The 60,948-nt window shown below is 47.6% G+C and overlaps 1 protein-coding gene across 1 annotated transcript; it reads right to left on the reverse strand.

Annotated features, from left to right (window-relative positions):
• Positions 1-2,746: 2,746 nt before the first annotated feature.
• Positions 2,747-60,586, reverse strand: MMP28 (matrix metallopeptidase 28). Its single transcript, XM_029612762.1, has 8 exons — positions 60,270-60,586; positions 36,805-36,884; positions 34,420-34,613; positions 14,760-14,981; positions 11,722-11,964; positions 9,987-10,133; positions 6,524-6,691; positions 2,747-5,145 (listed from the first exon to the last, which is right to left on the reverse strand). The coding sequence occupies exons 1-8, from the start codon at positions 60,411-60,413 to the stop codon at positions 4,751-4,753; spliced, it is 1,593 nt and encodes a 530-aa protein (XP_029468622.1). The 5' UTR covers positions 60,414-60,586; the 3' UTR covers positions 2,747-4,750.
• Between the last annotated feature and the right edge of the window lie 362 nt (positions 60,587-60,948).

Genomic DNA, 60,948 nt, shown 5'->3' on the forward strand with positions numbered 1-60,948 from the left:
AGCCCTGCTAAAACAAAGGAGATTTAGCATGGCCACCCCCCCTCCCTGGCCTGCGCACCACCAAAGGGCGGCCCATCCTGGGAGGGGGAGGGAGTGCTTTTGCACGTGCTCCAAGGTGGCTGCAGATTGCCCGTCGCAGGTTTAAAACCGCGAGGCGACATCTCCAGAGAGAAAGAACGCATGGCAGCTTTGCAACTGCAGAGCAAAAGCACTGCTCAGCGACGAGAGGAGGATATCGCTCCGGGGGGTTAGGACTCTGCTATTTCTTATTTCTACGGTGCGACCAGAAAGGCACAGCGCTGTACATACACACACAAGAGACGGCTCTCTCTCTGGAGAGCTTACAATGCAGTCAAGGCAGAGGGAAAAGAGATTTCTGTGATATTCGTTTATTAAGAAAACGGTCAAAACCAAAACGGCTGTGACCAGGAGAAGCAGGGGTCAAGACGTAAAAGCAGGCCGCAGAAAGGTGGGTTTTAGATTGGATTTGAATGCGGCTGGACAGGAAGCGTGACCCGGCGCCTCAGGAAGACTATTCCAGATGTCCAGTACAGCAAGGCGGAACGCGCAGCATCTGGAGGAGCCACTAGAGAAGGCATAGAGAGGAGCGGTAAGAGAGGAGCAGTAATGTCAGGAGAAGCTTGAACTCTATGAGGAAGCAGACAGGGAGCCCATGAGAAGAGGGGGTTACAGGGGGGTCTAGCGACAGTGGCAAAAAGATAAGTCGTGCAGGGAACACTCAATGCTTTTACCATTATTAACTTAAATTAATGACCTGCAGGCCGTCACCGCAGAGGCTCCCAGGTCATTATATGTTGGTCAATGCCACTTGTTCACACCCATGGGAGATGATTTTACTCCCTTACTTTAATGTATCAAATCTTTTTTTTTTTTAAATTTACAGTCCTATAAGACTCACAAATCATCAAAGCAAAAGTATTCAGTTGAGCGTCAATTCAGTACTAAAAATCTTTTGTACACAACACTAATAATTACATTGGAAGCAGATTTGGTTTCCAACTTTGAATGATTTTATCAATTTCCATCTTTAATCTGTTAGTTACAAGTTCAATATCTTCACAATCCATTTTACAGGTTTAGTTCTTTGCAATGAATGTGTGACTTTACGCTTCCAATTAATTTCTGATATTAAGGAAGTCACTTAATTTCATCCCATTCGATTCCAATCCATGGGCTACTTTTCAAGCTTCCTCCCAGTAGCTGGAGGATAAGATGATGACCCAGTTTAGATGCATTATTTTACATACCTTTCGTCCAGTTCTCTTCTGCATTACTCCTTAATCTCTTTACTTCCTCAGCTGATACCTGGATGCTCTCTCATCACTCCTTTCTTCAACATCTCTGGTGATGCCTGTGGGGGTTACACCGGGCAGGGGCCTCTGATCTTCTTCACCCTCTCCTCTCTTCCCAGGAATGAACTCTCATCCATTCCCCCACCAGCACTTACAATAGTCCACCCATGCCCTCTGGCTGAGACACAGCGCTCCTCTGAGCTGGGCCCTGGGGTGCTTGGACAAGGAGTAAAACTAAACCTTGAAAAAAAAGAAACTAAAAGCAGAGCGAGGAAGAGTGGAACAACTTCCTTCTCCTAAACCAGAAGGGCTCCCCAAGGCATCTTATGGATAGGTAAACGCACCCTTTCTACTTTTCCATACGCAGGGCTCCAACCTGGAGGCACAAGGAAACAAAGCAGGAGTACCGCACGCATAAGGAAATTCTGCCCCTACCAGGGAAAGTAGAGAGTCCACACCCTAAAATGGTGGTGTGGGTTTATATACTCTGGGGACTTTACCATGCAGTCTCCCACAATACTGCTTCTATCTCCTAGGAGAATGGGACATTCCTCTCAGGAGCTCTCTCTATACACACACACACACACACACACACATCACAACACAAACACAAACACACACACATACTATAGGCAAAAGAAGAGAGAATAAGTGCATCTATTAAGTAACACATGTATATAACAAGAAAAGAACTGCAGAGCAATTTGTATGAGGTCTTTTAAAAAATATATTATTTTTCACACTTCTGGCCTAGATCCATAAGTTTCATATGAAAACAAGATTCTGGTTTCTATCTTTTGTGCAAAAAAGCTTATCCTGAAAATTTTGTTGCAGTAGGTTAAATATTTCAGAAAAATAAGTGCATATAAACAGAAAAAACAAATTCATAAGCTGTGGGGTTTTTTTTTTGTTTTGTTTTGATTTGAAGGTGTCTTAAAATAGTGGCTGTGATTTCTAATGTCACTCACTGGGTAGGGTTTTGCTTCGCTGACTATTTCCGCAGGCTAAAGAATCCCAGACACCCCAGCTTCAGAGCTGAAATACTGAAATAAGAAAGCAATTCCTTTCTCAAAGGAAGAGAACCATTGAGCAGACTCAGCCAGCAAGAGGGTGGCCTCGACCGAACCGCGCACAGTGCACACACAGAACCAGCTCACAGCAGCGCACAGGCGCGCGCACCTCCAAAAGCGTCAGCACACACGCAGGTCCATACACTGCATCTTTCCCCCTAACCAGGTCACGACCTGCTTCTTCCCATCACTGACCCTTGCTGAGACTTTGGGGGATGTCACTTTGAGGGCAACCTTCAAAACCCATTTAGCCAGGTAAATGGCTGTTTACGCCAGTAAGGGGGCTTTTAAAAAATTAGTTTGCTTCCGTGTGCCAGAACGCATGTAACTGTTACCCGCACTGAGCAGAGTCGCTCCTGGGGATGGGGAATATCACAATGCGCAGAGTTATGATTTAAAAAAATAAGTGCTTTTTTTTTTTTTTTTTTTTAGAGTGAGGGGGAGGAGGAGTATCAGTAGAAAAAACAGGTGCAGATCGGCAAAGTACATTCAACCTTGTACCTCTAATTTCATTAAGCACTAGCCCGCTTACCCTATTGTATTATATTACTAGTTTTCTGCCATCCTAGGCCTCTCTTTCCAGCTGATTAAGCCTCCAAGTTCACCCTCCTTGTTGAAAATGTTCAAAGGGAAAGGAATTTGTATATGTTCCCTGTGAGAATTGGTGCTAAGTCCACAGGAAAAAAAAAGCAGCTACAGACTTTGCCCCTGCCTGCACAGTTTTGAAAATTGCCCCATTTATCTCCCATGACCTCAGATACCTACTTAGGCTGTAAGCCCTTCGGGGCAAGGAATCACTGTGCCCCCTAAGTAATTTGGTCGCCGCTGGTCCAGCTCAGGGCAGAACACTGGTGAGGGGAGGCCCTTTTACAAGATCATAACACCTCCTCATCAGCAGAAACCAAAATTAAAAGGAATATTCTGCCGGTACAGGAGTGCACGTGTGCCCCGTCGCTTGCACAAGCCAACATGGCATCAGCACCTCCTGGGCGTCCAACAGCAGCCCTCGGGGCACCATGGGGACCCTTCGTCTTAGTTGTTCTGGTTCACAACTGGAAATGGAGAAAACAGCCAGCAGGCCCTCCCATTCCCCTTTGTATTGTCCCAAAAGGGAGGGAGCAGCCTGGAGGAACGGGTCCGCACTCCCTCCTCTGCTTTCCCTCTCTGTAAAATAATTAGTTCCTTCAGTTCACCTCTCTGGGGCTTCGTGAGAAGCCCCAAAGGGCCCAGTGAAGTCGCCTGAGAAAGCTGCAGAGGTGTAGAGGAAAAGGGGGGCATTTTCTGGCAGGTAATATCCTCATGGGCCCAGTGCAAGGTTGAGACTCCTAAATCTACTGAGGCAAAAAGAAGTGCTTGACCCCAGAGTTTATAAATGCCCGGCAGATGTATTATTTCAAATTAAAAACTTAGGAATCTATGCTGGTCTCCCTCTAAAAGGCCTAAACTGAGAGAAGGCATCTGCTATGAACACCGGGAGGGGAGCTTTAACGACAGCTGTGACTGCTCTCTGAGAATTGATCCACGGTTGCTAAGGATGCCGCCAGAGCTGCCCGGTGACCTGGCCTAGGCCAGGCCTCACTTTCTAGCATCTCCCCCTGCTAACGTATTTTTGTGCAGAAGCAGGGACTATGAATCCCCACAGTGCTCTGGAGCATCAGATCCAAAACCAAGAATGACCAAACGGCTTTCTCCAGGTCACTTGGCAGCTCTGGGAAACTTCCATTCATTCACTCAGCATCCCTAATGCAAGGAAGTTAGGATCCAGTCTCTGCAACAGTCCTCTGCGGGAATCTTCATCTTCCAGCACTAGGCTAATCTCTGGAGCAGAGAAAAACCCCACAGGCCGAGTTCGTTAAAAGTGCATTAGACTCAGCTAGCGCCGTGACTCCTGCACATTACAATAGAGCAATATTGCCCCCCTGTGGACAAACTTTAAATTACAAATGTTTGTACCTCCTGTCACCCATACTCAGAGAAGAGTCAACCCCATCCGAAAAGAGGCAAGAATCAATCCAGCGGCGACAGGCAGGTCTGCAGTGCAATGCAACAGGAAGTCAGTTGGGCAGAGTAGACGGCCTTACAGTCCTCAGCTGCCATCATGTTTCTGCATCTCATGCTCCATAGATGAATGATCAGAGATGTTTGCAGTATCCTTGGGTGACTGCAATATAAAGGCAAGAAGTATTGAAGCGGGCAAGAGTTAAAGCAACAAGAGTTGAAGAAACCAGCTCAGCAAAAAACGTCCACACGAGGATGGGCAGTCTGCTTTCCCTAATGGTATTAAGGTATTTTCTCCTGGCAGCCTTTTCCGGGAGCCGACCTCACTTTTTTTCCCTCCGGCTTCAATCCATGCGTTTCGGGTGCGCATCAGCGGACCACGTCCCCGGGTTCCGCGTTCCGGCATCCGATCCAGCCTAACTCCGTCGCCCACTTCCCGGTGGCCACCACCTTCAGCCTGTCCTGGTCGAACCTCCAGTAGCGGTCGTGCCGGAAGAAGTAGGTGAAGCCGTCATGGCGGGCGAGGGCTCCGTTCACCGCGGCAGGGACCCCTTTCCAGTCCTGCAGGCTGCGGGGATAGTAGGGCTGCACCTTCAGCGGCTCCTCGCCCACCACATAGTATTTGCGCCCCTTGAAGACCACCAGGCGGGCCAGGGGTGGGAAGTAGAGGGCGGCGTCGGGGTGGCGCGGGAGGCCGCCCTCTCGGCACTTCTGGGGAAATCCCACCTCCAGCGCGGTGTCCCTGTAGCGCCAGCATCGCCCCCCTGGGGAGGAGAAGAAGCATTACACAGGGTCAAGGCTGTTTTTCCCTTTCTGTCAGAAGCAGAAAATTAAAGCCCTGGGGACTGTCGGCGGATGAGCACCGGCGGTTACAGCCTGGGGAAGCAGCGAGGCCATGCACCTCGGGGTCCTGGTCCTGCAGCAGCGAGAGAGGCACACACGGCTCCCCTAAAGCTGTGATCTGTCATCTGTCCCAGCAGAGAACTTCACACAGGCCAGCCCCCCCCCCCCCCCCCCCCCCCACCTCATCCCGCTGGCAGGAGGACAGCAGCAGCGTTTTGGTTTGGGTTTTTTTTTTAACCTTAATCTGCGGGCTGCCGCCCGAAGCACGCGGGGCACCGCATTCTCATGCGAGAAGTGCTGCCCTCCCTCCTCCTGCTGGAAGGAGGACGGCACCTGAGAGAATGGGGGGAGGGGGGGAGAGGATAATATGGGGCGAAAGGAGAAAAATGCAGGTGTACCACAGAAAATGAAAGGCAGGAAAAAAAAAAAAAAAAAAAGACACAAATAGCCCATTCAGAGTGCTCAGCAAGGTTTTGTTTTTGGGGGTTTTTTTTTAGTTGTACCTGCTGCTCTGTGCAGTTTGTGTCACTGCTTTACCATCCTAGTGGGTCCTGTGTGTTTATCCCATGTTTCTTTTTCCACCACGCCACTGGGAGGGCCATTCCTGGTATCTCCCACCTATCCATGAAAAGATATTTTCTGACAAAGACCTGGAAGTCTACCCCCATGTGGGGATAAGGGGCCCCCCTACAGGCTGATTTCCTTAGGGCTCCTAACCCCCCCGGTTAGGGTCAGCACCTTTGCCATTCCTGACCTGCAGCTCTCCCCCCTCCCCCCCTGGTACGCTGAGTGCTAGCCCGTTTATCCAATTATATTCAGGAAATAACGCTATTACCTTTTATTTGTTACCCTTCTTATGGTTCTAGAAGCTGTGGCAGTGCTGAACCCTGCTAGCAAACCCCATGCCCCACACCGGCTGCAGGTGATGCCTCCGAGGAGTCACGGCTGCATAGGTTTGTGCTGGAAGTCTGGCCCAGCGAGGCTGGAGACCCCCCACCCCCACCCCTTGCCGAGCACCTGTCAAGCAAGTCACTTCAGCTGCTTTGCTCTGACTCTTCAGGAAAGGGACCTTGTAACCATGTGAATCATCTTGTACAGCCGTGTACACCGCAGGCGGAGCAGTCAAGGGATGATGGGTACGGGCAACAGACGTGTGAAGCGTTATAAACACGATTAGGGCGAATCCCTGGGTAATTTGTAGATGAGCCCTTGCTAGTTCTGTGCTGGGTGGGGGGGGGGGGACACGACCTCCTGGGCTCTGCCTACTCTCTCCCCTTTGCGCCTTCCTCCCATCTCTACCTTTAAAGAAATAGAATCTGCCATCTTCCTGGGACACGGCAGCGGCCTCGATGGTAGCCGGCAGGCCCGGCCACTTCTTCCCAAGCAGCTGAGGCTGGGAGACTTCGCCCTCTCGGGACACAACCCAGACGTGATGTCCTTTGAAGACGTAGAGATCCCGATTCAAATCTGTGTGTGCGAAAGAAAAAGGAGGGACAAGATAAAAAGCACTGGAGGTCCGCATGAAGCTGGATTTTTCACCTCTCCAGAGTCGGTAAATTTCATGTTACGTGTCGGGGGGGTAAAATCCATACCATGGCGCTCCTCGGCGCTGGTCCCAGTCAGGGCTGCTGCAAGCTTTTTTGGTGCCCTGTGTGAACAATAACTGAGCTGCCCGCCTCCCCTTATTCATTCATGGCCTGTCCCAGGCCCAGCAAAACAAATCCCAGCTCCCGTCAGGGATACAAACTTTGGAAACTGATACCATCCGCCCCCCCGAGTATCAGGTGCCCTAGGCAAATCTTACCCAATGCCCACTCCACACACAGTTAAGAGTTGTGCATTTATAACATTTTACTTGAAAAATATCATATTCTGAGGTAAAAATATCCTTTACATTATATTTACAAGCACTGCTGTGATGCCAACCAGAAATCCCTGCAAAAAAGACACCTGGAGCCCATATGGTATTAGGCTTATTGTGATGTGTGTTGGGTGTGGGTTTGACCCTCCGAAAGCCCTAAAACACTAATACACTTCCTATTAGGCGAATGCCTCACCTCGGTTACACATGCAGAGAACATAAAGGGACCCTCACCAAATACAGAACCGAGAACCATAAAGTAGAAATACAAATACGCAGACAAAAACTGAACTGGAAACCACAAGAAGTCACTCTATGCAGTGCAACAATGAAAAAAACAGAACCATCACCATTCCTTAAACATCAAACAAAATTAAGAAATAAAATAAAGACATAATCATAATAGTAAAGACATTCCAAAAACAGATGGCAAACACAAGATTGGATAATTAAAAACTCACAGTTTTTTTTTAAATGCCCCAAACACCGATAAAAAACTTCAAAACAGCAGACACATTAAATAACATCCGAAAAATAAAACTAAAAAGGATTTTTAAAATTCATGCTCTCCATACCTGGGAACCTTTGATTTCCAATCACCCTGAGATTGTCGTGGATTAGCAAGAGTGGGGTGCACAAACTTTCTCCTCTCTTTCTTACACACAGGCGCTTTCCTCTCAGATAAACCCCCAGGCATCTCCAGCTCTTCTTTGGTTGGGATCTGCCAGCACCTTCTTCATTTCAGCTGCTGGCAGGTACACACACACACACACACACACACACACACACACACACACACACACACTCCTCCCCCAGGCAAGCTCTCATTCACTCCATCCAAATGCCAGGCAGGCTCCCATTCTCACACCCACTCCTCCTGCCCATCCCAGGCAGCCTCCCACTCACACACACACGCAGACCAGGCAGGCAGGGTTCACGGGTCGTTCCTCCTCCTCTGCTGCCACCAGTCTGAATCTTCTTGGTTGGGGAGAGCAGCTGTTCTGCAGCAACTCCTGCATGCTGGCCCGGCGGTAATTCGGCATCTCGAGATGAGAACACAGGAAGTGCTAGCACCGTGAGCGCTGAAATAGCACAAGGTCAGCACTTGAGGAGGAGCTGCAGGATGGGCTGGGGTCCACCCATGGTAGCATAGGCTTCTCTTTGCTCTCGATGCTGTCCCCCGGGCATGCCACCTTGTGCAACTGCACGGTTTGCACACCTGGTCGCACCAGGCCTGGTCTCCGTGGCCCCTCCACAGGTCTCATCTACCCTGGTCACCACTGAATGCAATTAACCCAATGCTGGCAAATCTGTCTTGTGCATTTTCATCCAGGAATGAATAAGCCTGAAAACCTGTCCCGCTTGTGGCCCTGGAGGAAAGAAGCTGAGAAGCAATATATAGGCAAGTCTCAGCCTCTTAACAAAACACAAAACAAAACCCGTGCCAGCTGCACATGATTCCTAGCAGGCCCCAGAGCTGCATTTAAGTTAATGGCACTACAGTACGCGTCACAGAAATAAATCATCCACCTATCTTAAAAGACCCTTAAATGCAGATTTCATTTCACTCATTTTATGAATCCATTTGTTAAAACACGTTACTCAAGTGGCACACATTTAAACATTCATAAATGCCAACTAAATCAAATGGATCAAAATAATTACATCATAAAACACACATAGGACAACTGCAAAATGCCAAACACACTCAAACCTCCTGGCATAATCAAATTACCATAATCACATGTCGAAACTTTCCGAGTGCAGCTTTTAACTCATTTTCTACTCAGTGTTGAGTTTCAGCACACACTTTTAAGCCGCACCTCATTACATGGGGCTCTCAGAGTCAGGAGAAGCTCTACCACACGAGTGCCATGGCCTGACTGGGTGAACCTGGCAAGTCATTTTCTCCCTGCGCTTCCATAGACTCGCGCTGTGCAAGTCACTTTACCCCACCCCCCACCCACCGCTGTGGCTCAGGGACCCCCTGCTGAAAACAAAGTGCCCACTTTTATCCGGCTTTCCCTACAGCAGCCCTGCGTGATTGCCACGTTTTGGATGAAGCATGTGGATTCACCCCTTCCCTCGCCCTCTCTGCTCCCGGGTGCCTGCCTTAGCCTGGCCTCGGGATACGTTCCTTTCCGTTTTTCTGTCTTGTAATTTTCTCTCCGAGTTTGTTTACCATGAGGTGTGATCCTCTTGGTTGGCCAGCAGCCAAGTGATTTCATGCAGGGCCCAGGGTTAATCGGCCAGAGTGCATCCAACTCCCGGTCCACCACAAGTGATGCTGGGGGCAAGTTGCATCAATTCCTCTTCTGCTTCCCAAACTCATCCCTCATTCACATTTCTCCCTCCCCAAGCGAAACATCGAATCCCCATTCCCTCATTCCTCATCGTCTCCTCCCCATTCCCTGGGATTTGCCAGCCTCCATCTTCCAGTGGGCGTTTCTCTTGCCTCCTCTTCTCTGGGGCTGGGAAGCGGGAGAGCAGGGGCTGGCAGGCGGGTGCTTTTAGCTACCCCTGGTTCCGCTGGCTTCTCTCCTTGCCATGCCGGTGAGATCAGCGATTTGTCAGGCACTGGAGGGAGGAGAGGGCTAGAAGCAGCAGACTCGCTCTCCTGCTGGCCAGCCAGGGACCTAATGATATCACACCAGAGCTGGGCCGGAGGCGATTCTCCCAGTTCTCCTCCCCCGAGGACGGCACTGGTCTCACGTCCCCAGTGCATAAGGAGACAAGGGGCACGAGAGACTGCCCTCAGCTCATGACTTTACATTTGATCTTATCCATAAGGAGGCAACCTAAGAACAATTCAGAAGTTTGGGTCTCCCATGTGTCATATTTCCAAACCCTCCCCAAAGGGTGAATGAACCCTTCCATGCGCCAAGATCCAGTGCAGCTCACCTTCAGCGATGGCATCAAAGAAGGACTGGCAGTAGTAAGCTCCCAGGGGTGTGGACTCTGTACCACCAGGAACGTCGGCACGCCAGTCCTGGAAAAGCGCGAGATGTTTTCCTGGAAGCTGTGTGGCCCGGCCGCCAGCGGGCTCCCCTGTAATACAGTCACAGCGACAGGTCTCAGCCACAGATTTGCTAATGAGTTAAAATGAGCAGTGCGAGTTACATGGACACAGGGTCAGAGGTCGGCGATAATCCGACTCTCATCTCTAACAGAGGTTAAACCATCTCTTTCCATCAGCTCTGCATAACAGAGCATGCAGGAAATTCATATTCCTGGATGCTCCATTATCTTTGGCTTACTTTTTTCCTGTTCATCCTCCCCTCTCTCTCGGCTACTGCTGGCCAGGGCTCTTCCAACATAGCCCCCCCCCCCCTAGAAGTGGAGGAGGGAGAGAAGGTAGGAAAGCGTGAGAGACACACAGACCACCGTCTTGAAAGAGCATGAGAGCCTCAGAGAGAGTGTGATGGAAGAACAAGAGAGCCAAGAAGAGCATTTGAGACGTAACGTGCACGAAGACAGAAACGGAGCAAGTGACCGAGAGGATTGAGGCTTGGTGAATGTCTAATTTCAAGAGGATTTCGGCAGTACCGAGCTCAAGCATGTAAAGCAGAGGTGAGGAGAGAGGAATCTAGCTGATGCCCAGTCTCCCCCCTGGATCGGTAACCGGAGACCTCCGGGCCTCAACCAGGGTCTAGGTATGACTTGATGCTTTGCAGTAGTAGTTTATTTAAAAATATTTTCTGCTTATAGCAGACCAGCTGTGCTAAGTGGATTACAAGAAAATTCATAAAACAATACACATATGCAATGAGACAAATCTACAAATAGCAGGCAATGCGTAACCAAGATTACAAGCAAGATGCAAGCAAGGGAGAATGAGCATGGAGGTCTTCGGATTATTATTTGTCAGGAGCATGTGTCTGAATAGCAAGATTTGGTATATTCAGCTTCTTATCCGACTAGATTTTAAGATGGATAACTCATTATGCAGCTAAAATCTATCCGGATTTAAAAAAAAAAAAAAAAAAAAAAAAGAGGCATTCTGGGGGCATAACTGGGAGGAGCTACTTATCTGACTAACACAACCCTGGATGCACTAAGCTGTGATGTTTTTTTGCAGGAGGGGGTCCCCACGATAGTGGGTCCCCTCTCCTGAAAAAGCATCGCCGCTGTATGGCGTGTTCTTTTCATCTCGCGGCCAAACACCACAGGTCAAAAGAACGCGGCGAGCGGCCCTTTAATGTGATGGCGAGTCCCAACCTCACGGGACTGCCATCAGCTTAAAGGACCACCGGCCCCCACCCCCAACCCCCCCTCCAGCACTCCCCCCATACCTAAAAATGGATCCCGCATCAGGGCCAGGTGCACCCTCGTACCTGGTCTAGTTGGCCCCGTGTTCCAAAATGGCACTGACCTGACCTTGCCTCAGCCATGTGACTGGGGTAAGGTCCGCGGATTGGACCTTGGGGCCTGCTATTGAGCAGGTCTAAAGTTATCCACTTATCTTATCCAACTAACTTGAAACTTATCTGGGTATATTCAGCAGCACAGCCGCACCACTGAGAATCCCGGCTAACATACTAGGCCGGCTATGTCTGAATATTGACCTCAAAGCGGTCAAATGCATGGTTTCTTTAAGGATCTGTAGGCTTTGGCTTTTGGCACGCCCCAGACTTACCATACAGGTCCTGGATGGCTATGATGTCATCAAGGCTCAGGACAAAGTCTCTTCCCAACTTCTTATAGTACGGAGACATCAGGGCATTCTTGACAGGCGAGTGCTCCAGCCCCAGGGTGTGCCCAATCTCATGCGCCATGACGATAAACAGGTTTCGACCCTTGCTGCTCAGGGACCACCGCTCATCGTTATCGAAATGAGCCTCTCCCCGGCGGGGAAGGAATGCGTGCGCCAAGGCACCTCCTGCAACAGACCCACCCAACCATTCCCAGCCCCAGTCAGTAAGAAGCATCAAATACCCCTACCTCGTGTTTAAAAAACAAATCCTGCATATCCAGCTTAACCGTTTCTTGGAGTCCTTGTGCGCTAATATTGTGTAAAGCTATTTGGAATATATAATTACCCGTTATTTACAATAACCAACCTGGGAGCAGTTTTAAATTGAGCTATGGAGTCATTGTAAATGCCATTTGTATTGCTCCTATTATTGAAAAGTGGGAGCTGTGCTTTTAGTGAAAGAACGGAGCCAGAGCTAAACTTGATTACCCAGCAGGTGTGGCTGCGAAAGCTTCGCGCATATCTAGGGATCTACCTTAGTTTTTAACGAATGCCAAAAAACGCAACGAAAAAACAGCTTCCTACAAAAATATCTGTGCGTTTCCATGGCCAGACGTCAAAATGGAGCCTGCCGCACCGGAGGAAAGCGCAGAAGTGACACTGCTTGGGCGTCGTCCTCTAGGCGGACGTGGCTATTTTTAAAGCACTGGGACCTGGGCCTCACTGCTGCCCATTTACAGCAGGATTTGAGAAGGGGCGGGGGGAGAGTGCCAGGATGGGAGCTTCCCCACCCCTGGCAGCTTTTCAGAGGGGGCGGGCCCCAGGCCTAGGAAGACTCAAGCCAGGGCTGCTGGACTGGAGGCCTGATTTCTTTTTTCTTTTCCCCTTGGTTATTGTGGGGGTTGAGGGGGGGGGGGGGTTGGTTTGGCAAATGAACCAAACCAAAATTTTAACTGAATAAAAAAGAAAAAGAAAAAAAAAAACAAAACAAAACCAAACAAACAGAAAAGTTTGGGGCTGCGCATACCTACCCTTGCCCGTTGCCCCAATCTGTAGGAATGAAAACAAAGGTCATTCTCCAGGCCTATTTGATTCTTGATTTTGTTAACATTCACAGTTACGGAGCAGGCAAAAGTCAAAACGAAAAAGGAAGCGATGCCTAAAAGGTTGAGTTCCTTGTACTTTTTTTTTTTGTTTTTAATGACATATCTGGGGGACCCTCCTAGGTCTCCACTAGATGGCGCTAGGCTGAGCCCTGGTTAGGGAGATAAGAATGGTGCCCTCCTCTCCTCTGAAGCCTGCTAGAATGATGAGCTCCTGATCGCATAAGGGGAGGTAGATGTAGAGAGCGGGGTGGCACTTTGATTTGGCTTTTGAAGCAGGAGGAGTGGTTTCTTTTACCGTCCTCTGTCTCCAGTTTTAGGCCCCACGGTTAGAGACAGACCCCCACCCTCCTGACCCCCCCCCCAAGACCTACCAAATTAATTTACTACAACCCTCTACTCTCCTGACGCCACCCAAGACCTGCCAAATTAATTTACAACCCCCTACTCTGACGCCCCCTAAGACCTGCCAAATTAATTTACTACAACCCCCTACTCTGATGCCCCCTAAGACCTGCCAAATTAATTTACTACAACCCCCTACTCTGACGCCCCCTAAGACCTGCCAAATTAATTTACTACAACCCCCTACTCTCCTGATGCCCCCTAAGACCTCCAAAATTAATTTACTACAAACCCCCCACCCTTCTGACCCCCCAAGACCTGCCAAAAGTCCCTGGTGGTCCAGCTGGGGTTCAGGAGCGGTATTTTGATTACTGGCAGCCGACGGCTCTTTGCCCTTACTATGTCACAGGGGCTACCGCCGCCATTGGTCGACCCCAGTGACATAGTGAGGGCAAAGGGCCATCGGCGCCATTTTGACTACAGGGAGCCGACAGCCCAAGTCCAGGAGATCGCTCCCGGACCGCTCCTGAACCCCAGCTGGACCACCAGGGACTTTTGGCAGGTCTTGGGGAGCGTCAGGAGGGTGGGGGGTTTTGTTAGATTTTTACTTTTTTTTTTATTAAAGATTTGTCTGTGAGCCAGATGCAGCCATCAAAAGAGCCACATCTGGCTCGCGAGCCATAGGTTCCTGACCCCTGTAGCTGGATTGTGTATTAAGATTTTACATGCAATTTTGAAAACAGAAAATAAACATTTAATCTGATTGCACAGGTAAGCTGCTATCCTTTAAGTGAGTGGTGGCCTTAAAATCTAAGGGGCGAAAGGTGTGGTCAGGAAGGAGGGGCCCTTCAAATCAATCTAAGGAGAGCAGGGTGCGGTCAGGAAGGAGGTGCCCTTCAAATCAATCTAAGGGGCGCAGGGTGCGGTCAGGAAGGAGGGGCCCTTCAAATCAATCTAAGGGGCGCAGGGTGCGGTCAGCAAGGAGGGGCCCTTCAAATCAATCTAAGGAGAGCAGGGTGCGGTCAGGAAGGAGGGGCCCTTCAAATCAATCTAAGGAGAGCAGGGTGCGGTCAGGAAGGAGGAGCCCTTCAAATCAATCTAAGGGGCGCAGGGTGCGGTCAGGAAGGAGGAGCCCTTCAAATCAATCTAAGGGGCGCAGGGTGCGGTCAGGAAGGAGGGGCCCTTCAAATCAATCTAAGGGGCGCAGGGTGCGGTCAGGAAGGAGGAGCCCTTCAAATCAAACTAAGGAGAGCAGGGTGCGGTCAGGAAGGAGGGGCCCTTCAAATCAATCTAAGGAGAGCAGGGTGCGGTCAGGAAGGAGGGGCCCTTTAAGGGGTGAAGGGTGTGAACAGGAAGGCGGTGCCTTTGATGTCGCTGGGAGGTGATTGATTTGGAAGACAAGAAGGTCCCAGGCTAGTGTTGCTCTTGTCAAAAGTGGGAGAATTGCGAGATGTGTGAAATAGCTGAAAGACAGTTTTCTTCCTAAGGATTGTGTTATAAATGAGAAGCTTACGAGGAGCAAGCGGTTAGCACCTGGCCCATCAAAGGCATTGCTGAGTCCATCGTCGTGATCCCCATGAAAGAAGGTTAAGCGGATATCTGCAGGGCCCTCCAGCACCTCCAGAAACACCAGTGACGACACGTTGCTCCAGAGCTGGAAGGCCGTCCTCACCGCCGCTCTCATCTGGTACTCGGACAGGTACCAGGGCCAGTTCACTATCCGGTATGTCAGCTGACGTTTATACCACTTCTTACCTGTAACAGGCAAAACGGTATTTCAAGCTGAAGATCTTCTCTGCACAAATACTTTTTACAATAAGCTTACTTTTTCTCCCATCACCTTACAAGAATGTATTTCTTCTTCAGTCTACAGGTGTTGGATTCCTTTTTGGGTCTCCCTGCTTTCACTTTGCCTATCCCCGCTCCTGAGCATGCCCTGCGCCCCCTTTTCCCACTGCCAGGGGACATCGTTTTCAGGACAAGGTTCAGGATCTCGAACCAAGCACACCTACTTCTCAGAAACATTAGAAAAGGGCGCCAGTTCTTCAATGATTTGTCTTTAAAGAGGCATCAAGTCCCAGGGGTTTTATCTTTGGCAGTTTTACACAGGGGCAAAGCTTTTATCCATCCGCCCCGGGGTAGTGCATCTGCCCCAGCTCTCTCCAGGAGATACACCGATCCATTAAAGCAATAAGGAAACTTTTTCTGCTTAACGTTTATCTTATTTTTTTCACTCCAACCCCCACCCAAATATCTCTGCTTTAGGCAATGGAGGGTTCCTTGGCTTCTGACATGATTTCTTCTCATCTTCCATCAGCTGTGTTAGCCTTGCCTGTCTCGCGCACTCTCTCTCTCTTTTCATGGTGTTAAGGCTTCCCCACATCAAAATCATTCCCCGGGAGAACAAGCAATAAGGCACTGCTAGAGGCGCTGCCGCCACAGGGCAGGGTTAGGAGACGGGGCTGTCCTGCCGCTGCTCACGCTCGGGCCGATACAGTACAGTGCAGTGCAGTGCTCTTGGTGGAGCGCACTGTCAGCCCGGGTTTGGACGCGCGTTTGACAAGTAAGGGGTAATAGCGCATCGAAAACGCGTGGCCAAACCCCCCCCCCCCCCCCCGAAACCAATAGCACCCTCAACATGTTGATGGCCTTAATAGTTATTCCCGCGCGATACAGAAAGTAAAATGTGCAGCCAAGCCGCACATTTTAATTTCTGCCAGCACTGGGAAAGTGCACAGAAAAGCAGTAAAAACTGCTTTTCTGTACGCCCTCCGACTTAATATCACAGCGATATTAAGTCGGAGGCCCCAAAAGTAAAAAAAAAATTAAAAATCTGCCCGCGGCCCGCGGGTCAGAAAACAGACACTCGATTTAGCCGGCGTCCGTTTTCCGAACCCGTGGCTGTCAGCGGGCTCGAGAACAGACGCCGGAAAAATTGAGCATCGGCTGTCAAACCCGCTGACAGCCGCCGCTCCTGTCCAAAAGGAGGCGCTAGGGATGCGCTAGTGTCCCTAGCGCCTCTTTTTACCACGGGCCCTCATTTGCATCTTCTTCCTCCCTGAATCGCGGGCACAGGAGAGGGGACGCTCTCCAGCGACATTTACTGAATCGGCCTGTCTGCTGGCAACAGAACTAATTGACATCTGTAGCTTTTCCTTGAGATCCTAGCAGATCAGCATGCATCCTCCTCGCTGATTTGACGGCTCTTCAGACTGTGGGTTCATAGACACTGGATGCTGCGTAAGTGACCAACCTGCTGATTGAGCTGTTTTGTGCACCAAACTGATGATTCAAAATGACAACAACCCTCAAGCAGGAGATGGAGTAATAATCCTAGGGCACTTTATCACTTTCATAACAAATAATTACCAATCACCACTTCTTGTATCTCTCCATGATTACTCGGTGTGGTAAACCAAAAACGACCCCGCCTTTAAATGAAATTAAAAATGTGTCTAAGAAGAAAAATCACTACAGACAGACAGACAGACAGGAGTTAACACGCAGCCATGAGTTACGCTAATATGGGGAAGCTGTGGTCTTCTGGCATTAGGAAGGATATAAGCTCAGGGGAAGGGGGGAGAGTGGGGGCTCAAGCACCCAGGGGTGGGGGGAAGAGAACACAATCCCCAGGACAGGTTTGGGGAACTCTGTGCTCAGGCATCGGGGGAAGGGATTCCAGGGGGAAAGAAAGGGAGTGAGCTCAAGCACCCCGAGGTGGGGTGGGGGGTGGGGAGAGAGAGAAAGCAATCACTAGGGCGGGGCTTCCCAAACCTGTCCTGGGGACCCCACAGCCAGTTGGGTTTTCAGGCTTATCCACCATGAATATGCATGAGATACATTTGCATATCAGCATATTCATGGTGGACAGCCTGAAAACCCGACTGGCTGATATGGTCCCCAGGTCAGGTTTGGGAAGCCCTGCTCTAAGGGAGGGGCTCCTGGAGGCAGGGGAGCTCAGGCAAGGGGGAGGGGAAGCGATCCCAAGGGGAAAGAGGGAGTGAGCGAGCTCAGGCACCGGGGGGGGAGGGAAGAGCACAGTCACTAGGGGAGGGGGGGGTGTCTGGCAGGAGGGCGAAAGCTCAGGCAGCACAGGGAGGAGGGGCTCCTGGGAGTAAAGGCCGCCAACTCAGCAGGCTGACGCAGTCCTGGTTGTGCCCCGGCGCCTGCATGGAGGTGCAGCTCCGATTCTCCCATATTGATTTCCCTTTAGGCAGTCCCAGAACCCCCCCCACCCCCAAATCAAAGATTTGGCTCAGGAAGACATAAGGAAAATTCCCTCTCCCTGGTTACCCTTTCCTTTTTCTATTTGTTCCCTTTACCACCTCCTCATTTGAGGGGGTGAGGTAAACGACATCAATAGACCACATCATCAACACTGAGGCTTCCAGTGTGCTAGGCAGCAGCCTCCCATGCGCACGGTTTTTGTTTGGGTTTTTTTTGTCCTTAAACAGGTCCCTTAGACAGGCACCTTGGAGATATTTAACATCTCTATCCTATCTTCCCTATCCCGCCTGTCGTGTAGGGTACACAGGTTAGATCTTTACGTCTGTCCCCATGTGCTTTAGAACAAAGACCACCCACCAGTTTAGTAGCCACTGGACCAACTCCACCCTGTTTCATTTTGGAGACTGCACTTTGAAAAGGATGTACCCGCGGTATTCCAACAGGACAATGCAACACGGGCGGGCGAAAAACAGGCGCTCATGACCGAGCGCCCGCTGTCCTAACGTGCACCCATCCTCCTCCCCCAGGCGCGCGATGCAGAGTGCCCATGAGCTGGCGCATTAAAAAGGAATCTGTGCATCCCTAATGCCTCCTCAGCATCGGGCGCCCAGGAGGAGGGGCTGTGCCCGGCTTAGGAAAGCGGACGCCTGTACATTGAGCGTCCATTTTCTGAACCCGACCACCATCAAGGCTTTTATCCCCCCCATGTTGCTGCTTTATGTGGTTCCTCTGACTTAATATTTAGACAATATTAAGTCGGAGGAACCACAGTAAAGCAGTATTTTCTGCTTTTCTGTTCAACGTTTGGGGCTCCTCAAGACTTAAACACCAGTTCTGGGGCTGGCATGAATTTTTGAAGGTTAAAATGTACGCAGCGGGCGCACGGTTATTTTTTACGCTGGCGAGTACTAACTAATAGCCTCATCAACGTGGCATCAGGGGTTCCAGCTGCGGGTGAACCTGTGCGCTAGCCTGAGCACACGGCATTGCATCGGCCTACACATGCGGCATGAGTTCAGAGCCTTATATACTAAGGCATTTTCCCCATGGGCACAAAACAGAAGAAAACCTTTATAGCACCCGACTCCTCTGCCTGGATAACCCATGGCAACATGAACAGAACAACGTCGGCGAGGGCCGACTGTGGACGTAGGAAGAGAAGCAGCACGTCAGTCCCAGGTCTATCCCTGCCATTACTTGCTGGCTACATGCTCTGGCCCTCTTTTCACATTTTCCCCAATGTAGGAAACCTTCACAAGGTTACCAGTCTAGTAGGAAAGGCTTTCCTGGCCCACGAATCTCCTCCTGCTCTTGGTTTTGAGCCCGGTTAGGATGTGCCACAGCACCACATGCCATGCTGACGACATGCTCTGGGCAGGGGTGTCTTCCCCTGTGACTGCTGAGTCTCCAAATGCCTTTCGGCTCATAACTTAGAGAAAGCAGAAGGGATCCACTGGCCTGAGGGACGTGGGCTACAGCTGCCCTCCCTAATCAATACAAATGGGATTTATTGAGGTGCAGGACGCATGGGTCTCCCTCCTTCTGGGGCTACGCTGTAACCCAAGGCAAGCAGGAAAATCCCAATTTACAGAAGGCTAGTTTAAGAGGACAGGGACTCCTGTCCCCAATAAAACTTAAATACAGTAACTGACGCTGATAACTTCTAACAGAACATTCCAAGTCAAACTGGGAAATCGCATATCTGATACTTTCCATATTGATACGGGGGTCCCTGAAGGCTCTGCACTCTCAGTAAGTCGATTGCTACCTGCTCCCACTGTGCAAATTACTGGTGGATTTAGGAATCACATTCTTCCTGTACGCGGACAACATGCAATTTTACATCCCATTCTCCAAATCATTTGAAAATACAGCATCAACACTTTTAACCTATAAGAAAGCAATACAGCAGGAACTATCACAACTTAAACTAACATTAAACTCTAAAAAGACTGAAATAATTTGGTTAAGTAGAAACTCATCGATAGCTAAACCACTGACTCTAGACCTGGGTAATTTTCAAATTAATCCCTCAAACCAAGTATGGGATTTAGGTATCCAGCTCGATGAGAACCTTACTATGAAAAAGCACATTAATTTATTAATCAACAGATCGATACTGTAACGTGCGGTTGAAGATTTCCCGTCCGTAACACGCTGAGGGCGCACAATTCGGACGCGTAAGGCGATCCTGCTATACAGTCTCCAGTTTCACGCGTCCTTAGCGCTTCTTAAAACAGACGCATAACCCTTTCCGCACCCAGCATGTATATGATGTGTAAATGAACAAATTAGCTGTTTAATGAAGGAATTAGCTATTCCCCTCCGATACTGTGACGCGCGCTCAGATTATCTCCTTAGTAACCCGCTATTTTGCCGTGGCCTTAACCTGTTAGTTTACCGCCTACCCTCTACCTGGTGTTAGTGTGGTGTTCGAACAGCTACATAGCGGAATGTACCATGGACGACCTCTATATATATATATTTGCAGCGTAAAGTGTAAAAAAACAAAAATATGTATAAATACCTGTCACTTTCCTGTCACTTTCCGAATCCCCCAGGCGTGCGGTCATCCAGGCGGCGGCGGGAGCCGGCGGGCGGGTGGGCGCGCGTTGGGTCCAGGCGGCCGGCGGGCGGGCGCCCGTTCATCCAGGCGGTGGCGGCGGCGGCGGGAGCCGGCGGGCGGGTGGGCGCACGTTGGTTTCAGGCGGGCACGACAACTGCCTCACCACGACCTCCTGCACCACTTGCCTAACATTTGCCCTGGTTTCTGAGCTCATTACATTCATTAATGATGTTGCAGTAAAGGTGAGGGTCTCTTTGATCAATGAAAAGGATGCAAGCAATATTGGGGCGTGATTTTATTTAAAATATGTATACGCTGCTCAATAACTAGAGCAGAGTGGCTTATAAAGAGTGCATTCATAAAATTAAATCAAATCAAAACAACAACAAAAAAACCCCAACATATCACAGGTCTACCAAAAAATAAAAATAAGGCACCATGATGATGCCTCTGAAAAAGCAGCTGAGCTCCAAACATTATCAAGAAAGACCCCAGCTGAAATAAAAAGGTTTTCAGCTGCCTTGTGAAAGATTTCTTAATGCTGCTGGCAGGGAGTTCCATAACTCGAGAGCAGCCACGGAGGATGGACTGCGAGTTGAGGGGACTTTCTCCATACACGTCATTTTAAAGCTTAAGGTGGACTCTCATCTCGCCTGCTAGCCAGCGAAAGTCAAATTGTTGGCAAAACATGTGCTCTCTTATTAAGTCCAGTAATTAACCAGGTGGTGGAATTTTGTAGCAGCTGGAAAGCACATAGTGCCTACGCAGGTAGACCAATATATAAAGCACTGCAATGATCTAAACTGGGGGGGGGGGGGGGGGGGATCGTGGCTCACATGACCGCATGAAAATCATATTTAGTGAAAGCTTCTTCGGAGGCCTTGAAAGACGAAGCTTATAGTAGCTGGATTTAACTGCAGCACCAACCTGCGCTGACTCAGAAAGCTCCCTGCCTGAAATAATCCCCATGAATTTGACTTGAGCAGCCACTGGAATTTTCAAAATAAAAACAAGCCAGACTATCGGAAATTGCTGAGGTCATGGTGTGTCTCCTCAGCACCATGACCTCAGTTTTTTCTACATTCGGGGATAGTCCATTACGGCCTAACCATTGTTTAATGGCAGAGAGGCAAATGGAGAGTAAGCCAGAAGGTAGAAGACCAGGAAAATGCAATAGGAATAAAAAAAACCTGAATATCACCCATGTGAATGCGATATCCCGCAGAGAGCCTGGCCAGCAGTGTGCAAAGGGGGAGACCAAATAGATATTAAAGAGCATGGTTGATAAGGTCGAGCCCTGGGAGACACCAGGTGTTACTGAGATATTAGAGCCAATGGATACTCTGGGAGCTCTATCAGAGAGAGAGAGAGAGAGAGGATGCAAACCAGCTCAAGATAGTGCCAAAGATCCCGCACTCATGTAGCCTGTACAACAGAACACAGTTGGCAGAGATGTCCAAAACAACCAAAACAAACCCCCACCCAGCATTAAAACCCCTCCTAAACATATCTCAGTGTTCAGCCCCTTCCAAAACTGAACTGAAACTGTTCCAGCATCTGATGGTCTCAAATCAAGTTGTTTCAAGATGGCTCTTTCAGTAATATTTGCAAGGAAAGAGAAAGAAGAGATTGGATGATGACTTGGGGGATCATTTATATCCATCTCAGGCTTCTTTAACAATGGGCGGACAGAAGCACGCTTTACTGATCTGGGTAGTAAACCCTCGGTTAGGGAGATGTTAAGGTAGGGGTGATAAGATCTTTTAGCCCCCTCAAAAGCGACGAATGGCAAACATCCAAAGGACAAGAGGAAGAATGCAGAGCAGTTATTACTTCAACTTGAGGGACAAGCTCAAATGTGTCCCTTCTTATCTGAACAGGTTCCAACGCACCCAAGAGCCAGCTTTTGCCATTAGAAGGTATAGTCTGGATTTTTGCAACCTTCTGTGAAAAATCACAGGAAAGGAAACTAACAATATCAGGCACAGTGGAAAAAGTCCCTCTTTACAAGATGAAAAAGATCCCTTGGTTTATTTCCTGCTTTACGCAGTTGGGCGTAATAAAAACCTCTCTTGGCTAGGGCACATTGTTTTCTAGCAGATTCTAGCTGAGACCTATAGGCCTGCAAGGCCTCAGATGCCTGGGAACGCCGACACTGTCTTTCATGCCTCCTTAGAGGCGAGGTGAATTACGTAGGCTTTCATTAAACCATTTCGCAAACTGAATGCGATGCCTCTATACATCAAGTCATGGGGTGCAACAATGTCTAAAGTGTCAGCAATAGCAGACTCCCATTTTTCCATGGCACTGTTGATATTAAAACAAGAGCCGGAGGAAGCTTTTCCCTTAGCATATCTACAAACTGAAGTTATTTCTGTTTTGTTTTTTTCCATAGTAACAATTTGATAGCTAGGCTCTGGCAAACGTTAAACGCAGGAAAAGCTGTGAAGGTAAGGAACCTGCACACTGCATCGTGTGTACTGGATCCCAGGCCTGGTTCCAGCTGAGCCGGAAGTCCAAAACTGCCAGGTCACAAAACAAACAGAAGACAACTCCACAGCCAAGTGTGGGCACCAGTGGAACATGTGGATAAGAAAACGCAAAATCTATACAGGTTCATAAAGCACATAGCTACGATGCCAGTTACCGGGCTTTCGGGATTATGATAGAGGTTTGCTGCGATCTGCAGCCAGACGTTGTCTGACCATGGTAGGAAGCCTTCCCTTTTGAAATCGGCACCTTCATGCTGAACATCCTGATCTGAAGGACAAATCAATAGGTTTAATTCACAAGACGACGTGAAAATTAAAAAAAACTGTGCTGCTATGAAACTGTAGCCTGCAATCCTAAACAAGCTCTACCAGTCTCATTTGTTATCGCGGACATGCTGGCAAAACTGAATAAATCACACACCACTGCTGGGAACCTCATCATCCCTGCTGCTATCAGAATTACTGAAATTGTGCTTGGCAAAACAGAAGTAGATAGAATTAAAATCGTCCCACAATCAAATGACAGCAGGGCAAAAGGAACTGATGACATGGTGGAAGACGTAATTAAACACATTTCAGAAAGAAGTCATCCAGAACAGCTAGCTTACTTTACAAACAGATGGTTCCATAGGCAGGGCCGGTGCAAGGGGATTTGGCGCCCTAGGCGAGCCTTCTTCCTTGCAACCCCCCCCCCCCGGTCTCGGCCCCGACTCCTACCTCATTCTCAATCACGCCCGCTGACTGGGGTTTTCTGGGTCGCGAGCAGATTGGGCACTGCTTGCGGCCGCCAAATCTCCACTCCTCTTTGCCACCACTTGCGGCCCCATATGGCTCGCACCCAGTGGCGCACCAAGGGTCTCCAGCGCCCAGGGGCCAATGCATTTGTGTGCCACAGAAAATCAGTGGCATCTCTAGACAGAAGAATTTGTTTTGGGTGGGGGGGGGAGCCAAAATGACATTTCTTCATCACACCCACCTCTATAGCATGGATCCTGCTTTAAAACTGGTTATAAAAAAAAGTGTTGTTAAAAAAAGTCCAAAGGGTCCTCTGCATTATTTTAAAAAGCTGGCCAGTTTCACACTTCTAGTAAAACTACTATAAAATTATTTGATAGCCTCATTCAACTAATTCTATATGATTATGAGAGTGAAGTCTGGAATATATAGGAAGGGACAGAATGTCAATACAAATCCTGCACCTCCAGTTCTGTAACTCTGTGCATCCACTGAAATTCCCCCAAACAATGGAGCTTGGATGTTTCCCTTACAGCTCATCATACTAAAAGATATTTTCAAATTCTGGTGTCACCTCACAGTAACAGCAGCACAAACACCTTCCACTGCCAGACACATTGTGAACTAACACAAAACCCCGCAAAAAAGACACTTAAAATCTATACTGCAATCCCATCGTAACATAACAGTAATAACACCAAGGACTCAAACAACAATAACCCTACCTGTGAATAAGCAAGGGTAAATATTACACTGGGTCCTAGAATACCAATACACCACCTACTGAGGAAACAAAACAAACCCGATTGCTATAGATCTCTATACAGACACTATATGATAGCAGAATCTCTCATCATGGTCACACACACAGAGCAGAGACAGACCCTCACCAAATACAGAATACAAAATAAAGGAGCACAAATTAGAAAAAACTGAAATGGAAACCCCAAGAAGCCAGACTGTGTATTAACAATGGAAAAACAGAACAACCATTCCTCATAAAACAAATAAAATCAAGAAACATAAAGCATCAGTTATAATAGTAAAACCATACTAATAAAAGAATATTTTAAAACTACTGATAAATAGAATTTCTATTAATTAAAATCATATCATTTTTTACAATTTCCCAAACACCAATAAAATATTTCAAAACAGTACATATATCAAATAACACACAATAATTAAAACTAATAAGGATTTTAAAAAGCCCCTGCTGTCCATACATGGGAGCTCTTGATTTCCAGTCACCCTGATATTGTCGAGGATTAGGAGGTTATCCTCTCTCTCTCACACATACTCACATGTCCATTCTCTCTCACACATACACTGTCACATACATACACATTCATGCTCTTATACCCAACCATAACCTCTCGCTCTCACAGACACTGACACACTCAGGCTCTAAGGCACTCTCTCCCCCTCCACACACACCCCCACACAAACTCTTACTCCCCTGGATTTTCTCATACACACTCATGCTCTCACTCTCACTGGCTCCCTCACATACAAACAAACACACACTCCCAGGCAAGCTCCCACTCGTTCTCACACAGACACACACACAGACACACACAGGCAAGCTCCTAGTCATTCTCACACTGAACCCCAGGCAGGCTCCCATTCATTTTCACACCACTCCCTCCCCATCCCCCAGGCATGCACACATTCATTCTCACACACACAGACCCCCAGGCAGGCACCAATTTATTCTCACACACACACATACACCACAAACAGGCAGGCACCTATTCTCACACATACAAACCCCAGGAAGACACCCATTCATTCTCATACACAGACACACCCTCAGGCAGGCACCCATGCATTCACACACATACACCCCCAGGCAGGCATCCATGCATTCACACACATACACCCCCAGGCAGACTCCCATTCATACACATGCACACACTAAAGGCAGAGACCCCCTCTCTTTCTTTTGCCAGCAACCTTCACTCCCACACACACAGTCTCTCAACTCATCTCATACACGCACACATACACACTGTACAAACCCTCAGTCTCTCTCTCACCTCTGGGCTTCCTCTTCACGGGCCACTGCAGGATGGGCTCTGCAGCGGCCCCGGTCTTCTCGAGCCGCGCTGATCCTCTTCTGCACGCGGCTGATGCTCCTCCTCCTTCCTGCCCGCGCGGCTCCGGCAACATTTTTCTTCCGGGGCCGCGCAGGCAGGAAGGAGGAGAAGCTCCTGCATTGAGTTCACCGCTCAGCCGCCATTGGGATGACGTCCACCGGCGGCCATTGGCCATCAGCGGCTCGGCGCCCCCTAATGCTCAGCGCCCTAGGCGATCGCCTAGTTCGCCTAGTGCTTCCGCCGGCCCTGTCCATAGGTAGTAGAAAGGGCTGGGCCATCAGGGTTTTGGCAGGGGTAGTAAGTTGGAAGCCCCGTGGCTCCGGCTTCATCTCTGGGCTTTGCTGGCGCAGCCACGGCAAAGAATGGAGGAGAGAGAAGCATGGAATTGGAGCTGCCTCCTCCTCCTCCCACTGCTTCCTGCCATTACCTGCAGGCCAAAATGTGGTGGCTGGTAAGGAGGAGGGAGTGCCTGGGTCTATACAGAGGCTTTTCTGTTGACTGGAAGCCAGGAGGACAGGGCAATGTGAACGCTGGCTGGGCAGGGAGATGTAGGAGAGAGAAAAAAGGCATCAGGGGGATGATTTGCAGGGAGGGGGGGAAGAAGCAGTGCGGGGACAAGAAGGGACAGGGAAGGGGGCCATAAGGGATGGTGCTTACATAAGAACATAAGAAATTGCCATGCCGGGTCAGACCAAGGGTCCATCAAGCCCAGCATCCCGTTTCCAACAGAGGCCAAAACCAGGCCACAAGAACCTGGCAAGTACCCAAACATTAAGATGATCCAATGCTACTGATGCAATTAATAGCAGTGGCTATTCCCTAAGTAAACTTGATTAACAGCCATTAATGAACTTCTCCTCCAAGAACTTATCCAAACCTTTTTTGAACCCAGCTACACTAACTGCACTAACCACATCCTCTGGCAACAAACTCCAGAGCTTTATTGTGCGTTGAGCGAAAAAGAATTTTCTCCGATTAGTCTTAAATGTGCTACTTGCTAACTTCATGGAATGCCCCCTAGTCCTTCTATTATTCGAAAGTGTAAATAACCGAGTCACATCTACTCGTTCAAGACCTCTCATGATCTTAAAGCCCTCTATCATATCCCCCCTCAGCCGTCTCTTCTCCAAGCTGAACAGCCCTAACCTCTTCAGCCTTTCCTCATAGGGAAGCTGTTCCATCCCCTTTATCATTTTGGTTGCCCTTCTCTGTACCTTCTCCATCTCAACTATATCTTTTTTGAGATGCGGCGACCAGAATTGTACACAGTATTCAAGGTGCGGTCTCACCATGGAGCGATATAGAGGCATTATGACATTTTCTGTTTTATTCACCATTCCCTTCCTAATAATTCCTAACATTCTATTTGCTTTTTTGACTGCTGCAGCACACTGAGCCGACAATTTTAAAGTATTATCCATTATGATGCCTAGATCTTTTTCCTGGGCGGTAGCTCCTAATATGGAACCTAACACCGTGTAACTACAGCAAGGGTTATTTTTCCCTATATGCAACACCTTGCATCAACTTGCCCAAACTTCCAGTCTTGCAAGGTCCTCCTGTAATGTATCATCTGCAAATTTGATAACCTCACTCATCAAATTCCTTTCCAGATCATTTATAAATATATTGAAAAGCACCGGTCCAAGTACAGATCCCTGAGGCACTCCACCGAATGTTTACCCTTTTCCACTGAGAAAATTGACCATTTAATCCTACTCTCTGTTTCCTGTCTTTTAACCAGTTTGTAATCCACGAAAGGACATCGCCTCCTATCCCATGACTTTTTAGTTTTCGTAGAAGCCTCTGAAGAAGGACTTTGGTAGGTTTTTAATGGGGGTGGACGGGACGACAAAGATATTCTGTTGCCCTTGGATGAATCTATGGATGTTTCCAACTGTGCACTACTGTCCGTCGGATACATCGATGATGAAGGCAAGCAAAGAATGCGGGAATTAACACATGACTTCCAAACAAAACAAGAGGAGTTTAGGGAACAGATGGTATAGCAGCAGTAATAGTTAAAGAAGGGGATCTTGTCACTTGCTCAAAGGCTATAAATCTTTCAGAGAGGCACTGACTGTAAAGTGAATGATTGAAGATTTAAACTGTATGCTAGGAAAACAGTCAACCTCAAAAATGGAAACATTAAATTCACATCTTCTCCGGTCGTCGTGTCGTGATAAGGGATCCGAACATAACACCTCGCTACTTCACACTGAAGTTCAGTGGCTGTCGAATCGCCTGTTGAGTTGCGACATTCTCTCTCTCGGATATGAAATCTGAAGTCATACAGCATTTTAATGATGATGCATGAATTTGCAGATTAGCCTCTCTTTGTGACATTTTGTATAAAACCAATGACTTGAACCCTCAGATTCAGGGATACAACACATTTACCTTGCATAACAAAATAGCAGCATTTAGAAAAAACGTTGTGGAAAACTCTAGCTTGGTGTGAAAATTTTGTTTCATTTCCACAGCTCAGAGTTCGGTGAAGAAAATTAAAGCTCTGGATAAAGGAGAAAAAGAAAATATTAAAAATATTAAAGAATATTGGTAAGTTTGGAGTCCAACTTGCAACATTTTCCCCTAAATCTTAAAAAGTAAAGATCCACAGAAACAGTGATTTTTTAATCCATGTAATAGGGATGTGCATGGCCAAAATTTGTTTGTTAGTTTATTTTATTTTTGGCCTAAATTTTGTTTCAGAGGTTTTGTTTTTTCATTTAATTTTGCTTTGAAATTTTTTGACAAATAGCACACAAAATTTTCCATAATGATTAAAAGTTAAATTTTTTTTTGGGGGGGGGGGGGGGGGGGTGAGTGGTGGTTGGGGTCATTTTGATTAGTTTTGGATTTAACGAAATGGAGCAAAAATGCTCATTTTTGGTTTGGATTGCCATTTATTTTTAAACAAATGAACATCCCTACCATTTATTGACAGCATCACTGAAAAATCTGGAATTCTAGAAAACATGAATGAGAATCTTCTTGAGCTGTCTACAAACAGTTCGCTGCACAGGTTAGGACTGGGAGACACAAGCACAATTACAAGAGATTTTCGGGAACAAGCTTCTAAATTCAGGGACAATCCCTAAAAGTCAGGGATGTCTTACAACCTGCAACCTGGCTCCTTTCTTCTTCAGCAAAGCCAATGAGTCTGCAGAAACAGACATTTCAGGTAGAGATAAGAGTTTCCTTCAGCGCCTGGGCGTGATGGAGTCGGACTTAAAACCTGTAGACTTATAAGGGGCTTAATTCCTCCACTCAAGCCAGTTAAGACCCTTTTTAAAACAAACTGGGCTATGACTATATAAGGGCTTCCTGTCTTAAACCAACTGGACTATGTCCATATGTGGTCCTTCCTGCCTTAATTCAATTTGGCCGCTTCTCCCCCAAGGGGGCTCACATAGCCCTAAACCCTTTCCAAACTCTTGTGCCTAAGCTGGCTCCATCCCCGCATGCAGGAACTCCTGCTTTGAATCCTGGGCCTGGCTGAAGACTTCTAGAGCTGTACCTTTTGCCACAAAAACATGACGACGAAGTGATTTAGAGCACTGATGGTTCTTTGAGCTGGCGCAGTGCAATGGCTGCTGCTGTTCTTTGCTATTTCCCTCTTCCCAGACCCTGCCACTCTGTGCAAATGCACGTTGCACCCCCAATTGCACTGGCCTTGGTTACACTGCCAGAATCAGACAGCAGAAGGCTGAGCAGCACTCACTGTACCATTTACAAACATACAGGCCAATTATAGTAAACTGCGCGGGAGAGCCAGCGCCCGCTCTCCCAACGCCCGCCCAAGCCCCTCTCCTGGGCGCGCGATTTTGTATTCAAAATGGGGCCCGCGCTAATAAGGAGGTGCTAGGGTCCCTCGCGCCTCCTTAGTGGCAGAAGCGGCGGTTGTCAGTGGGGTTTGACAGCGGACGCTTAATTATACCGGCGTCGGTTGTCGAACCCGCTGACAGCCACAGGTTCAGAAAACGGACGCCGGCAAAACTGAGCGTCCGTCTTCCAACCCGCGGGCCACAGGCAGATTTTTGTTTTTTCCCCCCAGAAGATTTTTTATTTTTGGGGCCTCCGACTTTTTTCTGCTTTTCTGTACACTTGCCCGGTGCCGTCTGAAATTAACTCCTGCCTCCTGCGCGATGATGTATATCCAGAGCGCCCGCATGGAGGGGGCTGCCGGCGTTTCCATCGGAGTGAGAGCCGAGTCTTCAGAGGTGTTGGAGGACACTCATGAAGGGGCCGGTGGAGGGCAATTGGCTGCTGTCCTTAATCCACACCCGGTTTTCTCTTATGGGTAGAGTCGATGTTGCTTCCCCATACTTCTTCATTCACTGAGCCAGCGGTGGTAACTCTTGAAGCTCTATGGGACCTATCTCCTTGAATATTCAGGCCGTTCCTCAGAGGGTGGATCTTTTGGCTTCAGATCAACAACGTACCTCCCAGGAATACTTACAGAAAATCCAAGTTGGGGAAGGAGATATTCGAGATTTAAAGGACATAAATGCTGCTGTAATTCGGGAACTGGCCTTCCTCACCAGGAGAGTTGAGGATATGGAAAATCAGCTTCACCATTTATATTTGAGATTAACTAACTTTCCTAGAGTGATGGGGGAGCTCCCTGGGTTCACACTACGTATATATTTGACGGAGACCTTACAGATTCCCACTGAGCAAATTCCCTCTTTCAAAACTTTCCTTTAAAATCCAGGGTTGCTGAAGTGGAGGACATTTCAGCCTCCTTGGACCCTGGGAATCTCACAGCTTTTCTGGAGTCCTCACCTTGTCAGACTATCACAAGATCTACATTGTTAGTTTCCTTTATATGCGATAAAGATTTCAGTTTTATCATGAGAACATATTTCTGCCACATGAATGACAATTTCCTGGGGTGGGGGGGGGGGTGGGGAAACAGTACGAATCTATCCAGATTTAACGCAGGAAAGAAGGAAGGGATTTCTAGGCACGCGCCAAGAAGTTTCAGCCCGGCAGGTGCATTGTGAAGTTAAATGCAGATTCTTAGGTGTTTTTTTCCTGTCTAAGCAGCTTACACTGTTTATTGATGGAAGAAAGAGAAGTGAGCCATAATATCTTTAGAGCTCTGAGTTTGATACGTCTGTTAGAATTTAACTTTAGACTGCTAATGCCTTTTCCTTTATTGTTCTTTTCTCCTCTTATTTTCCTCTCTTCCCACACATTTTTCTTGAATGAGTGGCAGATGGAAAATATAAACAATGTTTTCCTTTTCTTTTTTCATTTCCATCATTATCACTCATAATGTTTCTTGTGCAACGATTGTTCTTTGTGATAATGATGGAAATTTGATAAATAAAAAAATTGGGGGAAAAAAAAATCCATTCCCATTCCGATGCCCTTGATAATTGTGCACGTCGTGTTCTCTCTGAGCTGTTCTTTTGTACGTTGTTTTAGAATCCGTCAGGTTTTGAAAGCCTTTACAATTCCATGTAAAATTCAGTAAAAACCGCAGTAAGAAAGTGAAAAAGCCCAGGAATATGCTGATTTAAAAAAAAAAAAAAAAGGAGAAATAAAGTCTAAAAACCAAGAATCTGACTACTCTCTCCATAATTTTTTCCATGATGTAGATGCAGCTGTACACAGCTGTATTCCCTCGGGGGGAGAATTATTACAGATGTGCGAGCACGGATGGTTGTGACCTGGGGGCTCTGTTCCATCAGAGGAGAAGCCAATGAAATTGACAGCCAGCTTGAAGCAATCATCAACAGCAGCAAAGAAGTGTCAAGACCTCTAATAGTATTCCAGGGCTGGAAGGAGGAATTTAAGGACCCACCTATTGAAACCGAATCAGGGACCCATCCCAGCCACCATATTCGCCACTGTGTATAATCTCCCACGTGTCAGCCGTATCGCAATGCCTGTGCATGGCTGCACTGTTGCAGGGGAACCCTGTAATCATGGGCTCTGTCTGAATCCAGCCACTAGGTGTCACCCTTGAGCAATGACCGCAACTCACTCTGTGAATGCTGCCTCCACAGCATTCTCAGCCCCAGCGGACTCAGGGAGTGAACCAGGGACCTTTTGCATGGTAGTGCACAGAATCTATACAAGACGCTTATGTTAACTATAATTGACCTTCATAATAAGCATCACTGTATAGTGGTCTGACCTTATTACTCTGCCTTTCATTTAATCATTGGTCAATGATGACTATAGTCTCACTTGTTCTTATTTTTTCAAAATTTGCTCTTTTTTTTTTCTCAAAATGCTCTAACAAAATCCCAACATGATTAAAAGTTCCAACTTAGCTTAGACGTTTGACGCAGTTAGTTTTTCTGGCATCGTAAATATTTATGGAAAACTAACGGCGTCAAACTTCTAAGCTAAGTTGGAACTTTTAATCACGTTGGGATTTTGTTAGAGCATTTTGAGAAAAAAAAAGAGCAAATTTGAAAAGATAAGAACAAGTGAGACTATGGTCATCATTGACCAATGATTAAATGAAAGGCAGAGTAATAAAGTCAGAGCACTATACGATGATGCCTATTATGAAGATCAATTATAGTTAACAAGCGTCTTTGTATAAATCATTATGGTTCATTGATTTAGATCGTTGATAAGTTCCATAATCCTACAAATCACTTCAAAAGGAAAGACACATGTGGAAGTTGATTGAGTGCACAGAATCTGCCACTGAGCCTCCCTGCAGTATGCATTTTTTCTGCTTCCAAGGCCACATATTTTAGTGTCCCACCCCACCCCCCACGGTCAAGAATTTTGACCTTACCAGTAAGCAGGATCTGTGGAAGCTCATTTGTAACATCTTTTGCCATCAGCAGCTGCCCTGGGGCTGGTTTTCATCTTGAGGATGACTCAAAAGCCCTGCCATGCCTGCTGACATCACCCACGGGGCCTTTTTACTCAGCCTGTGTTGCTTTTGCGTGGCTCGTAGAAGGCGACAGCCGACGGCAGCATCCCTTAGTGAGCCCCTTGGAGATACCCTAGGGCAGGGATGGCAGACTCCAGTCCTTGAGGCCTGGTTTTCAGGATATCCGGAACGAATATACATGAGATAGATTTGCATACAATGGAGGCAATGCATGCAAATCTCTCATGAATATTCATTGTGGATCTGCTGAAAACCTGGCCTGTCTGTGGCTCTTGAGGACCGGAGTTGGCCACCCCTGCCCTAGAGGGATGTTGGGGGCATTCTAGCTAGTATGGGGGTGGGGGGTCCTTGATCCTTCATATCAAGATGTCCTGGAAGGAGAGCTGCTACAGGAAATAATATTCCTTGCACTATGAGCTTGAGGAGGGGAGGAGGGGGAAGGGGGGGGGAGGGTTTATTAGCTGTTGTTGGATAATACCCAGGGATGAGTTTTACACCCATTGCTACATCTTCCACTGGAAGCAATCCCTGCGTAGGTCTTTAATAAACACAGCTGCAGGGTTTGCTCTTCAATGCGCGCTCTGTCCAAAATAAGACCTTGATTATTGTGAATGAGAACAGATTTCTTGGTTTTTCACAGGGACCTGGCTAGCAGCAGAGAGAGGAGTAGCTCTGTCCTGACTGTGCTCTGTAGAGGAGGAACAGACTTTGTCCCAATCAAACTCTCTGGAGAGAGGAGCAGCAGCAGCGGCAGCGGGGATCTTTAGGGTAGAAACGGGCCTTCTCTCAGATTTCCATTTGAATATCCTAACCGCCCTGAGAGTCCGCTACTGCAGCTCAGCAGCGTTTGTGCCGTAGGGGTTTCTCTCTCCCCGGGTTTTAAGCAAGGGCAGCTGCACATTTGAACCCCACAGAGGCTGAAAAGGTGAGGAGATGGTTTAATTTTGTTTCTAAAATTTTGTTCCACTGGCGTGCAGCACTGAAAACAGGGCTAGACTGGGAATTTTCTCTTTGAAAATTAGCACCACACACATGTGGTAAAAGCATCCACGTATTTATTTTAATCATTTATATTCCACCTTTCTGGCACTTCAGAGTGGATTACATTCAGGGACTGTGGGTATTTCCCTCTCCCCAGAGGGTTCACAACCTAAGTTTGTGCCTGAGGAGGGTGAAGTGACCTGCTCAAGGTAATAGGAGACAGCAGTGGGATTTGAACGCTGGTTTTCCCTGGGTTGCAGGCTGCTGCTCTAACCACTAGGTTACTCCTGCCCAGCGCCCATCTGCTGAGGCAGGCAACCAAGGTGGGTAAAACAGGTCAGGGGCTTTTGAAAATGTCACGTATGTGCACTATGTTCTCCCCCCGTCTCCCCTCAGAAATGCCTCCGGGCAGTCTGGCTATATGCAAGTGGGCTAGGGAAGCCCCCCCAGGGCAAGGAGGACATTTTCAGGCAAGACTACCTACGCACAAATCCATTTTAAAGGGGCTAGACTGCTTTGAAAAAAAAAAAAACAAAAAACCAAACTATTCTCCCCGTAGTCCTCTTCTCCCTCTGAGTGAGTGCCATACACCCAGCATTCACAAGGCTGAAAATCCCCGTTATAGACCCCCCCTCCCCCCCCTTAACGCAGAAGGCCTAAGCATTAATCACAGTCCAGTATCAGCTGATGAGGTGCAATGTTTACAGTCAGGAACCTGAATTCTAATCCTGGTTCTGTCACAGACTTTGAGCCCGATTCACCGAGCTCTTCCACCCGCTCCCAGACAAAGAATGGGAGAAGATCCTCAGTAAATTAGGCTCTCTGTGTGATCGTGGGCATGCCTTGCTGCCTAAGTGTAGTAAAACCAGCAACATTATGATGCCACCACGCGAGACGCTGGACCGGAGGCACCTCAGGCACTCCATGGAGCCAGATGCTGTAACATCTGCCCAGAAGATGGCTCCATGTAACTTTAGGAGGAAAACATCAAATCAAGCTCTTGTATAGGAAAGACAGGATTTGGCAGTCCTGGGAACCTGACCAGCCTTTGGCCAGGCATAATTACAGCTGTGCTATAGCAATCTCTGCTGCGTGCAATCCCTATACACATTGGGAAGGGAGATCAGCCCCCAGACGTCACACTGTCCAGCTGCCTTGGGTCCTGCTGTGCCCTACAAGTTTACTCAGAAGGGTGGAAGAACACACACACACAAAAACCTACTTTGGTAGAAGCTTGAGTAGCGTTTCTTTCGTCTAGTCTTGGAGCCTCTCCCGGCAAACAGGGCATTCTTCCGTACTGCCCACTGGCCATGGCTTTTGGCATCTGTGACGCCACAGCGTGGCTTACCCATCTGGTGGAACGTGGCATCGTCGAGCACCCCGCTGACTGGGAGATGGGAGACCCACTGGAACTCTCTAGAAGGGGGGGGGGGGGATGACGACAAGAAAGAAAATCAGTGCCACAGTACTGGGAGGGGCAGCAAGAAACTATCACGGTCAACCAATTCACACAAAAAGAACAGACTGGCATGTTAATTGGCATTAAGCCGTTGTGATGGAAGGGTTAGGCCCAGAAAGAAAAAACTAGTCACTTGTCCAGAAGACTTACTGCCTTGTCTGAATCTGGCACCAAGCACTCGCCCAGCGGATGCCAGCCCGACACAACAGCTCCTCCTCAGCAGCAGGAGCACGACATGCCCTTCCCAGTTACTCAATAAAAGGAGTAAGGGGAGGACTGGGTTTGCAGTCCGCAGGGACAGGCAAGACCAGAGGCTTCCCTTCCTGTATCACCGGAGGCTACTCATCCCCCAATAGGGAACGAGATGCAGAGAGCTAAAAAGCGCATTACTAAAAATTTGATATTTACATTTTAGTAAAACCATAAAATAAGAAAAGAGAAATCTGAACACTACGCTTGGCAAATACAGAAGTTTTCAGAAAGTTTTAAAAGTATTAAGGTTCATTTCTAGCACCTTCATCCATGTTATCCATAAACAGACTCTGTGTGCTGGGAATCCTATGATATAAAATAGTTATGGACTTTAATGAGGCTTTTCCAGTTCGGGATTCATTTCTGGTCTGTAAGGAGAGGATGCAGGTGTGAGAGAGAGGGTCACCCTCAGGAACTGTTCATAACCTGCTAAGCTCAGAGCGATAAATACTTTCATTTCGGTCAGGGATGGGTAAGGTCCCCCCTTTTGGGCCACAGAGAGGTCTGGTTTTCTGGAAAGCCCATGCAAATTATCCTGTTCATATTCAAGCTAGAGCCAGAGTGTGTGCAAGGTGCCTCCTGAAACCTGCTTGCCAGCCTTACTGATTGAAGGGAGCCGAATGCCTTTCCCACAAGACCCATTCGTTCCAAGGTCCAGTGGCTGCGCTGGGCACTCGTTCCACTCACCTGCACAGAGACAGAGTCATTCTGTGCTATCATTAGGGACAGACAGACAGACAGACAGTCTCTGCTATGGCCAGGCTCCCCAGGCACGTCTCTCTGCCTGCTGCAATCCCATCCCTCCCAGACATTATCTGTACAAGCAAAATCAGACACCACCCCAGAAGCAATTTCCAGCCCACCCTGAACTGCCTCAGCTCCCTTCCATAAAAGTAAAAACAATTAGAGCCTTGACTGAGAGCAGTTCGTGAACGTTTGCTCTCAAAAACATTATTATGTTGTACATCTTCCTGGGGATATCTGCATGACGACTACACTGGTTTCTGGTCTGTCTGTTCTTCACCGGAAGGCTTTCCTTTGCATTTTTCACCTTTCCTTCCCTTGCCCCATTACATCACCTGATCACGCGTCACCAGAGGCCCCCAAACCTCACTGCTTAGCCTGAAGGGGACGCCACCTGGAGGGGGTCCACGCCTCACCAGCCAGTCAGCAGGGGCAGGCACCCAGAGCCCCGTGCCTCACTGCCCGGCTGCCTGTGTAAGGCCGGGAGGGTCACCACTTTTGGTTCCCTCCATCTGCTAGGTCAAAATACAGGGCTGACTTTGAAGGGAGGACCCCTCCCCCCCCAAAACACCCCAAGTCCTTGGACTCAGAGGGGACCCCTGCCCCAAACAGCTAATGCACTCCCCCTTCCCCCAAGGGGCTCTTTAGGGCTAATACAGCCCCTCATTTAGGGAAAAAAATAATAATAATTTCCCAGCCCTGATCTACACGATGCCCTGTGCTATGGCAGGAAGGGGGCTGCCCACACATGGAGATCCCTTCAGGAGAAGGCGCGGGGCACTACAAGCAGCGCAACCCTCTGCAAGGAGCAGCACAACCTGCACGGACGGCATCCAGCGGCGACTCGCCAATGTGGCGAAACAGAAGGGAGCGATGGGTGGGTTAAGGTCCAACTCCCACCGCCTCCCCCGAAACAAAGCCTCCACGTGCGAAGGGCTGCCAGCTCATCCAGGTCGACCCAAAGAGGCTGATCCGGTTGTAACTTTGCCCCGCTGCGTGCATGGACTCGTAGTTCCGATTTGTGAACGTGATGGAGGCAAAACCAGAACCGGGTCAGGCTCCTTGGCTTCACCCGCCTGAAACGGTGACACCAGACTGTGATTTATTTCCTTTCAAGATCCAATGGATGTGACCGCTAACAGCCCAACTTACCTCAGTGCCTCCGTGAATTGTACAGACTTGGGGCCCCTATGCACTTCGCTCTCCAGATACCCGTACTTCTGAAGGAATCCCTAGGTGCCAGAAGAAACAAAAGCGTCAGGGGACTTACTTTGCCAAGAAAACACCGAGGAACAGAATCCATCTTTGGAATAAATTTTGCAAAAAAAAACGTAATCTTCCTAAAATAGTGCAGCTTAATGAATCGGCACCACCAGAGCCAGATTTAAGGATCAGACATAGCAGAATAAAAAAAAAAAAAAGCAAATATGGTTTCAAGTCCATTTACTCTTTATTAAAACAAAGCTGTAAGCTGCAATAATTTCCTGCAGATTCTGGAAGGTAAAATATTTCACAGAAAAAAAACCCTAAAAAACAAAACCCTTGTCTAAAAGGCATTGAAAAGCTCGTGCTTGGTCCTTAAAATATAATCCCCGGGGTAAAGGTCCTCTAGGACTTTTTACGCATGCGTTTTCTTGTACAGGTTTTCTGTGAGGCGACCCTTTGGGTTCACCACTAGATTTCCTAAATCCTAGGGATTGGCACTGGGGCTATGGACAGAGGGGCTTACTATTTGTGGAACCGCACCTCCCCCGAGCAGCTGGAGTGGTCCCTGTCTGCACAAAGCAGGCTGAGTCTAGCACCTCCCCCGAGCACCTGGAGTGGTCCCTGTCTGCACAAAGCAGGCCGAGTCTAGCACCTCCCCCGAGCAGCTGGAGTGGTCCCTGTCTGCACAAAGCAGGCTGAGTCTAGCACCTCCCCCGAGCACCTGGAGTGGTCCCTGTCTGCACAAAGCAGGACGAGTCTAGCACCTCCCCCGAGCAGCTGGAGTGGTCCCTGTCTGCACAAAGCAGGCCGAGTCTAGCACCTCCCCCGAGCAGCTGGAGTGGTCCCTGTCTGCACAAAGCAGGCCGAGTCTAGCACCTCCCCCGAGCAGCTGGAGTGGTCCCTGTCTGCACAAAGCAGGCTGAGTCTAGCACCTCCCCCGAGCAGCTGGAGTGGTCCCTGTCTGCACAAAGCAGGCCGAGTCTAGCACCTCCCCCGAGCAGCTGGAGTGGTCCCTGTCTGCACAAAGCAGGCCGAGTCTAGCACCTCCCCCGAGCAGCTGGAGTGGTCCCTGTCTGCACAAAGCAGGCCGAGTCTAGCACCTCCCCCGAGCAGCTGGAGTGGTCCCTGTCTGCACAAAGCAGGCTGAGTCTAGCACCTCCCCCGAGCAGCTGGAGTGGTCCCTGTCTGCACAAAGCAGGCTGAGTCTAGCACCTCCCCCGAGTAGCTGGAGTGGTCCCTGTCTGCACAAAGCAGGCTGAGTCTAGCACCTCCCCCGAGCAGCTGGAGTGGTCCCTGTCTGCACAAAGCAGGCTGAGTCATACACTCTGGACTTGTGGTTTTGCCTACTCTAGGGACCAGGCCTCACTGCCTGCATTCCAGCAGGCTGATCCAATACCGTACATGCTCAGCCGAGCGCACTGTTTAATCCACAGTTGGGCGTGGGTTTTGGATGCGCGTCCACCACCTCTTATTTCATAAGGGGATTAACGCTTCCAACCCCCCTGCAAATGCATGTCGATGATGCCATTAGCTATTCTGCCTCAATTAAATTTAAATAAAAAAGAAAAAAAGATGCATCCAACCCACATATTTTTACCCTCAGAAATTAACTCCTGCCCAGAGTAGGCATTCATTTCTGAGCAGCCCACAAAAAAAAAAAAGTGTACAGAAAAGCAGAAAATACTGCTTTTCTGTACATCCTCGGACTTAATATTGTGGCGATATTAGGGTCGGAGGAACAAAATGGACAGAAAGAGGGTGCCGGTGGTCAGGTTAGGAAAAGGGATGCTTGTAAAACCGAGCGGCCGTTTTCCTAACCCGCTGACAGTCACCTCTCCTGGGCGCCTCCTGCCAAGGAGGCGCCAGGAGCTCACATTTGTCCCTAGCGCCTCCCTTTCAGCAGGACCCCCTCATTTACATATTCGATCGCCCGCCCAGGAGAGGCGGCTGGGTGCGCGTTAGGAAAGCGGGTGCTCAACACCGGTGAGCTGCCTTCTTAGATGGGCCTGCAGGACAGCTGGAAGACCATCTCTTCCGATTCACCACCTGTGCAGTTGGCCTGTCTCCACTTTTGTGTTCCTGAGATTTTTGTCTTTGGAGCTTCTTGCAAGTCCCCTGGTTCCTGGCCCAGGAAGGAACTATGCAGAAGCCTCTTGCCCGGGTTGGCCAGCCTGGGGAAGACTCTTCCCAGCCCACGGCACAATCTGCGGGTGGTGGCTGATGACGACCTCCTGCAGGACGGTTCCAATTCTGGACATTTGTGTAAAAAAAAGGATTTTGCTTTTTATGGACCTGGGAGCAAGATTTTTGCTGATAGACTTCCTGCCCTAGAGTGGGGGAAACCTGGAAGAGCTGATTGCTCCTTGCCCCGTGGCCCTTTCATCCAAAAGATCCCAAGTCTCACCTAAAAAGGAGAACTGTAAGATTTTTTTTTCTTTCATCTGGAGAACCCCATTTAGGGTCCTCGCTCTGGGGAAGAGAGGTTCATTTGGCAGCCGTGCAGCGTCTGATGTTCTGTTTGACCTGCCACTATGTTGAAAATTGAGTTCTGCCCAATACTAGAAAACCCCTGCCCGTCTGGGAAAGCTTTACTTTTCCATGACCTATCCACGGAGGGGAAATTTGCTCAGATAAAGGACAACCGAGTCAATGATCTGCCCTATGTATACTGCCACAAATTTGTTTTGAAGAATAGCCGCAGTAAAGTTTTCTCTGGACGCCCATCCTGAGAGCTCCTTGTGGAACTGACACAAGATGGACGCATAACTCCGGTCTCAGCAGCATCCAACTTCTCATCATTACCCTAACTGCCTCCCAAGATCTTATAACGGGCTCTAAGCATAAGGAAAACCTGAACTAAATTATAATACTGGAGTAAAACGCCTCAGGCAGGATCCTGCAACCCCCGAAACAGATAAAATGAAACTGGCTGCAGGGCGGGGACTCAGTCCTGACGGGATTGCACGATACAGACGAGCTAATGGGGTTACACTTTCAAACTACTAGAGATGTCAAGTCTGATCCAGAAAAGTTTGCAAATCCGTTGACCTCCCTGCAAGTCGCTGTGGGAAGATAGGAAATCCCGCTTGCTGAATTAGATGAAATACCTGATAAAGTGAGAGAAAGTACAAAACTGAGATTGAGTCCCTCCGGAAGGATATTGAGGAGCTCAGAAAATCGCAGCCGACGCAATAATATCCATCTTCTGCGTATACCGGAGGGAGGTACAGTGCCCAGAATATCGCACATGAAACTTGCAGGGCCGTTTGAAGTGGAAAGTGCACACAACGTGTCCCTTCACGCCCATTTCCAAATTCCCAAGACTGATTGATCGTCCATCGAAATTTTTACAGCTGCCAATTATATCTGAGGGGAAAAAATGTGTGACTGGGCCTGACCTGGCTAAGATGGCTGCAACAAAGCGCAAATAAGCTTTTAGCGCTGGTCCCCATTATACCCAGCCTGGTGGGGGAGACTCCGCAAAGCAGTTATACTCTAAGCATACGTCTCCCTCTCTTTTTCTGGCAAAACTGATAGAATATCTTAATTTTTAAGGAAAAAGCAGCCTCCATGTATAGCGCTTCGTAGATGTAATCTTTCCAAGGAAAGGGGAGAGGTGGGTTTCCCTGATTTTGTAAATTGCCAACTACTCATTTCTTTTAAGATTTGGATCCCGGTAGCTTTTATATGATGAAGATTTCAATTGTACGCCAAATTGGCTTACACTAGAAAAAAAGACATGGTCGCTCCCTTACCACTAAACTTAATTTCTGGCTTGAAACAGTCCATGAAAAGGTTCCCAGCCTTGTTCTCCACGCAGCGGGCTCTACGCACCGGAGTTTCAGCAAGTTTCAGCAAACCGGAGTTTCAGCAAACGCTCCCAACTGTGGCCTAACCCATAATTTGGCCAATATGGCACACAGAAGGAATATGATAGATAATAGTCAAACGAGACCCTTTGATGATCTGGTTCAATTTTATCAGCTGCCACGAACACAACACAGCAGGGCAAATGGCTTCAGATGTGTCACAGTATAAAAAGATCTGTTTCCTCCCTAAATAAACTATGATAATCCTGAACTTTACGATTTGTCTTAAATTTCAGTTTCAAAGGCACGAGGCCTCCCTATTCTATAGGGAATTTCGTGCTCATGGTGATTATCGCTGTTTAAAATTGAAAATATCCTGGGAAAGCGAACTGTCAATTACACCTGGAACCCTACGTTGGAATAGTCTGTGGGAAAGAACTTTTAAGACCTCTCCGTCTGCGAGCCTAACCCAGACCTTCGTTTATTTCACATAGGGCTGCATAGAGCTGGGCTGCCTGCTTCTGCTATGTACGGGCATGGCCATCAGAACGACGGTACATTAAGGCATATGCTATTTAGTTGTGTTAAAATGCAACCATGTTGGGAACAGATTTGGGAGCTCATTTCTAAAATATTATTTCTCAAACCACCCATAACATACAAAATATTCATTTCAAGGACTCGTGCCATCTCAGATAAATTAACTGCTCATCTAAACAAATTATTGGATATACTATTAGCTCATACTTTGCAAATTGGAAGGACTGTAGGTTGCTTAATTGCACATTTTGGTGGAATACAGTTTGTATGGTTTATAAATATAAAAATTAGCTGCAGCAAGTAAGTTGCATCAGAAAAAACAATACATGTAATTTGGTAATGCATACCTGATTGTTTGGATTCCTAAAGTACATTTCGTTTGATTGTGAAAACACTCCTGTACATAAGCTGTTTTTGTTTTCTTTTTATTGTATTGATTTAATATAATAAAAGAGATTGAATTCTGATCTGGCCTCCATATCCTTCCTACTCACATTGGGGGGAAAAAAAAAATATATTCTCTCTCTGTCACTCCCACACCTTAAAGTATTAATCTCCCCTCCCTGGGGGCTGTGAGGACAGGATTTATTCCAGGAACCTTGTGTTACCCCTGCCTTCCCAGCTCACTTTCAGGAAATGATTACCACTACTACTACTACTACACATTTCTGTAGCACTACTGGACGTACGCAGCACTGTACAAACACCCAAGAGTCCATCCCTGCTCAATAGAGCTTACAATCTAATCAAGGCAGACATACTGGGCAAAAGATGGGGAACTTCATATAGGAAGAGAATGGTTAAAATTAGTTAGTTAATGAGGCTGAAAGCAGACAATCAGGTGACCTCCCTCGCAGCGTGCTGCTCTCCCGCTGTGATGCCAGCGCCGCAGCTCTGGTTATCCTGTGTGTTTGGAAAATGCAGGGCTGGCACTCTAGAGCGAGCAGGCACGCGGTGCGGATAAAATGTGCCGGGGTGGGCTGGAGGAGCCAGGTTTTTTGGCAGCTGCCCCCCCTCCTCTTCCCAGGGACAAAGGACAGACGGATGATTCCCCCCTTGTTCCCTAGAGGCAGGGGTCAGCACGCCCTACATATCCTTGGAGAGATGCAGGTTTCTGGACACTGACAAACATTGCTGAGCCCTGACTGTCTTGCAGGCTTTTGGCCTCTCTCTTGCTTGCCCCTGTGCTTAAACCTGGCCCTTACATTTACTTTACAAATGTTTAAAGCCCGTCTTTCCAAGGAGATCAGGGCAGTTTACAAAATACGATTCATAATATGGAAATAACAGATAGAAGAAAATAAGAACAATCATGATTATTAATATATTGTAAAAAAAAGTTACACAAAAGATAAAAGATTAAACAAGTGTAAAACAAACATAGTTAAAAATGAAATGACCGAGATATAAAAGTTGTATACAAGACAAACCTGATAATTATAAATCTAGAGTTAGTAAATAACGCTTGCGGCACAACTCCTGCTAGGCTGGCTGATACAACATCCTCACGACGCACCGCTCGTTTGGTATCGAAAGCACGTTTAAACAGACAGGACTTTAGCTCAGGTTTGAAAATCGCGTAATCAGGACAGAGTCTTCATTTTAGTCTGTAACAGCAACAAGGGAACAATTAACCCTTTCAGAAATGTGCTGCTTTATAAAGGCAGATACGTTTAGTGCATTACCTCCGTATAAAGATAAAAACAGAAAAGGACAGTGACCAGAGAGAAAAGGTTGTGGGGTTAATGCTGCAGAAGTTATTACTGGGAGGTTTCAGGAGGTGCCAGCTAAAAAAAGTGATGGATAGGAGTTTCCATCCCCCCAAAGGGGACAGGTTGGGAAAGTGTAATAAACGTGCATCCCACCAGGCACAGGGAGGCGTTACAGAGAGAAAGAGGAGGATTGAGAGGTCCCCAGTTAAGGATTTCCCACATTCACTGTTATATAATTGTTGTTTTTAAAGTTATTTTTAACTCATTTATTGTAATGATTTCTTTTATTCTCCTTTATTATTTTGTGTCTGTCTACTTAATTATGTATTTTTTTTTTGTAACCGACCCTGAACATTGGAGGGCGCGAACAATAAATACTTTAAAATAAATAAATAAATGCCAGCGTGCTGAGAGGGCTGCAGCTCAAGTCTACTAGGAAGGGCTCCTGCCAGAAGTAACAGAGCCAACCAGAAGGATCCAAGAGAAGGCGAGCCCCACAGTCTGAAGGCAGCGGGAACTGGTGTTTTCTTCAGAGGGTCTGCAAGGGCATCGAGGAACCTGCTGGCATTTGCACCCAGAGAGCTTAAGCCCCAAACTCTTGGGTCTGGCAGAGCAAAGTGAAGGGAATAAGAATCCTGAGTACTTAAACTGGGTTTTGGGAAGCTGTGAATTTTTTTTTTGTTCTTGGATTGTATCCCGATTCTGCTTCTGCCTATCTTGATTGTGAGTACTCATGGACTTTACAAAAAAATTCTCTTATGCTTTGGAACAACAAGCTGGGCGTGGACCTGTACTTTTCCTGTTTAAGTGCAAGTCTCCCCTTGGGCTTTAGCTGTTCCTCACTGGAGTGAATGTGTTCCAGGGCTGCAGAAGGGCATTCACCGTCCCTGCGGACGCCAAAGGCGAAACCCTATGAAGGCTGGGGGGGGTGTTACATACAGGGCCAACGCGACCATTAGGCGGGACTAGGCGGTCACCTAGGGTGGCATTTTCCAAAATATGAAAGAAGTGACAGCAGTCACTCAGCACTCACTGTAAGAGGGTGACCAATGTCAGAGTGTGCATTCAATTCAGAGCGGGTTTGGGGGGCCTGCAGTGTTACATTGGTCTGTGTTCCATGTGTAACCCTTACACCGGCCCTGGTTACACATGGAACGTTTTAGGGTTGAACGTTCCTGTAATCTGCTTTCTAAGAAATGTCAGGAAATTCTGTGTAAGCCTTTTTCGGGGAATATATCTAATTCCAAAGAATTTCTTTAGCTGGGCTAGCTCCTCTGTCCTTCCCCCGGCTCTCCTGTCTCCAAGGGGCGGATTCTTTTCTGTGGAGGGAGGGTTAACCTTCGGGCACAAGCACTGGAAACCTGTGTGTGGCTGCTGCCATAGCTCTTTGGGGCAGGTACCTGAACAGGCCAGGCAGGACTCTCTGGATGAGTGTTCAAATAATATTTTACTGTGATTTGTAATAAGGAATCAAGATGTGGATCCAGTTACATCCAGTTCAGTAATGGCTTTAGAGTAAAGGATTTTAGAAGGTTTTTCTTCTGAGTTAAGTGTCCCTCAATGTGGGGAGCTGAGATCCTTGTAAGTCTCTATTGGGGAAGAGCAGAAATCCCAATGTGGCCGGAGTGTCCTATCAGAGTGTAGGATCCCTGGTTCCCACGTTGCCCAAGGTCCGTGGCGCCTGTCCTGATCTCCAGCATCCCGGGGTGGAGATTCCAACTGGGGGTCTCCAGGTGTCTCTTCTCTTCTCTCCAGTTCTATTTCAGGGGACCTTTCTAGGGGGAACGGTCTGTTCTGGAAGCAGATCTTAATTTCCAGACCTGGGCAAGGAAAGGGGGCAGAAAAAAAAATACTTCCATCCCAAAAGGAGGCAAAACTCAGTTCTTGGGCAAACAATCCTGGGATCTCTCTGTGGTCTCTGTAACCTCCTCTTGGTTGGATGTAAAGGTGTACAAATTCCTCCTACACTCCTGGACAGGGGGATCTCTGCCTCTCTGGAAAGCCAAAAATATCAAAAGTATTTAAAAAAAATGGACAAAACCTCTTTTCTTTCTTTCCTCCAGTCTTCAGTACCAAGAGCTGGCAGGGCTGTGTCTCCCCCTTGCTGTGCTAGACTGAGGGCCTAACTTGGAGAGTACACAAAACACTTCTATCTTAATCAAACTCAAAGCTACACTGCCCCAACTATCCCTAGACTCACCCCCTCTGACCAGATTAGGATTATACCAGTGGGAAGTGCTGGAAGGAATGGTACGTCCCCTCTAGCTGACTAAATGCAAAAGGTAGGGAGCTAGGGCCATCTAGTGGCGACCAAGGTGTCTTTACATCTGTACCAGAAGGAACAACTCTGGAGTGACACCAAAATCGCACCCCTCCCCTCCCACTCCCAAATAGTCTGGACGCTGTCAAGTTGACTCCAGAGGCGCAAGCACCCGGCCCAAGACTCAGACCTGGGTGTGTGACACACCTGTGCATTGCATGGCCAGCTCAGGAATGTTTTGTTTTTTTTTAATCTGTAAAAGTAATGAAACCCACAAACAATGCATGGACCATGGGCTCTCACAGTGCAGTAGTTTCTTTACTCTTGGGGAGTGAGCAGAGGGGGACGTGGTTCCTTCTTCCCATTTCTCTGGGTTTCCAGCTGAATCAGAACTGGCTTCTGTTGGAGTTACAATGTTTGGGTTGAAGTAGCGAGATGTAGATTTTAGGCAGGAAGGCAGAATATGTCAGGCCTGCTTCTTTCTGGCACTGGCAGCTTCCTGACGTTTGAGCAGATGCTGACCTGCTGAAGGACTGGCATCAAGGATGCTACATCGCTTGGTTCTCTGGAAGCCTTTGCTGCGTGTCCTCCCCTGGTGAAGGGGATACAGTGTGGGCTATGGCCTTTCACACTAAGAGGGCTCACAAAATTGTCCCTTACTAGTAGGCCTCGGGGTCTCAACACACCCTAAGGGTGAGGTCAGAGGGGTCGTTGTCTTTCTGTCCTTTCCTCTGAGAAGGTGGCTGGGCCCAAGTTCGGGGACTCTAGGCCTTCAGGACTTGGGAGCCTCTTTCTTTTCTGTCATGAGGTCCAAGGGGACCCAGAGGTGGGCTCAGAGAAGAGAGAGGTGTTCTCCCTACTTCTCAGCTGTCTGGAGAGATTGCTTCAAGCTGCATACAGGGTGGAGTTTCGGAGTCTGGAGGAGGACTGCCAAGCTTGGGGAAGAGCCGGCTTAGAGCTGTAGTCGGAGGAAAGCATCAGTCAGAGGGGCTCGTCTGACGTTATCTGAAGAGGAGGATCCCATGCAGAGAGCTGCATCCAGATCTGCAGGTACTACCAGGGAAGTGCTTAGGGAGGGCTTCCCTTACCAGAAAGTACCTACTGCTGTAAAAGCTGGGGCCCCCAATCCTGGGCACTGCCAGGGTGTAAAGATTTGTTATTGAAGTAGACTATGATTTCTTGAAACTTTATTTTCTGTACCGATGGCACTAAACAGAAGAAGTGCACCCACTAATTTTGTACCTGCTATCAAGTTTTACCAATAAAAGGGATTTGTGTTTTCACAGCACTTACAGTGGTGGTGTGTGTTTATTTTTCTTGAACTCACCCAGAAGACTCCAAGTAATCCTAAAGGGTCTTGAAAGACGTGTCCTTGCCCCCCCATTGCAATGGCCCACGACTCCCACGTGAGCCCCTGTCACGGGCGAGTTGGGCCAGGGGCTACATATATTTATTTATTTTCGAGGAGCCCATAGCTTCCCTCTTGTTTCTTTCAGCTTCCAGCTGAGTCAGAACTGGCCTCTAATGGACCTATAGTGCCATAAGCCTTTGTTTGCATCTACCTGGGGATTTTTCACTATTTTAACCCTCCCCCCCCCCCCCCCCCCCCACTCCAGTCTAGACCGGTCCTTACAGGGGCCACAGGCTGCAGCTCCTTCAGCAACCTGGTGCATGAATCACGAGCACATTGTAGAAGGGGCTCTTCCTACATCACACCTGCTGCTTTCAGAGCCCGAGAACTGCTGATGGCTTGTTCTCTGTTATTCATAGGTTTAATGGGGCTTCTGTTTGCGTGGCCTTTAGCCTTGCTTCTTGCTACACGTGGTGAGTGTTAAGAGTCAGCAGCAGGCAGCTCTCATTCCACCTTCCTTTGCTCCAAGCAGCCCAGCGTTAAAAGGGGTCTCCAGAGTCAAAAACCTTTTTTTTTTACCAGGAGGATTTTGTGCCGATAAGCTGTCAACTGATTCCCGGTGCCCTAGGACTTGGCTCTGTCCCATGCAGACTACATAAAAAAATATATATATATCAAGGAGAGAACATGGGAATGTAACAGAAAACCAAACATTCCTAGTTATTTTTCCCTCAGAAGAGCCTGCACTGGGAAAAGATGAGCTTTAAAGAATGTCAAAATCAGTCAGAGCATAGTTTAACAGTCACGTCTCACTCATACAAGGCTGGGAAAGGCTATGCTCTGTACAATTACAAAATTTTCTTTTAAGAGCTGGAGGGCAGGTTGGCTCGGTGACTCCATGGCTGTTTATGTAGAATTCCTGGGCCCACCTCATATTTTTTGGGCTTGCTCAGGATGGGGGATGCTGTGCAGGTAGGCTCCAGGGCTCAACCAAGGACTCTCAGTCATGCAACAACACCTACTGGGGCCAGGCTGGAGCTGCAGTCTGGGACTGCAATGACTTGACTAGACAGGGAGGGTTAAACACAAGGAAACAAGTCCTCCCTGTAGCTATGAAGGAAGGATCATTGAGCTCATATCCCAGCAGAATCTGGCTCAGATTGAGCTGGAAGCCCAGAAGAAGCAGAAGGAAGCCATCAGCAACTGTACCCCCTCGCCCCTCCCAAAAAAAAAAAGTAAAGTAATGTGAAGAGATAAAAAGCCTGAGTTTATGAAGCTGATCGGTTAAACACTAAATGCCTCTGCCTTTTGGTGCAGCATTGATGCAAGCCCAAGTGATCCGTAATGACCGCCAACTGATCTCTTGGCGGCCCTTCGGTCTACCAGCTCTGCTCTCATCAACATATTTTCTTATTGGCATTACAACCCTCTAGAGCAAACATAACACTGCACAGATACAGAGGCCGGTTTTTAATCGGTAAACAAAGGTCTCTGGTTTCTCAGGCTGGCAAAAGAAGATCTCTCTCTTCCAATGAAAAATAGGAACTAGCTTCCCCACTTCCTCCTTCCTCTTCCCCTCTAAACTACGTCTAAACCCTCTTTTCTTCCCAGGACCTTTGACTCTTTTGGCTTGTCCAGCATCACACCATGAATGGGAGTTACATTTTTCCATCGGTCAGCTCCCACGCCTCATTTTGTCCTTGGGGGGAAAAAAATGCATCAGAATTTACTTCCTTTCTCAGTGACTGAAAGCATTTTGAGATGCAATTCTTCCACAGCCTTCCACACAGATGGTTTTGCCCTTTGCTGTAATTTTAACGCGTCTCAGAACTCAAACATGAGAGGAAACGAGGGAAAATGAAAGAGGGTGGGGGAATAGGAAATAAAATGCCCCCCACCCCCAACAGCTTTCTTATTCTGCACAGATCTGGGAAGGTGCAGTGGGGCCACCGATGGCAGTACTAGCGCAAAGGGGAAGGGGGGACTGACGTGGATCAGGAGTGCGTTTGTTGGTTGAGGGTGGTTCCAGCACAAGCTTTGAGACGTTGAGTTACAGGGTCTCAGCATGACCTCACCATAAGCACAGAACCTTGCTATTCCCATTTTCAGCTTTAATAGAAGGCTTGCTACAGGAGAGGAAGAAGGCAGTTTTTGGAAAGGGGGGGGGGATGTATCTGGAACTTCCTTGCCAGGAATGAGAGCCCTGTCAAAGTCCCACCGAACTGCATTAGGACTACCTGAATTGCTTTGGCAGAATGGAACTGAGAATCTCAGGTTTTGAGAACAAAATGGGACTTTTACTTTCAATTTGACCGTCAGAGAGCAGAAAAGGCATCGGAGCCCCCAGAAGAGAACAGAAGGAGTTGGAAAAGTCAATGATCCTGCATCTAGGGGCTCATGAACACAGCTCTAGAATCAACCCAATGAGTTCAACAAGGTGGCAGAACGGCAGCACCACATCCCGCAGAAAGGATCATGTGCCTGTTTTAAAGTGGGATGTGAAGCAGGCCCCTTTGCAGAGACCCTGCAGTCTGACAGTCCTTTATAACATGTGGCCAGGCAGCCAAGGGCTTCCCCGAGACCCCTCTCCAGGCTAGACGTATGCTTTACATGTGTCAGCCAGCCTGTGGTTCTGAACACTAGCAGCACAGCGATTCTCCTGCTATGTTCGTGCATTAAGTGTGTGAATTTAAAATTATTAATAGACCATGCACCCCAAAGATCATGGCGGTTTACAATAAAAAATATACAAATCAATATACAATATAACATGACAGACAGATCATAGATAATGCAGATGCCTCGGCATCAAACATACCGGAAATGGTTACAAATATTCCTGAGCAATCGGTTCATAAAGCAACCAGCACACATACTAAACGATGAAATGTCTGCTAGTACAGCTACGTTTTTAGAATGTGTTGTCCTCTGCCATCATTCTAAGCGCGATGCCTGAATGGGGCACGCTGAGGAGGTTCTTAATGAGTTTGTTGATTCTAAACGATCAAAAGGAATTCTGAAAAGGTTAATAAATACGTGATTTGCTGTTCAGATTTGGTTCTCTTAACTGAAACAGCTCTAGTTATTTAAAAACTTCAGAAGTACCCGCTCTTCTTCTTGGCTGCCATTTGCATTCTGAGGCCAGGATGCAGGAAGCAGAGCCAACCCACTGGCAAAATGGGCTAATTTTCTGTAGGAAATCATCTTACTGAAATAAGAGGAGTTTTCATAGGACGCTGCCCCACTTGGTGACAGGCCATCTCCATTCCACGAGTCACTTCTGCCAGCAAAACATACCCACAGCAGCCAATCAAAGAAACCGGGAACATCAGACTTTGAAATCTTTAAGATTTGGGCAGCAGAACATGCTTTAAAAGATAGGAGAGAAGGAGGAACAACGTTATGGTGAAATTTATTCTAATTTTCTTTCCTTGATTCCTGCTAGACCAGTCCTTATGTATGGGATTTCCCCTTCCATAGCTGACGGAGACAGAGAACACATCGCTCTCATGTCCTCTCTCGGGGCTATAAGGGAGGTGTGGTTCTAGGCAGTTGCCAGTAGCCTTCTGTCGAAGCACTATGATCAAAATAAAATCCCCCAATTGAAACATTATAATTAATAATAACACTAAAGAGTCCACGAGACTGTTCCAAGCGAGCCAAGCGGTGCGAGAAAGGCTTGGCACAGTAAGAATGAGGAAGACCGAGGACATGCTTGGATAGCAACATTGCTCCCACCTACTCTGTATTCCGGGGCAGGCCCTGGATTGGTCTAGCAGAAATTTAAAAAAAAAGAAAGAAAATCATCAGGTAAGAATACATTTCACCTTTCTTTTCTTCCTAAAAGACCAGTCCTTATGTACGGGAGTTAGCTAAGCTACTCCTTACTGGGGAGGGAAGAAGACAGAACTATCTTAAAAATTCCCACCCCAAAAGGCCTGCATGACCAATCTACACCTTGCAAAGGAATGTAAGGATGACCAAGTGGCCACCTTACAGATTTTCTCCGAGGAGGCTGAGGATGCCTCTGCCCAAGACAATGTTTGTGGAGTAGGCCTGCTGGCGGTGCCAGCTTGCTTCATAGTAGGTAAGCTGAAACTATTACTTACAGAAGAACATAAGAACATGCCATACTGGGTCAGACCAAGGGTCCATCAAGCCCAGCATCCTGTTTCCAACAGTGGCCAATCCAGGCCATACGAACCTGGCAAGTACCCTAACTTCCTTGATCCATCTGGCTGAGACGGCTTTGGAAGCTGCCTCTTCTTTTCGGGACCTCCAAATAATACAAACAGCTTGTTGGCTTGTCTAAAAGGAATTTTTCATCTTTAGGTACCTCAGAAGTATGCGCCACATATCTAGGAAATACAGGCTCTTATCTTTCCCCTGACAATTGCTGCTATTAAAGGCTGGAAGTGAAACTGACTGGTTCACGTGAAAATGAGGATACCACCTTAGGCAAGAAAGATGGTACTGGATGAAAGGTGACAGAGTCTGGAGAAAAAACTAAATAAGGATCCCTACATGAGAGGGTTTGCAACTCAGTGATGCGCCTAGCAGAGCATATTGCTATTAAAAAAATCAGTGTGTCGTGGGTGTGGACCCTTGGATTAGGGAGCTGGCTTTGGCAGAGGCCCAACTAGAGCTTCACCTATACCAGCCCTGGTTCTTCTCAGGTCGAGCCCTCGGGTGCCAGGGTCAGCAGGACTTAGGTGCAGGCCTCTGTTGACGAGATGGAGATCTGTGGAGATGGATGAATCACAGGCCAGGGTCCAGGGCAGGCGGACTACCAGGGTAGGCAAAGATAGACAACAGTCACAGCAGGTGGCATTCAGGTTTGATCAAAGGTCAGGCGGTGATCAGTGACAGGTGGTGTTCAGCCATAGACGAGAATCTGACAGTGGTCAGAGGCAGGCAGAGCTCAATCGTGGGTCAGTGGAAGGTGGAGTTCAGTTGTAATTCGTGTCAAGCAAGCTGATGTCAGAACCAGAGATCTGTCCAAGGGAAGATGGGATGGATAGGCAGGCAGGGACGTGAAGAACAACAAAAGCAGGCAGGAGAAGACACTGAAGAAGAAGGCAAACATGGGAACAAAGACCAGGAACACACAGAGGCAACTTGCTCTACTGAAGGTAGTCGACCTATTGCTGAGGCGCTGGAGCAGAGTCAGGCGAGGCCTTTTATAAGCCTCAGCACCAGATGTCAGCAATATGGGCTGTGAGGAATTTCCCTCTGCGGTCCGTTTAAATACTGCGGAGAGACGCACATGCACGCCTGCCTAAGGCAGTGCGCCATTCAGGGAATCTGCGGTGGCATCCAGCTGCATTGGGTCATCAGCTGCGCCTCACCGCATTGGGTCGCATCGTCTTCCTACTGCCTAGGGAAGTGGCTGCCTGGGCCTGTTGGCGGCATCCTGCCGCATCAGCCTGGGCCTGGAGGTAAGAGGGCAGTCCATGGGGGCAACCCAAAGGCCGCTGATCGCAACACAGTTAGAGACAGATCCTTCAAGAATATCTGTTTCATTGGCTCAAAAGGAGACTTCACCAAGGTCCTTAAGACCATGTTGAGGTCACATTGTGGGATTATTGGTCTGAAGGGCAGTCAAATATGTTTCACTCATTTCAGAAATTGTATTATATCTGAGGGCGCTGTTACTTGGGTGCCTTTAATTTGGCCCCTATAGAATGATAAAGCTACCACATGTATCTTCAAGGAGTTGAGAGCCAAACCCTTGCCCTGGCCTATTTACAGAAAATGTAATATTTGTGAAAAACTTGCGTTCCATGGGGATCCACCTTATTTCTGGCAGAATCCTTCAAACACCAGTCAGGAAGTAGAAGACCTCTTCCACACAGATAGAGGGCCACACCATAAGAAAAAATGGAGACAGGTCTTCCATTGAGACCATCCTTGCCAGAGCAGGCTCAGCTCCCTGTATAAGAGTAGTGGGGTTCCGCTCAGTAACCTTATTAGGTCCGCATGCCAGGGCCTCTTAGACTCTAGGAGCTCAGCTACCAGTCCTTATACGTCTGTAATTGTCAGAGACATAGAATACTGACAATTGCCTAGGACCACATCTCCCTTATAGCCCCCTAGTGAGGTCATAAGAGAGGTGCGTCCTCTGTTTCCGTCAGCTGAGGAAGAGGAAAATCCTATACACAAGGATTGATCTAGTTGGAAAAGGAATACTCATTTACAACTCAGCAAACTGAAGTACAGGGAGGAGATGAAGACTTGCCCAGGGTCACATAGTGGATCAGTGGCAGAGCTGGGAATAAAAATGAGGCTGTCCGGTTGGCTCAGTGGTAGTACACAACATTGCCAAGTGAAGAGACTTGGGTTTGATTCCCGGGTCAGGTCTTCTATTCCCCAAGATGGCTAGGGTTGGGAATGCTGCAGAGGCAATGTTCATGGGCCCCTGGGATGGAAAGGGGAGGTGGAGGCATAGTGATTATGCAATGGTGACACCCAATGGCTGGATTTCAGATGCACGATTGCAGGATTTCAGGAGCAGCACTAGTGACTGTGTATACTCTACCTACTTTTTGCTGACCCTCAAATTTTGCCACTTGAGGCAGCTGCCTCACCTTGCTTCATTTTTATATGAAGTGTGATTGATGAGTGAGTGTGTGAGTTTAGATTTTAAATGTCTAGATAGGGAAACACCTTGTGATTTCTAATAAAAATTTTGATAATTTGAATACATGTGATCTCTCTGTGTATGTGATATTGTTATATGCTATTAGAGAGTTTAGCTATAAAAAAGCATTTCCCTCTGTAATATCACCTTGCTTCATGACAGAATGGTTCCTGTTTAGAAGCAATAAGGCTGAGAACCCCTGTGCTGGACCATACATCCTTTTTAGAAGCCAAATCCTAATAGATACATGCCTTGTACTCATTAAATAGGAAGTGAAAAACAATAAAAGCACTCAGGCCAATTTAATTTTAATTTCTGATTTATATGATGCCTTTTGTAAATGGTCAGCTACTTTAAAATGGATTACAATCAGGTACCGGAGGTATTTCCCTGTCTCTAGAGGGCTTACAATCTAAAGGGTTTATGTACCATGCTGCAGTATTGTCCCCTCTGGAGAAAATATTGCAGGATTCACAAAGTTGCAATAATCAGCTCCGTAGCTTTATCAATCCTGCAGCATTTTCACCAGCAGTAAAACACCACAGGAAAAATACTGCAGTTTAGCCGACTCCAAGAATTAATGCAGGATGGCAGCCCCTCATCCTAGGGCCAGAAACCGGGTTCAGCTTTAAGCTTGATTTAATACTAATCAGACCAGCAGGGGTAGACAATTTTAGCAGCAGATCAAAATCATCGTATGGCTTTTTATTTTTTTTCCATTCTGATTTTTTTAGGGTGTGCGCTATTTGACAATAAACACACTCCAGCGTTTTAGTGCACATCACTGACAATGTGCTAGTTGCATGCTTAAACCCGTGCCTTTCAAGCTCCTTCAAAGCCCTCCCTCCCTCCCCAGACTTCCCTTGCATTGCTCCGCTTACCTGATCCCCGGGCTCCCAGCCCGCACCCATCTCCGACATGGTGCCGGCTTTTCTGAGAGTTCGGCAGTGGTGGTAAAGGAGCTACTAAGGACTGGTTACATTAAAGGAGGGGGTGAGAGAGAAGCAGGCGTGTTTTACCCCCAAACAGTGTAAGGCACGGTTTTAAAATCGGTGGGATTGAAGGTGGCAGGGAGAAATGAAAACTGTGTCACTGTTGACATCCACTGGGCCATCATGGAGTGCATTAATCCAACCTCATTTATGAATCTGATCGCACAGAAGACCTTTCCCTTACCATCACAGTTTTAAATTGCACTTAAACCTTTGTGTTAAGGTTTTATTGGTGTTGTAGATGTTCTTCAATTTCACTGGTTTCGCCCTACAGCATTGAAACACTCGTTCTGGGAGCAATTACCAATCCACTTGGTGAATGCAGGACTGAGGAGCCGGTTCTTACAAGCAAGGAGGCGGAGAAGTACCCAGGCTTCAGAAAACCACTCAAGAATCAACTGAAATGAACCTGGTAAGAAACCATGCTGTCTCAGAAGGGGTGAGGGATAGTTAATGTTCCTTACATGAGGAGTCATTACTGCTCTGCCAAGAGAACTACTGAAGCAAGAATGCCTCTGTTCCCGAGGAGCACCACTCCATGTGCAAAGCTGAAAACCGGCAGTGATCTCACCACTAGGCAGGCCCAGGGGCTCCAGGAATCCAAATTCCTGGGTGTGTGATCTAAACGAGCTGTGGCGCAGTTTGACTGACTCATCAGCAAGGAGTGGTGAGGGAAAGGGAACCTTCTAGACGTCAGCTTTCCCCTCGGGATTTGGTCATTCCTGCAGGCTTCATGAAATTTTCTGAACCAGAGCAGTTATTTCACTGCAGCCTGTCTCCAGTGAATCCAGAGCGCAGAAGTGCCCGATCATCAGCACCTGGAAGCTTAAAGGTACAGACATATTTGTCAGCCCTCTGGGGATAGGGAAATACCTACAGTACCTGAGTGTAATCCGCTTTGAAGCGCTGAAAAAAGTGCAAAAAGCAGAATATAAAAATCTAAATAAATAAATAATTAAAGGTCCACATCAATACCTAGTGCGAGTAAACACTGCCCCACCACAGAACAGATACAGCACAGGCAGCAACAGTGCAAACTTCCCTCCTACACATCCCTACAATATGCACCTGCTCTAGAGATATCATCTTTAACTTGTTATTACCTTTAGAGGGTGGCTCAGGTTATATCTGAATCCAGCACATTCATTATTGGCACCCAAGGGTGATGCTGTAGTGTAGTGGGTGATATATTAGTGGTCTGGACCTGCTCCCCAGAAAAAAGATCACCAGTTACAAGACACAAGCAGGTAATCTTTATCTTTATTTGCATTTGTTAATTGCCTATATCCTAGGCAAATGAACATAAAATCAATACATATACAGTACAAAACAATACTTGCAACAATAGAAAAAAATGCCAGACAAACCAAAACGATCCACGGGCCTAGTAAAATGCCTGTCCGAATAGATGTGTTTTTAACAAAGTCTTGAAAGGCTTCACGCTGTTTGCAAGGCGCAGTGCTTCAGGAAGGGAGCTCCAAAACATTGGAGCAGCCACTGAGAAAGCCCAGGCCCTGCTTGAACACTAAGCCTGGCATGCAGAGGAGAGGGCACGTCTAGAAGGCCCCTTTGTGATGAGCGGAGCTGACGAGTCGGGCAGTGAATCCGAAGCAAAAGCATTATACCACCGTGAAACGGGGGAGGAAATCAGTTTGAAAGTGAAAGCTGTGACCTTGTATTTGATTCGTTCTGCAATCGGGAGCCAGTGCAAGTCAAAGAGCACAGGAGTGATATGTACGCGCCTATTGGTGCCGGCGACGAGATGCGCAGCCGCGTTCATCAGTAGCTGAAGAGGTCTCAGAGTGGGAGCGGGTAGACCCAAGAGAATGGCCTTTCAGTGACTACGTTGGGAAGTATGGAAGCATGTACCACTGGGAGGTAATCCTCTTTATCCAACAGACGTTTAAGGCCGCAGAGTACTCGGAGTTTGAAAAAGCCCGTTTTAGTTCTGTTTCTGACATAGGGGCAGAACGATAAGGTTGGGTCCATAAAGACACCTAAATTCCGAATGGAGGAGTTAAGTGAGAACGACACGCTCTCTATCACAACGGAGGCGCGTGGAGTCTTGGACAGAGGACGCTGAATCGGTGGACACAGTTTTAGAATCAATGAGGGACGGCTTGTTGAAAAATAGCCAAGGCTTAATGGTCGACACGCACAGATTCGCCAGATCAACCGTTTCTGTCCAGGAAGAAAGAACCCGGACGTCGTCGGCGTACAATTTATACCCTCTCACAGAACCCGGCAAGCACTTTACAGAAGCAGGAAAGGACGGAGCCGGGCTGAAAGCCATGAAAGCAGCGTGCTTACAGCTGGATTACTCATGGTAGGCACATATCTGCAGCATAGATTAAACGTGGGTACGTAAGCTTATTTTAAAAAGTTGATCTTAAATGGGAAGATATTGTAAGTTCTGGGAGGCTTGAATGTCTGAGTATCACATTGGTGCAGTCCTCTCTTCCTCTTGCCGGAAGGGGGCAGGTGCTGATGATCTGTGCCTAGGTGAGATGGAGATATAAAGCCAGCCCTGGACCTGCTGAAGCAGGCTGTAGCAAAGGCATGGGAAGTTGGTGCAAATCTGTTACTCCTCACGCAAACACGGCACTTTTTTTTTTTTTAATTAGCAACATTGTTTTTGAAATATTCTCTATTTGTACCAAATCGGTAGCAAAGCAGAAACTATAGCTGCAAATATTTCAGCCAATCTTTGCAACTGTGAGCGTTAAGCAGCAGCACAGTCTTCTCTTTCAGAAAACAGCCGAGGGGACCCCCCAGTCCGTGATGGCAGCGTTCTAGTTTAGTAAATTTCTGACAATAAAATTATGAACGAGAGGGAGAGGGTGGAGACCTAGTGATCATGCAACAATGACACCTGGTGGCTGGATTTAGGACGCATGATCACAGAGCTCCAGGAGCAGCCCTGGTGTATACCTCCAGCTGAAGATTGTCATTGCAATGGGAGGGGATGGAAAATAGGAGAAAAACCAAAGAATTGCAAATGAAGGTTCATAGCACTACAGCCCGACAGAGCAGGAGAAAACTACCTGGACCTTAAAAGACAGAAAGAAGTGAGGCAGAAGGATCAAGTCACTTTCCCCAAGGTCATCAAGAGTCGTAACAGAGGGGAGGCCAGTTCATTTTCCAGGGCTTCGCCTGACCTGCAGATCAAAATTCCAACCTCTAGACCACGATGACTTTGTTTTGCAACAACGTGCATTAGAAAGTCTGCAAAAAACACACAGATGTTATACTAAGTTTTCAAAGAGAGAAGGTGCGCTAATTTTGTTTTGAAAGCTCTCCCACTAAAATCTACCTGCACATAATTACAGCTGCTAGTTTGTGCACTAGACAAACCCTTCCAGGGAACACCTCCGCAGTTGGGGAAAAAAGCCCTACCTGGGTCTTTCCACCATTCGTGCATGATAATGTAGTAAGTCTAATGAGCAATAGATTTAGGTCATATTACATACAGCACGCTCACGCCTCTCTGGTTATCAGGAAAGTCAGTATTATGTCACACGCAGACAGCTCGTCATATAGACACCTGTCTAGCACACTCATACTATAATACACCCAACCTCCTTCCTCCTACTGTCCTGCCCCATTCCAATTACAGCTCTTTTTTCCTTCCTATCCAATTTTAGAGTAGGAAACTGTGGCAGGACCTGAAAACTTGGACCCTGCTCGAGCTGCAGCAGAGGCAGTGCAGCTTTCCTGTCCCATCTGGGGCCACCTGGAGCCCCCGCTGCCACCTGACTCTCCAAACTCGCCAGCCAGGAGAAGCATCTTGGGAAGTGTAGTTCAAACAGCCTCCTGAGCGACAATTCCTAAATAGCCTAGCAAAGTGCAGGCTGGGATTTTTTCCCCCTTAAGCCATGATGTGATTTTTAGTCCTAGGCTAGCAACTCAGCGACATAGCCAATTCATTTCACAGTAAATATAGTCATAAAGGTTAGCACTGCAGCTCCAGTACAGTTTCTTCCTCAGTTACAAATCACATCTAGGCAGCTTTCTCGTCTTAACCCATGTAATTATTGCCTCTGCTTTGTTTCTCTCAGAGCTAAGGATGTGAACATCCTGCCCTGGCACAGAGACTCCCACCATGTTCCTGCCACTAAAGGCGGCCTACAGCACAAATCTTATACAAACCCTGGGCTGAAACCTAAATATAAGGTAAAAAGTGTTATCAGCAGGCGCACAAAGTACCATGCAAAGTTTCTGAATTTCAAAATGCACAGGTACAAACTCCTACACCACTTTTGGCAGCTAAATATTTTTAGCCGTGAATTCTCTGAACCTTCCTCAAAGCTCCAGCAGTAAAATAACCTGGCACGTCAAGCAATTTCCTTTCCATATTTTCACCACAGGAAAATGGAGCATGTGCGCTTGTTTACAGTAAAAGTTTAAGTGACATGAAAAATACGACTTATACAGTCATATTTTAGAATACTGTTGGGTTGTAAGATTGTAAACTCCTTCAGCACAGAGATGAAGCAGCAAAATATGCTGAATCCTGCCACCAGGCTGGAAACAAACTGACCAGAGACAATATCAGCTAGCGCCAGAAGCCAGAAATTGGGCTCGTTATTGTCCTGTCTGTACCACGCACGTGTATTCTACTATTAGAACTATTATATTTTTTTTTCTCCTTTTATTCCAACTTCTTTATGTATTACTTTGGCAACATATAAAGAGACTGTCATGCCAATAACGTTTCCTGAATCTGAAGTGACTTGCTCAAAAAGTCACGCAGAACTGAAGTGGGAACTCCAAGTTCACAGCTCTGTGCTCTAAGCACTGTGAAGAGATTGCCGGCATTGGCAGTCTGTAGGCCATCAAATCCCAATGAAACATTTTCCCAAACTGAAAATCTGCCAAGGACGTTGCAGGCTGGCACAAAAGAAACTGCTTATGACAACATGGAAGGCCCCAGCCCCTCCCCCCCCCAAGCACCTAGAACTCTGCACCTCAAAAGCCACAGATGCAACCGATATGTACTGTATGGCAGTGATCAGTACAGAAACACAGATCTCAACCGAAGAGGACCAACCAGCCTGCCCATTGGTATCTGTGGGATTAATCCCCTCATATAATGAATTTACCGTTTCACCACAGTGTATTACAGCTGAACAACAATTGTACCTTAGGGAAAAGCTCAGAGGCCACATGGCTCATTTTGAAACAGCTGTTTTTTTTTCTGGGATTACTCAAACTATACATTTTTTTTCAGTTTCTTGGGTTGTTTCCAGTCTTTATTTTATTCTGTCTTCCCCTGACCTCTAATTCTTTATTTTTTTTTATTTTACACTGGTTTTGAATAAAAAGATGAAACTTTTCGGTTGTTTGTCTTTTTGTCCGTTTGTGCTGTCCTCGGTTTCATAAGGGATTGGGGGTGGAGTTGGGGGGCTCTGCTCTGTCAGCTCACCAGCCTCCCAATTTACTGGAAGTCAAAACAGCAAGACTGGCTCTAAGGAGCGTTTATAACCTGTCGACTTATTTTTCTTCACAAGTTACAAAAAAAATACATCTGAATTTGATATGTAATTTTAATGCTGGATTCTCCAAATGAAAGCAAGAACCTTCTTTAATGGTCATGACTTTTACCTCTGCCTTTTACTGCCCTCCAGTTACAAATCTAGTCAAGGGAGTCCCAGCCACACCACAAAGCCAGAGAAGTGGTTTAAAATCTTATTTTTCTCGGGGGAAGGGGGAGCAAGGGTATTAGTGAGTATAAATCAGTTATCGTGCTTCTCCCTAATTATACTTGCATAAACCAATTCTCTTCCTTTCTAGGAAGAAGTTCTATTGCAAGCGCTTAGCAAGTCAATTCTGCCCACGTACGCCACACCCTAAACTTTCTGTCGTAGTTTACACATACCGTTTTGATCATTTTTTTCTCTCCTTCATTAAGGAGTCTTTCAAAATAATCGGCAATGTCCCTGTATTTACAGACCTATTTCCAAGCTCCCTGAACGCAGACCCCCTTGCGGGGACTACTTGGTGGATCTTCTGAGCTCTTTTTCCAGCATACAGAGCAGGTACAGCACTGCATAGCACAAACGACTTCACCTCTTTACCCGGGCGATAAACCGAGGGGGGGGCCTTACCTCTGCTCCGCCCCGGCGGGACTCCTCGGACACCAGACGCCCGACAACTGGGAGAACGCAGCTCAAAAGCAGCAGGAAGGCAGCCGCTAGCCGGCTCCCTGAGGACTGCATCGTCCCGGGCTGCAGGCCCGCGCGCACCTGCATGGAATCCTCCCGGGAGCCTCGCGCGCACCAGGTGTATACACACACACGTCAAGCGTGGAATGTTCCCGGGAGACGGCTGGAGCTGGGAATAGTGCTCGCCTCTGCCTTCCAGCATCTGCAGTCAGCACACACCAGCCCCGCCCGTGACAGCCCAGTCCGTTTTCCGGGGAGGTTTCCTTGCTGCTTTTTCTCCAGTGCCTCCCTATGCATTCCTGGTTGAGCGGCGGCAGGAGGAGAAACAGCTGATCTCAGGTTTTCGACCAACACCTATTCCATGCAGTAGCATGCTTGAAGAGCGAAAAATATTAGCGCTGTAGTTTCAAAACTCGCGCTAGATTAATAAAACGACCTTTAGATAGATTGGAAATGAAAGGTTAATTTGCCAGACTAGACACTTATGTTCCCATTTGCTCGGTACGGCCTTCGCTAACAAATTATGGACCAGATTAATCAAAAAGTGTAACTAATGCATTAATAACAAAAAGGAGCATGTTTATGGAAATTTTTTAATTACCACACCACATCAGATTTAGCG

This window comes from Rhinatrema bivittatum, chromosome 8, assembly GCF_901001135.1.
Source record: "Rhinatrema bivittatum chromosome 8, aRhiBiv1.1, whole genome shotgun sequence".
NCBI lineage: Eukaryota > Metazoa > Chordata > Amphibia > Gymnophiona > Rhinatrematidae > Rhinatrema > Rhinatrema bivittatum.

Bases quoted from the DNA above. Each gene is read 5' to 3' on its own strand.
- MMP28 (XM_029612762.1), bottom strand. From the start codon at position 60,413: ATGCAGGTGCGCGCGGGCCTGCAGCCCGGGACGATGCAGTCCTCAGGG. The intron at 34,614-36,804 runs GTAAGTTGGGCT...CCCCCCTTCTAG, and splicing joins CAATTCACGGAGGCACTGAG to AGAGTTCCAGTGGGTCTCCC. The intron at 5,146-6,523 runs GTAGAGATGGGA...TCTCCTCCCCAG, and splicing joins CAGATTCTATTTCTTTAAAG to GGGGGCGATGCTGGCGCTAC.